The 72,089-nt window shown below is 35.6% G+C and overlaps 1 non-coding gene and 1 pseudogene across 1 annotated transcript; both read right to left on the minus strand.

The window, feature by feature from the left end:
- Positions 1 to 8,176: 8,176 nt before the first annotated feature.
- LOC111757147 (U1 spliceosomal RNA) lies at positions 8,177 to 8,339 on the minus strand. Its single transcript, XR_002791517.1, has one exon. It is a non-coding gene; the product is annotated as a U1 spliceosomal RNA (small nuclear RNA).
- Positions 8,340 to 36,994: 28,655 nt separating this feature from the next.
- On the minus strand, positions 36,995 to 49,833 carry LOC100735933 (tRNA N6-adenosine threonylcarbamoyltransferase-like; annotated as a pseudogene).
- Between the last annotated feature and the right edge of the window lie 22,256 nt (positions 49,834 to 72,089).

Genomic DNA, 72,089 nt, shown 5'->3' on the forward strand with positions numbered 1-72,089 from the left:
TATTTACATGCCTCCATGCCATGTGTCTGCCGGAGAGATTGCCGGATGCCAGTGGTGGGGGTGCCGGTCATCTCTCTCCGTGTTCTCAGAATAAAGGCCGCTTTTTATTTTATACTTCTCATCTTTTGGAAATATTTTTCATTTTTTGGAAATAATCCTAGCACTATGCTTCCCTGTGATCAAGTTACTGCCTCTGTGGTGTGAGTCTGCTCCAAGTTTGCAGTCAAAGATACGGGTGCAGCATCACTCCTCTGGCACAGTTCTCCTTTTTTATGTGGAACCAGGGTACCACTCTTCTGGCATGAGTCTTCTGCCTCACATTGGAACAGGACCAAAATAATTTTCAATAGTTATACACTATTTCAGTGATCTTATCTTCATGCTATTCTCTCCATTTCTATTGCTACACATTAATTTTTCCTAATTTATTTTTCTGTTATACATAATATAGTCATAATCATTCCACTATGTGAATATTTGTGTCTCTTACTTATTGTTTTCCACTGTGTGAATTCTTAGAAGTGATATTTGTAGAACAAAGGGACTGAATATTTGAGACTTTTATGGATTTTCTTAAGCTGTACTCTAGAAATATTCTGGTTTTGCATCTACTTATTACAAATGTAATAAAGTTACTTTTCTCCACATTTTTGAAAATTTAATGGGTAAAAATTGTGTATCATTCATTCTAATTTATTTTATCACTAATGAATTTTATCATTTTACTTGTATTTAACAGTCATTCATATATTTTATGAAATTGTCTATATTCTTTCTGCATTTGCATTGGTGTTCTCTTTCTATTATTGATTTTTAGAAGAGCTTATATAGTGAACATATATTATTATATGCTCTCTATAGTACATTTTCCCTACTTATTTCCCTTTATTTTTGAATGATGGTGCTTTATGTGCACTTTTATTTAGTTGAATCTATAACTTCTTATTATGGCTTCTGTTTTTAACTTTCATTCTTAGAATAAAGGTTTCAACCATTCTATCATCAGATATTGACATACTTTTAGTTTTTTAAAAATTTCATTAAAATATTTAACTTTTTAAAATTTTAAAAATTTTAACTTTATAGTTTGTGTAGAATCGAGCTGACATATATTGTGAGAAAAGTGTCTAAATTTCTTTCCTTTTGAATAATTTGGAAAATAGAAAAGAAAGAAGGGGAAAAACACACATGGACAAGATAGAAAACTATACTACTGATCTCTGTTCATCAAAAAGAAGTTTATTCTTTCACTGTTCAATTGTTTCATCATCTTTTCATGCCTATATCTATAATCTAAACAAAAACTTTGAAGATAACTATATGCAATATATTAACTAGTGTTAATCTTCTATTATTTTGTTTTGGAATTCTGTGTCAGTTTTTATTTTTTTTCTTTTTAAAGTAAAAAAAAATTAAAAATGTCTAAATTTCTTTTGAAATAGTGTGCTAATGTTGCCAGTATTTATGAATAATTGATCCTTTCCGCTTTCTCACTAAAGTGACACTATTTTTGTACACTGAACACTCATGTCAATTTCTCTTTCTAAAATTGTTATACCCTGCTCTGAACTATCTGTTCTGGTCTAAATGTCTCTTGCAATGTTAATAAATTCATGTTTATTTTTTTAAATTTTATTTATTTTTGCATGTTCATAGAACATAGGATAAGTCCTTGTGTGGAATTGGTAAATATGAATAACACATTTTAATTCTTTATCTTGGTCTTCCTCCTTATGTGTGAAGGATCTGTCTCCTTATTTCATATTATCTTATTTTTATCTGCATTTATATTTTGGGGTTCTCTAAAGAGAAACTATGTAGAATTTAAGGTTGTGTCTGATTGATTTTACCTAATACTGTAGTCTCATGGTACAACCATTTTCCTAAACTGATTCCATTTCATATCTTTTTCATGACAGAGTGACACTCCATTGTGTATAAGTACATTTTTCCTCCATTCATTTGTTGATGGATATACAGGCCACTTCTAAGATATAAATATTATGAATAGGGCTTCTATAAGCATGGATATGAATGTTATCAGTGTAATATGATGTCCTTAATTCTTTTGGAAATATACCTAGCAGAAATATAGGTGGATCAATTAGAATTTCTATTGTTAGTTTTTTGAAGAATACTGATTTTCATAGTGGTTGTATTTCACCTTCCCACTGAAAATGTACAATGTATAATTCCTCTTACCTTGTAGTCACAACAGTACTTATTATTTGATTTCTTAATGATAGCCATTCATAGTTTCTGGAGTAAGATGGAATCTCAGTTTTTTTTTTTTTTTTGATTTGGATTTCTCTAATCTTGAAAAGATATTTTGAACATTTTTCATGTATTTATTGGCTATTTGTACTTTTTCTGAGAAATGTTGTTCATTTCAGTTGGTCACTTTTGTTTGAGTCTTTTATTTTGGGAATATTTTTAATTTTAGTTTTATTTTATCAGTTTATTTTCAGTACAGGGAATTTAAATTCATCTTAGAAGTAGATTCATGTACATAATATAGCTGTTCCTTTTTTCAAAGCTCCTTCCCCTTCTCACCCACACTTTCTCTCCCTCAGTCTCTAAATCATCTTTTCTCATATTTATTTTGTTGTTACTATTATTTTTAGCTCATATTTATGACTTGTAATGGTTATGTTCATCATGAGTGTTTGGTACCAGTGCATGACACACAAATCTTAATTTTGCTCTTTGTACTTTGCTTTAGTCAAATAAGAGTTACAACGTGGTATTTAAGATTCTGTGTTTGATCTGTTTCACTCAACATTATATTTTGCAGATGCATCCACTTTTGTACAAATGTTCTGAATTCATTCTTGTTTATAGTTGAGTAGTCATCCATTATGTATAGATATTATATTTTCTGAATCCATTTGATGAAATACAGACCTCTTCTAGGATTTATCTATTATGAGTTTTACTGCTATAAACATTTGTATGCATGTATCACTGTACTATGATATATTTAGTTCTTTTGAAAGATACCTGAAGAAGGAATACTTGGGCCAAATGGAATTTATAAGTTTATTTCACTGACAAATCTCTATGGTGATTTACATAGTAGTTACTAATTTACATTCCCATCAACAATATAGGAGGATTTTTTTTTCAGTACAGCTATGCCAGCATTTGATTTTTATTGTTTGAATTCTTGATGGTTGCTATATAATTCTTTGTACATTCTGCATATTTTTTCTCAGCCTAAAAAAAGATGGAATTTTTTTTCACATTTTGTAGGTTGTCTTTTTCACGCTATTGGTTGTTTCCTTTGCCGTGCAGAAGCTTTTTAATTTGATATAATCCCATGTGTCGATTCATGGTAGTATTTCTGGTGCCATTGTGGCTCCATTCAAAAGGTCCTTTACTATGCTTTCAAGAGGTGTATCCATTTTATTATACAGCACAGTAAGTGTTCTGTTTTAACATTTAGGTATTTGATTCATTTTGATTTTTGTTTAGAACATGGTGAGATATATATGGTTTAGCTTCAGTGTTCTTCATGTCAATAGCCAGTTTCCCAACCACAAACTATTAAAGAGGTTATCTTTCATCCAGTGACTATTTTTGGTCCTTGTCTCAGAAATTAGATAGCTGAATATGTCTGGGGTCTGTTTTTGCATCCTCTATTGTGTTCCACTGATCCACGTATTTATTCATATGGCAGCACTGTTCAGTTTTTATCACTTTGGCTTTGTAATATAACTTAGAATCTGCGATTATGATACTTGATGCTTTCTCTTTGTTAAATCAAAGTTGGTTTAAATTGCTTTTGACATTCTGGGTACCTTCTGGATCCATACGATTTTTAGATTTGTTTTCAATAATTCTTTGAGGAATGTTGGTGGTATTTTGATCAGGATTACATTAAATCTGTATATGAGTTTTGGAAGTATAGCCTTTTTGACTATATTTGTTCTGCATATGCATAAACAGTAGATATCTCTTTTTTAATTTTTATTTTTTATGGTAAAGAATAAAACAAAACAGCAGAACATAGCAAATCAGAACAGAACAATGCAAGAAATATAGAACTTCAGAAAAGACAACAGGAAATCAACAATGGCTACCATAATAATGTCTCTTGTTTTTTTTTTTCCAAAATAGCTGTTCATGCCACCACACACAATAAAATCAAACAAAAGAGAACAAAACCAATCAAAACAAAAGAACAAAAGCATTATAGGACTTCAAAATCAGATAGCAGGAAATCAACAAGGGCTACCATAATATCTCCTATTTTTTTTTGAAATAGCTATCCATACTTTCACATATGATAAAATCAACCAATATAAATAGACTAAAACCAATCAAAACAAAAGAATAAAAGCATTATAGGACTTCACAGCAGAATAATAGGAAAGAAACAATGGCTATCATGTCTTATTTTCTTCAAAATAGCTTGTCAATATCATCACACATAATAAAATCAAAACAAAACAGAATAAAACCTATCAAAACAAAAAGAATGAAAGCATTATATGACTTCAAAACAAGATCATGGAAGATCAGTGGTGGTAACCATATCTTCAAAATAGCTACCTATGCAGTCAGACACAATAAAATCTAACAAAACAAGACAGAATAAAATAAAATCTAACAAAATTATGAAAATAATACAAGAATTCAAGACAAAATAATAGGAAATTAACAGCTGTTGCCATTTTTCATTTTAAGCATTTCCTCCTCTATCACTTTCATATCTATTGTGTTTTTTGGATCCCACTAACTCCTTTGGTTTTTTATGCTAGGGAGATAATTTGGTGTTCACCCATATGAGTCCAAACCATTTCACCCATGAGCATGATCTCCAGGTGCATTCATTTATCTACAAGTGCTTCGAGATTTTCCTACTTTATAGCTGGGTAGCTTCCCATCGTATGAAAATTCCATATATTTCTTATCCATTCTGTGGCTCATGGGCAAGTCACCCTTGCTTTTATTCTGGTCTCCTATCACATGAAATAATTGTTATTTCTTCTTTGATTTTCATCTGTGAATTTCCTCTGGAGTCAAATGTGTTTCTTGTATATTGCATATTGATGGATACTGCTTCTTGATCCACTCTCCCTGAGTTTCTTTTTATTGCTGAATTGAGGCCATCTACATTAATGATTACAGCTGGCATGTATTGGTTCATCTCTGCCATGCTATCCTCCCGCTGTTGGCCTTCCACTTTTTCCATTTGTTCAATTGCCTGTCTTGTTTGGTGATCCTCCTCTGCTGCTGTTCCTAGATCCATAGTCATATCTACCTCACTCTAGAATATCCTTTAGCACCCTCTATAGGGTTGGTGTGGTGGTCATGAGTTCCTTCACTTGTTGTTTATCATGTAAATATCTTATTTTCCATCAATTTTGAAACATACTTATGCATGGTACATCAATCTGGGTTGGAAGCTATTTTCTTTAGGATTTGAAACTTCACTCCAGACTCTTCTTGACTTGATAGTTTGTGTTGGTAAGTCTGCTGTGATTCTGATAGGTTTTCCTTTATCAGCTATTACATGTTTGTTTTCTCTAACAGCCTTTAATATTCTGTTCCTGTGTTAAATATCTGGGATCTTGATTATTATATATCTGGGTGGAGATTTATCTTGGTTATTGCTAGATGGGGTTCTGTACTGCTTCATTTATCTGTATGTTAGGTCCTTTTTCTATGAGAGGAAAGTTCTCTGCTATTACTCCTGTAGTTTCTTTATGTCATTTATGTTGAATCCTGCTTTTTTGCTGATGCTTATCACTTTTAAATTATTTTTCTTTGCATTGTCTTGCAGCCATTGAATTGTTTCTTACTTCCTCATTATTTTAAGAGAATTTTTGTTTCAAATTGCTAGCTGCAATGCTGTCTGCAAGGTTTGAAATTTTATCTTCAGTCTCTTTCAAGCAGTTTTGTGAGTTTTGATAGACTTTTTAATTTCTTTGATATCTCTTTGGATCTGTATCATGAATGATAATTCCTTCCTATATTGTTCATTCAAGGTTTTCATCATTTTCCTATGCTCTTCTTTTGGTTATGGCTAGTTGGAGTTATATATACCTTGCTCATATATATGTCAGAATCTTTTCCCATGTTTGGGATGTTTTCTGCTATTACTTTTGTAAACAGTGTTTTTATTTTGTTTGTATTGACCGCTGATTCTTTGCTGACACCTCGCTCTTAAATTACTTTGTATCATCTTGCAGCTATTAAATTGTTATTTCCTGGTTCCTTGTTATTTTTAAGAGATATTTCCTTTCTTTTTTAAATTTTATTTTAAAGATAGTAAAATACAACAAAATAAGACAGAACAAAGCCAATCAAAACAATGCAGTGAAATTGGCATAGAATTCAGAGCAGGATACTGGAATAACAATAATAGGTGCCATCTTCTTATCTTCACAGTAGTTGTCCATTCAATTAGATATAGCAAAATCATACCAACAACAGAGCACTATAAAACCAATCAAAACAGAATACTGAACAGAGCAAAACAGTTAATCAGAACAAAGCAAAACAGTGAAAACAATATTGACTTTGAAAGGCAAGACAGATTCCCTATATTTGCTATATTGCATACTGTGATCTTCCCAAGAGATGCTCAGACCTCTGGCCTCATGTCAGCATAATCAGCTGGACAATATGAGCATTTAGTTGCTTTATGTACATTAGTTGCTATCAACTCCCGCAAACCTTGAAACTACCAGGTTGCTAAGGAGAGGGGCACGGGACATTTGATTCTCAGCCCTCGTGCCAGTAGGCTCAAGGCAGACATTGACTTGTTCTCTCCCTGGTGAGCCCGCAGTTTGCACCACTTACCAGGAAGGAGGGTTCATTGTTTTCTGGGTTGGTCCCCCAAGTTCCAGTATGGCTGATTTTCTGGAGATGCTTACTTGTTCTCCAAGATCTTTCCTTTCACAACTACTAGCTGCAATCTTGTCTTCAAGGCCTGAAATTCTATGTTCAGTCTCTTTCAAGCATTTTTGTCAGCTTTTGACTGACTTTTTAATTTCCTGGATATCTCTTTGAATCTGTTTCATGCATTTTAATTTCTTCCTATATTGTTTATTAAGGGTTTCCATCATTTTCTTGTGTTCCTCTTTTTTTTAGAAATTCTTTCATTATGCTTATGATTTCTTCTTTGAGCTGAGACATTATTTCTGGCCTGATTACTTTTGTAATCTCATGGAGTTGTTCTTTGCTTCAGTTGCCATCTTGGAGATTTCAGGTGTGTAACTTCCATTTTCTTCCATGACTGTATCTCCCAGGCTTGTTCTGTGTGGGCTGGAGGCCTGACATTGCATTTTGCTCTTTCATCTTGGCATTCACCTGGGTTTCTCCCAAAAAGCCAGTTGTGGGGTCCCAGGTATTTCCCACATTGGCTGCCCCTCCATGGTATAGGCGAATGTGGCAGTCACTTGGGTTTCTCTGAACCCAGCTTCTCAGGGAGGTAGCAGGGCATGGGATGTGCTTCTCTCGATCCCTACAGCTACACTGAGGCTTCCCTGAAGGCCAGGAGTAAGTGATAGTGGAGCTGCTTCTTCTCTCAACCTGTGTACCAGGACTCCCCCAATGGTGGCAGGTACATAGGGGTGTGTTTGATCCCCCCAGTTGGTGCTGGCTACCCAAAGGAAGCAAAGATCTCCAGTGGCGGCCTGCAGGTGCACTGGGTGTATCTGAAAACATCTCCTTGTTTGCTGCTGGCTGCCCATAGAAAGCAAGCCGTCTGAAGCAGCAATGCACACGGGCAGATCTGGTTGTGTCTCCCTGCCTATGCTGTCTGTCTGCAGGAAGCAACCTTTTGGATGACAGTGGTGGGCAAGCAGGGGTGGCTCTGACGTATGTTCTTATCCATGCTGGCTGCCTCCAGGAAGCAAGCTTTCTGAAGGCTATCTCTTCCTTTTCTGATGTTATCTTCAATCTCCCTTTCAGAGTATTCTGATTTTCATTATAGTGGCATTTTTTCTTGGTCAGATTCATTAAAATTATTTTAATTTTGATGATATTATGAATGCTATTGTTCCGTAAATTTTTTTGTATCAGGAATTGAACTCATGACTTTGCACTCAGGTGCTATGCCACTGAACTATAACTCTGGGCCCCTATTCCCTAAATATTTTCTCATTGAATTTTCATTGCTGGTGCACCAGAACATTATTGATCTTTGTGTGTTGATTTTTTTCATCAGGGGAAAGCATGAATACAGTCCCCCACTGCCACAGATTATGCAGTTGAGTTTCCTACATTTGGGAAATCGCAGGAGTCAGCACATCCAGAGTGCAATGGATGAACCTCACCCTGGGAAAAACACCATTGTGATCATGGTATTTTCCCTGCCAGATAAGTATTGTGTATTGATTTTGTATTCTGCTACATTGCTTAATTTATTAATTCTAGGAGTCTTTTGGTGAAATTTTTTTTGGGTTTTCTATGCAGAAAATCATGTCATTTACAAATGAGGATAATTTCATTTCTTTCTTTCCTAAACATACCTGTTTCATTCCTTTCTCTAGTCTGGTTGATCTAACTAATGTTTAGCTCAGCTAAAATTTTATTAGTATATTATATAAATATGCTGATCATTTGCTTATTATGTCATTATTTGTTTAGTCATATATTCTCTGAGCTTGATGAACACCTTAGTGATCTGCTTTTTAAAAATCTCCTGTTATCCATTTAAATAATTTGGCTGTGTGGCTTTTGATTTCTTACCCCTTGATGCCTCATGGATCAGTGTTGGAGGAATTGAGTGTTTTGGAGGCATTTTGCTGCCTTGTCTTCTAACATTTCTATTGTTTTGTGTGTGCAGATGTTTGCTGGTTTCGTTATATTGGAAGGGTTTTTGAGTGCATATAGACTTCTTCAGTTAGTGTCTCCTTATCAGTGATGTAATCCAATAGCTAAGTATAGTCTTTTTCCTGTGTACAGAGAGACCATCCAACCCCTTCCATTTGTTTGGGAGAGGAAATTGCAGTGTATTTGGCTCAGCATTCAGTTCTATAGAATGGACTATGTTATTGTTAATGAAACAAAACCCAAATATTGGCATACAGAGAATTTATACTAATAGCAACAACTATGCCTCCTTGGAAATAGCAGTAAAATCAGGGGCATAGTGTCAAAGACCGAGTGGACACTGACATACCTAGAAACGAATAATAATATCACCCATACCTATAGAACAGTAATCTATAAGTACAGTATAAGCACTAGGACAAACTAAATGTATTGATATATAATAAATATCTACTAACTGCAATTTTACACCTTCAGTAACTATAGAACAATTTTTGACAACAATAGCATATGGCTAACTGTCTAAAGGTTCATAAAGCTTAATGGGTATACAATACACATACACAGAGTAGGAAACTAGAGGATATAAATTGAACTTTGAAAAAGTATTCAATGAGAGATGAGGAACAGGAGAGTAACATGAGATTAAGGATCCTTCAGAAAAATAAAATAATATTATTTGATAAAGATAACAGAAATTAACAAACAAGAAGAGAAGTACAAAGCAACAATAGAGAGGGAAAAGAAAAAAATACAAGGAAAAAAGAAAGACCTCCCTAAACCCAATAAAGGTAAAGAAATAAAAAAATCATCTTATTTTTTAATGAATTGTTTCTTCCCAGGTTCTACAGTGTTGGAATGCAGCAAGCTGTTGTTTTCATCACCTACTTTTATGGTTTATGGGTTTGTGAGGTATCACCTCACTATATGCCCCAAAGAGTGGCAGTTGTCCAAGCTAAAGCATGTCCTTGATCACATCAGTACTTTGGAAAAACAATCAGACTATTAATATCTGTTGTGTGTACATTACAAGGTGGGAGCTCAAGCCGACTGCTGGACTTAATGCCAGTACTTTCTGATTGAGCTGCCTCTGAAAGCCACACTTACTAGGCCTAGTTTCTTACTATAGAGGACAGGGCCTATGACTTTTCCAAGCCTCAGCTTTTACTTCTCAGCGAATCTATGTCTAGCCCACACTTTTTCCTTTTCTGCCACCTGTGCTGTTTCTCACCCAGTCACTGTGGTAGGATAGCACTAGAAAATCTGAAGTGAAGTTGTTCTGTAGTAGTTCTGTGGCTGTATTGATCAAATGATGTCTTTCCCAAATGACAACTGATTAAATGCTCTCTGGCAGTACACTGTCTGCTGCACAGGATGTCTTCTCTAACTTTCATCTGCCATGAAAAGGTTTACTTTCATGAGAGTCACTTTCACCTCATCCTGTTTTTGTAGTTTAAAATAGCTATAGACTTTTTTTGAGCTCTCATGTCTTGTCAGGTTCATAATTTCTCCCTGGAGCTTCTAACCCTTCAGTATTACCTTGTCTTCCCAGGTAGTTGCCTGGTCCATTAAGAGGTTGATTGGTTTATAGATTCTCTCCTACCCTGTGCTGCGGAAAGCAAAACACACAGAGCTGGCTCAGCATTAGCTACTGTCTGAGTCTAAGAGCAAAATCCACAGATGTGAAATTGGTCAAAGGTCAACATGCAAGGTGTATGGCTTTGTGATCCAGCTGCAGACCACATGGTTGTGTGTATGTCTATGAAATATGCAGCTCTGCGTCTTTCTAAGGAGCATGTGTCTCCATCTTGTAATAAATGTCATAGTAAGCACTCATGATACACTGGAAGCATGTTCACCCAACTTCTACAGTTTCTCAAAAACAGGGAATGAATAAAACTCCAAAATAGGAGGTGATAACTTGAATGAGAAGCCCACTAGTGAATTCTAAGATTGGAAGTGTTTAGATAAAGAAACAAGACTGCCTCTCAATCCTGACATTGGTTACAGCCCAGGTATATTGACTGGTGGCACCTATACCCAGGATGTGCCCTTGCATTATCTGCAACTAAAACTACACTGAATCAGTTGTCTAATAAGTCTATTTATCACACATCCATTATCTATTTATGATACCCATGATCCAGGCACATCCCTAAAGCCCCACCTGTGAGCATGTACAGGAACATGCCATATTTGGGAAAGATTTAACTCCTTGAGGGAAGGAGCCCAATGCAATACCTGCTTTTGCTCTGTGATTCGCACACAGCATAATAAATACTGCCCGGTGCCCACCTGTGCTAATTTTCTTCCTATTGGATGATGGAGCCTCGCAAGAAAGATAGTTTCAAAAGAGAGCATCCTTAATAAGGACACAAAGGAAAGCATGAAAATCATTCAGGAAAACACTGGCCAGAGTGTCATTCAGAGAGTAGTGACTAAATTAGAACCAGCAAGTCCTAGGGATAAGGTCAAACAAGGGCACAGTCCTAGTTAGCTTTCTAGAACCAGAGATTGAGAGATCTGTGAGAGAGCAAGAGTTACAGGAGTATACAGTATCTATATTTAGAGTGCTTTGGAGGTGGAGAACAGACTCTGGAGAAGTACTGGTGTAGGCACTGTCCCAGCAGGCCTCCAAAAGCCTCTGAGCTTTGTGCCCAAGTGTGGAATACTTTCTGCTGCCTGTCTTCCAAATGCCTTTAAGCTCAGTGCCCACGAAGAATCCCTTGCCACCCACCAAATTTTGCTGAGGCCTATTCCTATATGAATTTCATCCAAATGAATCACCAACATAACTGAATTTCATAGAGGAGCTCCCTTTTCTAGGGAGCGCTAAACACCACTAAATTTATGGGCTAAATAACAACTCTTTCTGAGTTGTGGACAGAGAATTTGGCACAGGCAAAAATTTTGGAGGGCACATTCACCTAGAGGATAGTGTAGAAAGAGCAGTTTCCAAGATTTAGCTATTATGAATTGTGCTGCTATAAATATAAATATGCACATATCACTCTAATGTGAATTCTTTAACTTTTCGAAAGATACTTAGAAGGGAATAGATGGGTTTAACGAAATTTCTAGTTTTTTAGGTCTATTCATGCTATTGCTTTACTAGCTTACATTCTCAGCAACAGTGTAGAAATGTTCCATTCTGCCCATAGCCTCTCCAGAATTTATTATTTGTTTTCTTGATAATAGTCATTCTTTCTGAAATAAAATGAAATCTCACTATTGTTTTAATTTGTAATTCTCTAATGACCAATGATGTTGAACATTCATGTTTTTATTGGCCATTTGTGCCTCTTACTTTTTGAAAAGCTAACAGGGCTGTTGTGTACTAGTAAGAGTGTAGAATTCTGAGCCACTGCTTTTACTAAGCTACACTAGGATCACCCATGCCAAAGACTGTTTCATAATGTTAGCTAAACTAGCTATTGGGTTTCATCATAAGTTAGTCCCAATGTTCCTGTAACTTCTGGATACTTTAGTTTCCTCCTCCCCTTTTGTTTCACTTACTTCTCACACCTTCTCATATTTTCCTGCTGTCCCCCTTCTTTTGCATTACAAAAACACTATCAAGACAACATATTTTTTATTCATTTTTGTTTTTAAATTTTCTTTTCTTTTGGTATTACTTTTAGCAAGAAGTAGGTGGTAGGCAGTGAACTAGTAAAACTGTAGGACTAAGAGTTAATGCTTTAATCTCTTTAGTTCGTTACCTAGGTGCTATGGCTTATATATAGATGTCTTCTTAAAACCTTCTGTGCTCATAGGTGGGGCTTTAGTAAGGTGGCTGGATTATGAGTGTAGGTAAGTAAATAATAGATGTGTGATCACTGATGGAATCAGTGTAGTTCTGGGTGTGGGTAATGGAAAGGTTCATCCTTGGTGTGGGTGGCACCAACCAATAGGCTTAAAGCTTGAATGGAATAAAAGGGAAAAAGAAAGCTCATTGCTTTACCACCTGCATGCTGTGCCTTGGAGGTAGTCAGATATAGACTGAAACCTCTACAAACTGTGAGGTAGAATAAATGTCTCATCCTTTAATTTGTGAGTGTCAGGTTATTTTATCTTAGCAACGAGAAAGTAAATAAGATATTAGACATACTAGCTTCTCTCACACAAAACGCTGTTTCAAAATTAGTTTTCTAGTTTGGTCATAAATCAGACACAACATCCCTATACCATCTTTCTTGATTTATTTAAACTCTGCCTCACCCTTTCTTTATTTTCTGTTTCATATTCTCTGAAATTCCCCTTCCTCCTCCCCTTTTTTGCATGACACATATACTATCAGCACAATATATTTTTTAAAGTTATCTTTACTGTTACATTTTGATATTTATTTATCTATTTTCCCTTTCTAACTTTTATTTTTTAGCTTTGATATTTTATTTCTCCTTATCTGAGAATATATATGTGAGGTGTTTGTATATGTGAAATGGATAAAGAGAAATAATTACAGTTTGTTTTATGTAGAATCTTTTATGGTCAGATCAGTGTAACCCTCACCAAAAATTGTGTGTGAAAGATTCAAAGGCAAGCTTTTTATCAACACATCGATTGTTTCTGAGATTTTGTTATAACTTGCCTCAATCTCCAATTTAAATTTCCTCTGTGTCCTTTCTTTTTCTACCCTTGAAAAATAACTTCTCAAACCCCCATCTTCTCCTTTGCTTCCATTTCAGATATAAGAATAGTATCAAGAAACTCCTGCCTCTTTTCTTTCCTTCATTTGGCGTTATCTATTTTTCTTGTTTCCTTCATTATGAACTATTCTTTTCATTTTCTTTCTCACTTTTCTTTTCACCATCTTCTTTATTCCAGCCTACTTGTCATCAGTAATATTTTATTTTCTTCCAGGGTTATTGAGAATATTTGAAAAATTTAAATTAAGGTTTAAATTATATGATGGATATATGGTTGGTTCTACAGACCCAAATATAACTGTTAGTAGTTTTCTACTTTACAACATGGTAAATGGAACTAATACTAATACTCTTAAGTAGGTTGATTAGGTGCATGAAAACCAAAACATAACCAAAGCCAATGTCACATTATAGGGAGACATACACTAATTAAAATGGTCTTCACAGTACCCACAGAATTTTCTACCCTAGGTGATCTTCAACTCTTTAAAACAATAGAAATGCAGGCAACAAAATAGAAGCAGAAATAAAACCATAAAAACTAATAAAATAGCCCAGGACCCAGTGGATTGATGCCTAAATTTTACCAGACTATCAGGAACTAATTCCAGTGCTCCTCAAACTCTTCAACAAAATAGAAAGGGAAGGGCAATTGCCAAACTCATTCCTTGAAACCAGACAAGAACTCAATATAAAAAGAAAAACTACAGGCCAATATTCTTAATGAAAATAGACAAAAAATCTTCAACAAGATACTTGAATTGAGAATGTAGTAAATTATTAGAAAGGTCATAAAACATGACCAAGTCAATTTCATCCTAGGGATGCAAGATGGATTTGCTATATGCAAATCAATAAATGTAATATAGTACATAAACAGAAGTAAGACTAAAAGTCACACAATTATCTCAGTAGATGCAGAAACTCTAAATTCCGTTTTTTATTAAAAAAAAAAAAAGAAAACTTGGGGCTGGGGATTTAGCTCAGCGGCATAAGCGCCTGCCTTGCAAGCAGGCAGTCGTGAGTTTAATCCCTGGTACTGATAAAAAAAAAAAAGGAAAAAGACAAAAAAAAAAAAAAAAAAAAAAGAAAACTCAGACAAAAATAGCTATAGAAAGACCTTCAAATTTATAAAGTTTATGACAAACTTTCAGCAAAGATCATACTCATTGAGGCAAACCTGAGAAGATTCTCTGTAAAATTAAGAATAAGACAAAGGTATCTACTCTCAGCACTCTAACTGAATATGGTAATTGAAACTTTAGCCAAGGGTTGAAGATACAGTTCAGTGGCACAGTGCCTGTCTGGCAAGTGCAAGGTATTGAGTTTGATTCTTAGTGAATAAAAAAGAGGAAACTTTAGCCAAAGAAATCAAGAAAAAGAAATAAATGAAAGAGGTGTGAATTGGAAAGAAAGATGTCAAACTATTGTTATTTGCAAGTAAAATGATTCTTTACATCCAGTATACCAAAACTCCACCACAAGATTGTTTGGGACCACAAATTCACAATGGATGGTTTTACACACTTCCCTAAGTGATAAATGGAGGTTTGAGATTATTGATATTACTCACTTGAGACTTCCCACCAACTCTTTAGAGATGGGCCATCCTTTCCCACTCACTAAAATCATTAAATCAAAAAATACTCTAGGGCAAGATCCTTCTTTGCATAACATCATCTCTGCCCTCTTCAGTCATTCCAAGATTATATTTGCAGGTTGAGTCATAAACTGCTGAGTTTTCTGCCAACTTTGAATCCTCTGTTAGCCCCATGCATCACTGTATACACCCAATAAATGATGACTGTTTTGAAGTGTTCCTCTCTTGGGCCATCTGGAGGTGTCAACTTTCCAATCACTCATCATGTAGTACTAAATTTGTCTCTGTTTCTTATTTTATCCTCTTTCTGTAACCTTGATACAGGCAATAAGGGATTTTGGCCAGGTTCCTGATAGAAGATGCTTGAAATTCATAACAAAATCTAGCAAAATGGAGAGATATAAAATAAAAAAACTCAAAATCAATGGTGTTCCTATACACTCATAGTGACACCAGAAAGAAATAAATTAGGAAAACAGTCCCACTCACAGTACCTTTAAAAAGTGAAATATCTGGAAATTAAAATAATCAAGAAAAGGAAAGACCTCTACAATGAGAAAAATAGTACTGTGAAAAAAATTTAAGAGGACCTTAGAAAATAGAAAGCCATTCCTTATTTCTGGATAGACAGAAGTAATATTGTCAAAATAATTTTATCTCCCAAACTGATAGACAGAAAGAATACAATTCCCATCAAAATTCCAATAGAATTATTCATAGAATTAGAAAGAAAACTATCCTAAAATTATTTGGACTCAGAAGAGATCCAGAATAACCAGAATAATCTTGAGAAAGAAAGCAAAGTCATTACAAATCTGCATTTTAACCTATACTACAAAGCTACAGTAATAAAAACAACATGGCAGTAACTTAAAAAGAGACATGTTGATTGATGGAGTAGAATTGTGGATGCAGAAACAGACTTATGCACCTTCACCCATCTGATTTTTGACAAGAGGGCTGCCAGTGTATGCTGGAGAACAAACAGCCTCTTGAACAAATGTAAAAACTGGTTGTGCAGAAGAATGAATACTCATATCTCTCACTTTGCACTCAAATAACATAAAGTGGTTTGAAGACATAGATACAAAAACAGAAATGTTAGTCTTTTGGTAGATAAAATAGGTAATCCTCTCAAGGGCATAGGCAAGAACTTTCTGAAAAGAACCCCAGTTGTGCACATAATAATACCAATGATCAACAGATAGGATTATATCTAATTAAAGAGCTTCTGTCCAGGAAAGGAAACAGCACACAGTGAAAAGACCACCTAAAGAATGGGAAAAAGATTTTGCCTGCTAGTCTTTGGACAAAGGACTTGAGTAGTTAAAGAAAAAAAGAGGAAGAGAAACAGAGAAAAAGAAAAAAAAAGAAATTAGACTTTACAAAATAAGACCCAATCAAGAAATAGACAATTAAAATGCATAGACAATTCACATAAGAAAAAGTGCTAATGGTCAATAATACAGGTACTAATTCCCTGCGATGATTGTGATGGTTATGTATATGTAAATGGTACTAATAACATTAATTTAAAATCAATTTATGAAAAATATTTAAGATACTCAGCCTTTAAGGAAATGCAAATCAGAATAATATGGAGATTCCACCTTAGTCCATTGAGAATGGCTATTATCAAGGAATCAAAAATAGCAAATGCTGCCAAAGTTGAGGGGAAAAAGGTGTACTTATATATGTTTGTGATAATGGAAACTAGTACAACTACTGTGGAAAAAAACCATAATAGACAGATATATCAAAAATAGTAATTCCATTTGAACCAGCTATACCTTTTCTGGCTGTCTTCCTGGAATAGTTAAAATTACCATATTACAGTGTTATTTCCTTATTTATACCAGCACAACTCACAGTAGTTAAATTATCAAATCAGCATTTATTCCCATCAGCAGGAGAATGGTTAAAGAAAATGTGGTGTGTATAAAAATGGAATGCTAATCAGCTGTGAAGAAAGATACATTTGATTCATTTGAATGAAAATAGATGTATCTAACCATAAAACTAGATGAACTAAGTCAGCTACCAAAAGTTAAACACTATATGGTTTCTCTTATTTGAGAAAATCAAAATATAAACAATTTAAGTGGAAAATAAAAGAGATTTTAAGAAAGAGAAGATAGACTTTGTGGAGATGGGAAATGGATCTGGAGAAGGCAGGCAGCAAGGGAAGGGGTAGCACAAAAAGGAGTAAAAGTGATTCAAATGTAAATGTACCTGTTCTAATTTCTGTAAATGAATGTGATTATTGTGTGTTGTTAATGTATAATAGCAATGAAAATAAAAATTTCACTGTTATTTCCTGCTTATTATTCCATATATATTTCTGTTTTCCTTGTACTGGGGATTGAACTCACATGCTAGACAAATGCTCCAATGGTAAGCTACATTTCTGTCTCTCCATATGGTAATTTTTAGATTTATTTTATTCACTTCTCAGAGTAACACCAATTATGATTTTGATTGGAATTTTGATTCATTCACAGGTTAAGTGGAGAGTAATTGATCTTTATAATATTTGCTATTGCCAAGGAACACTTATTTGATTTTAAAAAATGCATATCCTCCAGAACTCAATTTTGAGAATGCTCTGGTCCTTTTCTGTAGACCTAGGCACATGGCTTAAAGAATGGAATATGCCCATTCATTCTAATGACCAATTGGTTCATTGTCTGAACTCTTTGGGAGATTTGACAACTGCAAACACTAGACAGAAATTGACATGAAAATAACTTAAGCATCTTTCAACATTTAAACCTTCCTGTTTTCTCACATGTTTACAATTGAATATATCCTTCTAGTTCATTTCGGGCTTTTATCCTGACACAAGTCACCCTGCTCAAGTTTTATTACTGTTACAAAAGAACCTGAAATCTCCCAAGTGAACAGTAATATGCCAACACTTACCTAATTAGAAGAGACCTTACTATGTAAAGGAGCCAGAGAAAGGCTGAAATTTTAAGCAGAGACCTAATTTTAAATCACAAAATGTGGGTAGGAAACTTAAGTGATGACATTCCTTAAATTGGTTGTTATTTCCAGATACCCCTACGCAGTGTCAGACACACACACACACACACACACACACACACACACACACACACACACTGTGCTGTTAGAATTGTTAAAGTAGGTATAATTTCCTTGTTCTGAAAAAATATAACTTCCACTATTATATTACTTCATCTTACTTGAAAATTGTAGTTGTTAACTTTTTTTACTCAATTAGAGATACATGAAGGTTATTGTTGTGATAACTTTTGGAGGTAACTTGATGGGGAAGTTCAAATTCTGAAGTAAATTATCTAGTAGTGGTGGCACTACTGCTTACCATAAAGAATAGAATTATATTGACCAAATGAATTTAAATATGTTTAGGGGATATAACTAAAGTACTTTTTGACCGTGTATAGTAATAGTGTAGTAAGATACCAGTTAGAATAATCTGTGAGGTGCTGATCATAATGTGTTCCATTAAATATAAAGAAATATGAGGATTTCTTGGTCATACCACACCATGAGGATAGGGTACATTCAGAGGGGATAGGGAGAAAATACCTGTGAAATGGGGTAAAGATGTCTATAAACCGTGATTGCTTTGAAATGTTTTAGTGAACAAAGCCAGTGACAAAAGACAACATATTGCATGATTCTATTCATATAAAATGGTCAGGATAAGAAAATTTATAAAGACTAAAAGTACATTATTAATTGCCTTAGATTTGTTCTAATAATTAATTTCTTGCCTACTATAGGGTAGGGAAAATGGAGAATGGGAAGTGTCTGTCTACACGTGAGGTTTTTGTTTGGAATATTGTTTTCCAAACAGACTGTGGTGATGGCTATATGACTTTGTAAATATAATCATCAATACAGATCTTTGGGTTTTGCATCTAAAAATTTGATGACCTACAGATTATAAATATTTTTTAAAAATCTTGCATTTGTACAAAACATGTACAGATGGGTTTTTCTTGTTACTATTACATAAGTAATCTAGCATAACAACTATCACATACCATTTACATTTTCAAAGGTATTATAAGCAATCTAGAGATACAAGATTATTCGTGTACATAACAGGCAAAAACTACTACAGTATTTTGAGTAAGTGACTTGAACATTTTTAGATTTTGGGGTTTGCGTGTGTGTGTGTGTGTGTGTGTGTGTGTGTGTGTGTGTGTGTGTATTTGTATGTGTCCATAAACCAAACCCCTGTGAACAGTAAGGAAAAAATTTACAGTGAAAACTGTTGACTCATATAAGTTGGGTGAATTTTATGACATGCAGATTAAATCTCAATAAAGCTTTTTAAAAAGAGGGTACAACATAAAATTTAGCAAGTTTAGTGACACTATTAGTCCTGAACAAGTACCTAACTCTGGTTTATCTCTAAAAGTATCAACATCAGAATGTTGGTCTAATAAGCAAATGCGATATTAAAGCAATTAACTCAGTAATCATCATATAGTAGCTTTACAGACTATCAGAGAAGATATAAAATTCTGAAATTTGAATAGAGTCAAGTGACCAATTATGCTTGAGAATTATAAATTAGAAAGGCAGTAATAACAACAGTGTGGAATTAGTACTCACTAATCCCAAGAGTTAATTTCTTTGTACTCTCCTGCTTCATATTCCTTTCTTGATTTCCGAGTTGTGCAACATGTGTGTGTATGTGTGTGTGTTGAGGAGTGTCAGGTAGTGATTTCAATAAGATAGAGATAAAGACTATAAAGATAAAGTCGTTAGGGTAACCTTACCCTAATGACTATAACAAAGTCCTTATTTTTGATAGCTTACTCCCAAATCTTAGTTTACTTAAGGTGACTTATATTGTTTGTTCTGGATAGTTTTCCCATAAGGCCTAACAAGCATCTGTCATAGAGCTTCCTTTTCTATTGCCACCATATTGAGAACATGAAACGATGTGGAAAAGTTGTGATTTTTGAGTTTCTAATTGGGTTGGGACCATGATTTCCCATGTGTGTTGTTAGAGGAATCAATTTTTATCATTAATTCCTTTGTCTCTCTTAGGAACAAAGGATAAGCCATGTTCCCTTCTTGGAGCTAGCTGGCTTGTCCACTTGGCTTTCCAATCACAATTGCTTGCTTGGTCAGCTTCTGCTAGGTGGTTCTGGAGGGAACTAGGGCACTGTTGAGTACTTGTCCTTGAGAAGTTGTGTGAAGACATTCTAGCTGTTTCCCTATTGCCAGTTCACTTAATGAAGTTCTTCAGGATGGCTCTACTGAGGTTTGGTAAAAGTGAAAAGGAATATTGAAACTAATTAAGATTCAGTCATGGGGAAAAAATCATAACTGGTGAAGACAGTGTGAGCAGCAGAGGCAGTAGTAGCTCAGAGCCAGAGCTATAAATAATCATAATATAGGCAATGAAGAGATGGAGGCAGATGAGCTCTGGAACTTTGCAATCTGGAATCCAGAAGCCTGATAGAAATGCTTTCATCTTGCCCACAGTGGAGCTTAGAGGAAGATTGATCTTTAGGCAACCAAAGATATTATGAACTCTTGTGATGGCACTCTTGAACGTATAGTCTTTTGTAGGGGGAGATAAAATGAGCTAGAATTTGGGACTTGTTTATGAGAGGTTATAGAAATACTAACCATATGATTACTGGAATCTGTCAGTCTTCTTGATTAATTAATAAGTACCATTCTTGAGATATAATAGTTCTGAAATTTTATGTGCCAGTTTGGTGACAAAATTTTGACTGCTGAGATAGTTTAGACTGTCTTGAAGGCATTTCTGCAGCAAACTTCATTGAAACAGGAGATTTTTCAGAGTTCTTTGAGGGAGAAATGAATCCTTAGGAAGATCAGGGAGGTACTCTGCCTGGTAGTAGTAAGACAAATTTGGCAAGACAGCAGTAAGAAGAGTGGCATCCTGGAAGCCAGTTCAAATAACAGCCTAGGGATTGAGTTTGCTCTCCATGGAAGAAGATGTGTGTAACATTGGTAAATACTACCAGGAACATTTCAATTGAGTTGACACATTTTGTAATGGATTCTTTCAAGCAGTTGAATGCCCAGGAGGAAGTCAACAGTTATTATCCTCCTCTCACTTCAGGGTGACCAGGTGGCTAAGTAGAAGAAACAACGGCAGGTACCTCCAGGTCCCTGACTTAGCATCACTAGTGATTTCCTATTGGCATTGGGTCTTATTTATTTAATGATACACTATAAAATTTCTTGAGTGCCAAAGGGGGCACTAAACTTCTTCAACATCATTCAGTTAAATATTAAACCTGAGCAGGTATAGCTATGGCTGATTTCAGTAAATGTTGCTTCCAATGTCTCAAAAGTAGAAAATGAAGTAATAGCTCAACTCTGCAGTCATAGAACCCTGTGAGGTGTCTTTATGTTCTCCTTTGCAGAGATGAGGAAACCGTGGCTCAGTGAGACTAGGTAACTTGTCCAAATTCACATACTTTATAAGTGATAGAATCTGGATTGCAACCCAGATTAGGCAGATTCCAGAGCCTGACACTAACCACAAAACTATGATGCTTCTTTGCACAGGTGAACTGACATTTCCAAAAGCAGATAAGGGCTACCAGTTTATTAATTAACTATAGTTTCCCTATATGAAATAAGGAAAAAACTCTTCTCAACTGTTCGTAGTAATAAAAAATGGGTATTCTGAACCACATTTTCGGGTTAATTGAGACTACTTATACATATTAGTTCCACTTTTCATTCAGTTAGTGATGTTTGATATTATTAGAAACAAAAGAGGGCAAACCTTAATGAATGCACACTTCTCAAGCCTCAAAATTGCTGTGGTCACACTTTCTAGAACAAGTCAAATGGGGATGGAAAAAATGCAGTCACAGGAGTGTATGTATGGGGATTATGGTCAAATTTGGAACCATTGAAAAAAACCATATTTACCTTCTTCAAGTCTCATTTGCTTTCAAGGCTTATTTTTGACTTAGCTGTATAGATTTGCTTCATGTTTCTGTGTTTTTGCTTCTGCTGCTTTCTCTGTTTGATATAAACTGCACTACAGACATTCTTTCCTCCCACCACCATCTAGTTCATTGATATACTCATTCTTCAAATATCACCTCAATATCCTCTATAGCCTCTATGGATTTAAATCACCAAATGCTACTATATTCATCTCTCTCCATATCTATTTCGTCTTACCAGGCTTTAATCAAGAACAAACACTGCGTTTTTGAGACAAGATCTCACTATATAGTCTAGACTGGCTTGGAACTTGCTTATGTAGCTCAGGCTGGCCTCAGACTCACAGTAATCTTCCTGCCTGTCTTAGTTACTTTATGCTCGTTGCTGAGACAAAATACCTGATGCCCAAGTTGGGAAAGGAAAGGTTTATTTCTTACAGTTTTTGGAGGTTTCAGTCCACACTCAGTTGGCTCCAAGGCAGGTGGGCATGGCTGGACCGCCATTCATGGTGGCTGCAAACAGCAAGCCAGAACCGGCAAAGAGCAAGACACACCTTCTTCCTACCATTACATCACATCCTGGCTCCACCCCTTTGTGGGTAGAGCACTGACAACATCAATCCAAGCACTAGACAATGAACCAATCAGAGATACACAATGCAAACTCATGAGGCCTGGGGGGACACAGACATAAACCATGACACTGCCTCAGCCCCTTGAGTGCTGGGATTACAGGCATGCGTCACCATACTCAGCAAATACTGCATTTTCTTTTGTATTACTTGTCCTTTGTAATATACTTGCCATATAGCATGTACTAATCTGTGTGCACTAAACAAAAGAAGAAATGAAATGTTTCCCAGTGTTTTGGTATTTGTGTCTACCTGGTTTTTGAAGAGTGATGTTTTTCTTAAATTGTAATCACTTGTCTAGTTTCTTCAAGGTGCCACAAAGCTTTCAAACTTAGGGTGAATTTTCTGTTGAGAATTGCAAGGCTATGTAAAATATGGGGAGATACCGTGGGATGTTAACAAAGCCAAGATTTTGGGAGCATTTGCATGTGGGCACTAGCCAAAAATCTTGTCCTGCATTGCTAAGAAGAATGTTTCCTACCTAACCTTTGATATAAAAATACAGTCTCATTGGTACAAAGTGCTGACTAAAGCATTAGCAAGGAAGGTAAGAGTGTTGTCTAGTAAATGAACATGCATTCATATGTGGTATTTATGTTTCTGGATGACAGAGTAGGAGAGACAGCTAACATGCTGAAGAAATATGGTGACAGTTTTTATACCTGGAGATAAAATGAAATGTGGCTCATGATACACAGGAGGGGCTGAGAATGATTCGAAGTGTATGAACTTGCATGTTTTCGTATCTGTCAGCAAGTATTTCTTTCCTTTCGTCAAAGCACCAGCCTTTTCATAAACAGTCTCCATTCTTCATCCCCTTATAACAGCCACAGCAACAACAACTATAGTACAGGATTCAGAAGTCTTTGCAGAAAAGGATGTGAACACTTTCCAGTGTACCACATACCCATTTAGACTAGCCTGGTAGAAACCCTCACTTAAAATAATGCCACAACAGATCCACAAAACTTTCCTAGGGACTGCAAAGACTTTAATTATCTTATCTTATCATTTTACACTGACATTATCACCTCCCAACAAAGAAATCAGTGAGGCTTGCTGGCATTGCTCTTTACTTCTGCAAGTTTCATTGACTTTTGTCCTTGCTTATTTTTCACCTCTTGCAATATCATTCACATCATCTGAGTCTCCCCTTGATTGGATGTTAGCCCTGTCATTTTTCTCCAATAGTAGGAATGTATTTAAGGGAAACATTTAAGCCTGTAAAAACTGCTGGAGGTGAGATGGAACTTGGATTAAATTTTATAAAAGCAAATGCTATATTTTTTTAACACATAACCTTCAAAGCTCACAGAAGTTCATGTTTCAGTTTAAAATTGCCAAAACCTTAGGCTTGAGGGAAGCTATCTGTGGGGCTTTTTTCTGAAGGATTTGAGGGCTTAATTTCAATGGACTACATTAGCTTATATTGGATCTTAACCTTTACTGCTAGAAATTTTGCAAAGCACAGAGCTTTTGCAAAGTCATCAATACACAAAGATTGGCTCCATCTTTCTAAGCCTTTGTCCTCTAGTCAGCATTCACTTCTGAACAAACACCTACAGTTATCTTCAAGTTTTAAAATTACTTCTCAAAATATTACAAGCAAAAGCCACTCCAGGAAGTCATAAGTATCAGAACACAAAACAGTTCAGCAAAGTAACAGGTTGGGCTTCCACAGGGCGTAAAATCATATAGAAGGGTAGGAGAGTGGGATAAGAACAGTATTTATGATGGCATTTAAATGTTAACAGGTAAAGAAATCAGGTAAAGAAATTAGGAAAGGACTGAATTTGACAGGAAGGCATGAGCTCCTGAGGGGAATGGAAAATAATTTTATCAAATTCTTCCTTCCTGGGGATTTACCTCAGCAGTGTAAGCGCCTGCTGGTGAGCTTGAGGTTGTGAGTTTGATTCCTGGTACCAAAAAAAAAAAAAAAAAAAAAATCCTATAAAACACTGTTACTGTTTTTTTTTGCCTCAGTCTAGAATTTTATTTTCTGTTCACAGAAATGAATATATGATTATACCCATTTTTACATGAGTAGCACTCTTGTATGCATACCATTCTAAGTTTTTTTTCACTTAGCAAGGTATCTTGGAAATATCTTGATTTCAAGATAGAGAAAATTGCATAATAATCTGTTTTATAAGTGTGCTGTATTTTGCTAAGTCCCTGTTGATAGAATTGCATTTTTCTAATCCTTTGCCTCCACATGTTTACAAATACATCTTTAGAATAAATTTCTAAAAATAGAAAAGCTGGTCAAAAGGTAAAAGCATTTATAATAAAAGAGTTCTATATGTTTCCAAGTTGTCCTTCACTGAAGTGTATCTATTACACTCTCAACAAAAATTTATGAGAATGCCTTTATAGCTTAACCACATAGTGAGTTATCATACTTTTAATTTTTGACAATTTGGTAGATGAAAAGAGATTTAAGTTGCTTTATTTTGTATTTTTTACTAGTGTGGTTTCACATTTTTTCTTATAGTAAAAAAAAACACTTGAATTTTCTTTTTGGTGAGATGTTAGATTCTTTGACTATTTTTAATATTGTGATTTTGACCTTATAGTATTGTATAATAATCTTTAGAATTTGAACCTGTTGAAAAGCCTTCTGATGATGTAACATATGGGATTCAGAACTTTATTATATTCTGTGTAAAATACTTGGCATCAGAGTGAGGAGTAGAGCTAGGCTGAGGTGAGAGGAACATGGGAAGAGGAAACTCCACACGAACACAGTCACTGAAAGAAATGCTTTTTTCAAGAAGTATTGTATCAGTTTTATGGTGACTCTGATGAAGACACTAGAAGAAAGATTATAAAAAGTAGAGCCATCAGGGAGATAGAAAAGGAAGAAATGTGTCCACGCCCCTTTCTAACTAACCACCCAAGCTAGCATAATTCTATAACTATCACTGAAATAAAATAACGATTTAAAATCTTGCCATAAGGGAAATATCAAACTTAGATGGTTTAAAAGAGAGTTTGGATAGATACATTAAGGAAGGATCAATTCAACTTTATGCAAGTTATTGTAGAGAAAGTAAAACAGGCAATTCAACATTTTCTATGGAGCCAATAAAACCTGGATAACAAAAATAGATAAATATAAATAAAGGAAAGTTATAGAATCAAGTCACTCTTGAATAAAGATTCAAAAATTACAAACAAAATACAAAATTAAATGCAAGAAGAATAATTCTTCAGAATTAAAAAGAATGTACCTGAGATATATAAGATCAGTTTAACATTAGAAAACCCGTTAAACTTTCAAAAATTCTTTATTTTGGTCATTGTATAAATTTTGGAATTCTCATATAAGAGAAATCATGCAGTATTTAAGCTTGTATGTCTAATTTATTTTACTTAACATTATTGTCTGCAGATACATCCATTTTCTTGCAAATGAGTTGTTTATCCTTCTTTATGGTGGAATAGTAATCCATCATTTACAAATACCACTTTTTCCTTATCTATACATTTGTTTATGGGCATATAGGCCACTTCCAAAATTTAGTTGTTATGAATTGAGATGTGTTACATGCATGCACTGAATACCCAAGAAATGTAATCATTGTGTAATATAAACACCTTTAAAAAATAAAAACTGAAAAAGCAAACAAAAACAAAACAGAAAATCTATTAATATAAATCATTGTATCAAAAGAAAATAGTACATAGTGATAACAATTGATGTGAAGAAGCATCAGGCAAAATACGAAGTTTCCCACTTTTGAAGCTAGATTGAATTTGTACATGATTTGTAGTACAGAAATTTGGCATCTAGAGAAAACTCTTCTTGCATTTGTGCCTAGAAATCAGGTCCATGAATATCCACCAGCATCTCTGTTCTATGCTACACCCTGCCTAACTCTGCCAGTGCTCCTTCTCCTTCACTATGCAGCTACTCTTTCACCTGCTTTATGCCTTTTCTTGTAAAATTTGGTTTTGTTCTTTTTCTGTCTCTTTCCCCTATTTTATCATTGCATCTGAGCTTTTCCATCTCTGGATTATTTTTCCAGGCCTTTGCTCTAGCATGGAACTTTCCTTTTAGTTTGCTGTAACCTTTACAGAGCTTTCTCAGCTATTTTTGTTAATGTCCATTTTTAGCAACTGTTTTCTGTAAGAGATGCATCGGAAAAGAGAAAAACAAAACAGAAAACGCCAAATATTTCAAGCCTTTCTGATTGCAAGGTTACAAAAGACTGACCTCAAGGCAAGTGACGGTACTGAGAACTCAACACCACATATATTGGGTGGCCAGTCTTTCAGAAACCTGAGATACCTGGAATAGTTTTGACCACAGTAAAGCAAAAAAGACCTCTGAGGATAGGGAACATCATAATAACAGTACTATGCAATTCATACTGCAAGAGAGATGCATAGTTCATTTTAAGCCACATGTAACTTAGAATTGTATGAAATTTAGAGTTACCTCTCCATCAATATGTGTTACTTGCTTTTTGCATATAGATATGTCCTCATTTCTTTTAACAACTATTTTTTTTCACCTGAAGTTCTCTGCTGGCTAATGGCATTCTCCTTCATCATTTTCCCACACATGGCCAAGTTTCTTGGCATAATTAGCCATGTTTCTGTGGGGTTTGCTTCTGTACTTCCTTCTTGTGTAATCCATTGCAGTCTGTTTTCACTTCTAGCATTGTACCAATTTAGTACCCACTAAGGTTACTGATGAGCTTCTATGTTGCTAAATAATATGAACAGTGTTCCTCACTTACATGTTTTTGAACCCCTTACAAGCGTTTACCCCTGTGAATCATTTGTTTCTAGAGGACTTGTCCTTTTATGGGTCAGTTCGCTTATGATTTCCCTCATCTCTTCACCAGTGACTCATTTTCTCCAGGCCTCTCATAATGTTAATGTTTCTTCCAGTTGTACACTTGATCACACTCTCTTTACATTTTGCATATTCTCGGGCTGAAGTCATCCAGTCTTACACCCCACAAATCTAATTAATTCAATCCAGGCTTCTCATCTGAATTCCAGGCCCAAATCTCCACTGTGTCTACCTAGATATATGCCTAACATGCTCAAACCAGAATACCAGCTCTTCAATATGAGAAATATGAGAGAGTTTTCAATGCTTTCAAAGTCTGACCTGAACAGTGAGTATAGTATACTTTGTTTTTTGCTCTGATGCACTCCAAGGTTCAATTCCTTTAGACCTGGCAGTGAATCCTGTTTCTCATAAAATGAAACCTTAGCCAAATCACTTAAGCTATCAGAGCCTTAGTTTCCTAATCTATGAAATGGGGATCTTGCATGTATTCCATTTTGAATTGTGATAAAGAATGTATTGTTAAAGGATTAAACACATGGAAATGCAGTAGTATTGGTTCTGAAAGAAGGTGAAAACTTGTTAGTGGGAGCTGAAATTATATATCACTATTTTGAAATTTTTATTGCTGTATTGTTAGCCTTGGAATCTAGATGGTATAACTTAATCTGATATGTTAGGCCTTATGTTTATGTCCGTAAAATGAGGATGAAAATGTCACCCAAGTAATGTATATTTTTTGTAGTGAGCATGAAATGAAATAATGCTGAAGTCTATACAGTGTTTCTGTAAAAGGCCTAGTGATAAATTATTTCAGCTTTGTGAACCATATGGTCTCTGTCAGAACTATCCAACTCTACTGTTACAGCATGAAAACAGCTATAGATAATATGTAAATGAAAAAGTGTGGCTGTATTCCAATACAACTTTATCTATGGACACTGAAATTTGAATTTCATATAATTTTAATGTTTCATGAAATATTCTTCTTTTGATTTTTAAAAAATCATTTTAAAGTGTAAAAACAATTCTTAGCTCTTAGAACATACAAAAACAGGAATGAATTTGTCCTGAGGGACATATTTTACTGATCCTTGAAATGATGCATGCAAATTAGAGATTCTGCCAGAGGAGTATATATAAGTACTTATATTTGCATGACTGGAGAACAGTTATTCTCCATCTGGGAAGGTTAGTTCAAGGAAAGAAGATGACTGAGTCTCCCCACATAAGCGAGCTATTGCTGGCCCTTATCAGTTCTGCTTTGTGGGAGGAAGAAAGGTAGACAGTGATCAGTGTTTTAGCTCTTTAAAAAATTGTATCTGTACAAATCATGCCCTCCCCTCATTTCTTTAACCTACTAGATCAATTGTTCTGTACTTGAAGAAGAGCGAAGAATGAGTCTTTAATGATTTTTCAGTTTAAAACTAATGTGATCAGAGAAAGGATTTCTTTTCAGTCTTCCTCTTCTCATTCCCTTTTCCTTCCGGAAATATCTAGTGAGTATCCACTGTTTCACAGGAACGTTCTTTTCATTGGAAATTCAGGAGGACTGAGGCAATACTTTTGGCCTTATAAAGTATTTTCAGGGTAACATACATTAATAATAATGTATTATTTGAGAGATGTAGTTGACACTAATTTATTTAGATACTTCACCTTTCTTCTTTTATGACTGTGATTCACAGATTTTCTTGCTTACTTGACATAACCACATGGATATATCATTAAGTTCTCAAATACAGCATACTCTAAGTGTAGTTACAAGTGGAATTCTTTATTCCTTCCATGGGATTTCTGAATCTGTACTTTGGGAAGCCTTTCCCATGTTAGAAAATTGCGCTCAATTTGTTAGATCAGAAATGGGAAATCATGTTTTACTCTTCCCTCTCTTTTACTTCCTACATCTGATCAATCACTAAGTTTTGTTGCTTTTTCCTCTAAAAATCTATCAGAATCTGATCACTTCCCACAACTCCTAGCATTAATACTTCTTCCAAGTCATCATCATCTCTATGCTGGATTTTCACAGTTGCCTACTGTTTGACCTCCAGACTTGCATTCTAGTTCTCTAGCTGTCTATATAATAGGAATAAAATCAGATCATATGTCTCTCACCCCTCAACAAAACTCCGACAGTAACTTAATCCATTTCAAATACAGTGCAAACTCCTTTTTACAGCCTGTTAGGTCCTTCACAATTTTGTCCCTGCCCACGTCTTTTATCCCACTTTTTTTTTTGTCTTTTTTCTTTTTTATCGGTACCAGGGATCGAACTCATGACCACACAATTGCAAGGCAGATGCTTATGCCATTGAACTAAATCCCCAGCCCCTCTTATCCCACTTTTTATGACTTCTCTACCCTAACATGTCATTACTGACTCGGCTCTACACATACTGATCTCTTTCTATTCCTTAGACACGTGAAGTTCCTTCCTGTAATACAGGCTTTACAATTTCATTTTTTGCAAAGAGTGATTTCTTTCAGGTTTTTTCATAGCTAGCTCACTCTCATTCTTCAGACAGATTTAAAGGGTGTTTATTTCCTAGGTCTTCCCTGTCTTAGATACCTTCTCTTTCTGGGACAAATATCTGACACATACAATTTAAAGAAGGAGAGGATTAATTTGGCCTGTATTTGAGTCCTAGATAAGCTTATTTTAAAGAATAAACATCATGGCAGAGGAGAGCTGCTTATGGCATGACAGATAGGAGAAGAGATTTTGAAGGGAAGAGCCAGGGAGGGAGATATACACCCTTCAGAACATTACACCATTTTATTGCCTCCTCCATTCAGCTTCACCATTTAACATCACACTGAGCCATAAACTAATAAGCAGATAAATCTAGTGATGAGTATCATGCCTCCATGATCCAATCACCTCTTAAAAGCCCCATATATTGAGTACATGAAGCTTTAGGGGAATATGGAGTTGTAAACTGCAACACTAACCATTCCATTTAAAGTAGCTACATGTGCCTCTTCATCCTTCATCATTATTATATTATTCTCATTTGTTTTCTTTGTAGTGTTCTTCACTATTTGACATTGTATTTTTATTTGCTTTCATATTTATTGCTTGTCTATCCCTATTAGAGTGCAATATCTCTGAAATCTTTTCTGTTTTTGTCTTATTTTTGGCACAGTAATTTAGGCAAGTACAAGATGTTCAAATAGTGTTATCAAGTGGGAAGTTCTTTGTACAAAAGTAAATTGCTTAATCTAGTGCCTGACACGTGGTATGCAGCCAATACCTGTTAGCTCTCATCATCACTATCATCATCATCTTCACCATTTTGACCATTAATTATGGTATATCAACTCAGATGGCTAAAGAAATGCGTTGATTAGCATAGCAAAATTCTGGCTCTGTCTGTGGCTTATTCACACGTAGGCTAACAAACTGAAGTGGAAAGACCCCCTTGGTTGTGGGTGGCACCAATGATTAGGCTGGTAGGCTAGAGGAAAGAAAAAAAAAAAGAAAAGTATCTATTTTTGAAGTGCTCCAGTTTCCTAAATGGATGCATCCTTTGCTGCCATTGCCTTTGGTCATTGGTATTCTGGTGTCCAGGTTTTCAGGCTTCCAACACAGACTCACATTAGTTACACTCCAGTGAATTTTCAGGCCTTCAACTTTGGACCAGTAGTGTAATCCCCATATTTCCTGCTGTGAGGTTTCCAACTTCTTGGGGTGACCATATCCTGGGTTCTTCAGCTCTCTAGTACACAAATGGCCTTCATGGATTCTATCACCTCTGGTTTCTGATCCTGTAAGCTTACCTAATAAATTTTTTGCATAATTATATACATATCTTCTATTTATCCCTTTCCTCTAGAGAACCCATGCATGATCTTATATTATGTGTCTACCAATCAACTTGATTGAATTTGAAAAATTTTTGAACTTCTAGAGTTAATAGGCAGATGAGTAAGTAGCTGAAAAAATGAGTAGTAGTTCAAGATCTGCAGTTTTGCAAATCAGTAACTGCATTTTTGAAGCCCATCTCATGGTTGGCTTTGATATCTCTTAAGAAAACTAAATCAGATATAATTTGGATGACATTTAGCAACACTTTTTCTATAACAGTATTTCTGCAAGACAGAAACGGTGTGTTTTAAGTCTATGCTTATGTTATCCTTAGGCATCAGCAACTTGTAAAGGGTGTTCCTTTCACGGAACTTGTTATCATTTATAAAATTGTTGACAGTTTTTCCCTCTGTCTTCAATTAAATATTATCTCTTGCTTGTTGGTGACATCTGTATTTATATAAAATGTAGATAAAATATGAAATGTATGGTATTATCCACATTTTCAATGCTTTAAGGGAGCCTAATAAATCCCAGTAAATCTGTCCTTTCTCATGACATTTGTGCCTAATACAGTACGGTATTATCTTTCTAGGAACAGTTGCCACCAAATGTCCTCAAAAAGAGGATAGTAATGATTTATTGACACTTGCTGAAGTCAAATCGTCCATGCTAACCTCTTTTCCAGCAAGGGAGAGATGGAAATGGATAGAACTAAGAGCCCAGAGTCTTTATAACAAAAATTGCAATGGAAAGTTATGGCATGTAATGACTTAGAAAGCCCATGAAGCTCCATATTTTAGTGCCAGAGTCTATAGTTTGTGACACAAATTTTTTACAAATTATTTTTCTTTATGTTTGCAGCATGTAATGATTACATTCATTAGGGGGAGTTGGTACATTACATGGCACATCTTTGTTCTTTTGATACAGTCTTCTTCCCTGTTTTCTCCTCCCTCCATCTCTTGGTTTCCTTCCCCATTTACAAAATCTCTATCCTCATTTCCTGTTATTTATCCTTTATTTTGTTCTTTAATTATTTATGTTTTGGGATTTTCATAAAAAGAAATCACATATTTAAACTCGTGTGTCTGATTTTTTTCACCTAACATTATATCCTCATGGTGAATGTATTTTCCTACAAATGACTTGAATTTATCCTCTATAGCAGAGTAGTACTCCATCTGCATGTAAACACATGAACAAATAAAGAAAATGACACATATTTTGCTCTGTGAACTTGACATGTTATTTAAATTCTCTGCATCTCATTTTCCTCATCCACAATATGAAAAATATTTATAATTTCTTGAGCTCACAAGGTAATATGGTGACATTTGGAACTGTAAGAATAGAGAGAGTGTCTATGAGAAGTCCCTTTTAATTTTCCTGTCTACTCATCTCTAAGACTTTCTAACACTATTGAATTGTGTTCCTGCCTCACACATCTCATTCATTTTATGGTCAGTCATGTAAATGGTCAGTAAAACTCCTTGAATATCACCAATTATGCAACTCCTCCATATGCCACTTGAGCCAACCAGAATCATATATTTAAGGTTTCTGAGCTCTGAGTTATTTTATCTCTGTTTTTCATTCACATTGAGCCTTCCTTTTTCATGTATCACATTTCTAGTTACCTCTCTTTAGTTTATAATGTGCTTTGTCATTGCCCTTAACTTTCTGGCTATCAGGGATCCCATTGCCAGCCATGCCATTCATTGTTTCTCCAATATCTTTGAGCTCTACACCTTCTCACTCTGCTCCACACTCAATAAACCAGCCTTAGTATCTGTATGGTGATAATTGCAGAAAACAGGCATGAAAATTTCTCATCTACTCTCTGTCATTACTGCTCCAGTCAGCAATTGTTCTATTCATCTTTGCTGACATCCTATTGTATTCACCACAGTGAATGTTCTGGATAGTTTCTGTGTATCAACTTTGAATCCTGTATCCAGGGATTTAGCTTAGTGGCTCAAGCGCTTGCCTGGTAAGTGTAAGGTCATGAGTTTGATACCTGGTACAAAAAAACCCCCAAAACTTTGAATCCTATACCCCTACACTTTTAGCAGATGCTCTTGCTTTGCACTTTACAAGAAAACAAAAGCTATCTGTGGTTTAACATCAGAGAATTTCCTGCCTTCTTGTATATTTGTATGTTACCTTTCTCTACTCATAATTTCTCTGTATCTTGTTTTCTATCATTTTTCCTCTTTCTATCATGTTTCAGCCAAAGAAGTGTTCTGATAAAGATTGTTCATCCACGTGAGTTGTGAATTTTCTTATTTCTTCTTGAAGTGGTGCTACACTCCATCAATATTGGCTCATTGTCTAACATTGTCAGTCTCTCTCTCTCTCTCTCTCTCTCTCTCTGACGAGCTATCTAAAGTAAAATAAAAGCTCCTCAATCATTCAGAACTATGATCTTATCTCTGTTTCCTTATGTTAGCAATTTCTGAAAATAACAATCATACTATCTGCCTTTACTTTCTTATGGCATGTTCACTTTGTCACTCTTTGATTCTTAACACTGTTCATCACCCAGGAAATTGCTTTTTAAGCACTTTATTTCCCAGTGTTCCTACACTATTCTCTACCCCTGTGTAAGTATAGGATTCTCCAGAGAAAGACAACCAATGAATGGAATATACAGATATATTGATGGATACATATAACATACAAAATTAGCTCATCAATTTATGGGGACTGAAAAGCCTCACAACACAGCCTTCTTGTCTACAAGTTGGAGATCTAGGGAAGGTGGTTCTGTATTTCAGTCTGAGTTTGTGTCTGTGATTTTTGGGGAGCCAATAGGATGAATCCCCATTTGAGGGCAGGAAACATCCAGTGGACCAACTCAAACACCCAAACAGAAAAAGAAAATTCTCTCTTCCTCTGCCTTTCAACTTTTGTTTATCTTTTCATCCTTTGATCATCTTTGTTGTCATCATCTTCATTGTATTCTCCTCTTTCTCATCTTCTTGTGTGTGTGTCTGTCTTTAACTTTGGGTCCCGTTTCTCTCCTTACTTCCTCAGAGAGATCATTATTTTGTTAGTGCTGTTAGGATACGTATTTTTGACCTGGAAAGTTTACTCCAAATTTCAAAAAGTTTCAATCTTAATGTATGTAAATCCAAATGTTTCATAGTGTGTTCCAAATAATATCCTCACGTAGAAAACACTTGATCTGTTAATGGCATTGTGTTAGTTTCCTGTAACCATTGTTACCACAAACCCAATGTTTTCAAGCAATGTGGATTTACTTTTTTATAGTTTGGCAACCAGAAAACTGTTTCTGAAGTCTGTTTCACTGGGCTAAAGTGAAGGTATCAGCAGGGCACTGCCCGGTCCAGAGACAACAAAGGCATTCTTCTATTTTTACAAAACCAAATATATTTTATTACTGAGTCATTATGAGGTTCTACGGGAGACCCCACGGCTTTCATGGAGTCCACATTCTTCCTTGTGCAGAGGGGAGTCCACAGCATTGCCAAGTGTCTTAGTTACTTTTTACTCATTGCTGAGACAATACTTGAAGCCCAAGTTGGGAAAAGAAGGATTTATTTCTTACAGTTTTTGGAGGTTTCAGTCCACACTCAGTTGGCTCCAAGGCAGGCAGGCATGGCTGGGCCACAGTTCACAGAGGCTGCAAATAGCAAGGCATAAACCAGCAAAGAGCAAGACACACCTTTTTTCTGCCATTACATTACATATTGGATGCACCCATATGTGGGTGTAGCACTGACACCATCAATCCAAGCACTAGACAATGAACCATCACAAATGCACAGTGCAAACTCATGAAGCCTGGGGGCCAAACACATAAACCATGACATTCCACCCCCGGCCCCCAGGACTCATGTACATCTTTTATACAAAAGACATTTAGTCCACCTCCAAGAGTTGCCAAAGTCCTAACAATTTCAGCATTGTCCAAGTCTCTTCCAATCTTGGAAAAGACTTGGTAAACTTGGTAAACTCTTAACTGTAACGCCCTGTACAAATGAAACAAGGTTAAATATTTCTGAAATGCAAAAGCACAAGATAAACATTACCATTCCAAAAGTTACAAACAGGGGAATATAAAGCATTGGAAACAAAGCAAGCCCAACATCCAGCAGGACGAACTTTAAGTCCTAGAGTTCCATGCTCAGCATCTGAAGCAATCTGGTTGCAAGCTCTAAAAGGCTTGGGTGATTCCACCCCCAGGACACTTCCAGCGATTTCAACTCCCACATCTTTTTTCTTAAATCCTCTCTGCTCGCTTATTGCAGCTTTCCTTGGATCATCCACATTCCTGGCTTTTCCAAACTTCTGTGGTCTCCATTGCACCTTCGGCTTCACCTTTACATCTTCACAAATTGCCCTCTCAGGGGCACACTGCTTGGCCTCCCAGGCCCTTTGCAATCGAGGTGGAAGCCATCTTACCCTCAGAACTCGTGCATTTTCCTTGCCCCTAAAATCATCACCTTGTGGATGCCGCCAAGGTCTGCTGTGAGCTGAAACAGTAGCCAGGCTTTTCTCTCTCTTTGCTGTAGGTGTCCGTTGCCTGGATTGCAGGGCTCTGTTTACGTGATTGTGAGGAAAAGCTTCTCTATGTTGCCGCCTTTCTGGAACCTCACATGGCCTCTGTTGCCATTCTGGAACCTGGTGCTCTGCAGCTTTCTCCTCTGAGCAAATTCTTTTACTTTGCAGTGAGGCTGCAAAGGGTGGAGACCCCCTTCCTAGGATACCCCCAGGGCATCTTTTTTATCTCAATGTTTCTCCTCAGCAATCAAAATCTCAACTCTGTATTTACAGTCCACAGCCTTCCTGGCATTTTCCTTCTGGCCAAAGTCACACACAGTATTGCAAATTATCCTGCTGGGCTCTTTGCTCTTGATTTGCAACATAAAGCTGGCTAAAAGCCCCCAACAATAGCCATGCCACATTCTGAACATTCGATTGCTTTTTAATTTCCTTTTCAAAATTAATCAGTCCATTGCCCTTTGTCTCAGTCTCAGGCAAAGTCTCTGGGCATGAGCAAAATGCAGACAAACTTTCTCCCAAGCCATAACACAAATCATGGGGAGTCCAACAGCCAATGCAGTCCTTCTTCCCAGCAGAAACCTGCCAAGCCTGGTCTTTACCATGAGGCTTTCTATTAGCCTTCTAGTCTCCTGAGCTCTGACCAGAATCTCCTCTACAGAACAGCCTAAGCTGCTCCAGTTCTATGCATTCAGGTGACATGTCCAAACCTTTCCAAACTCTGCCCACAAGCCATTTCCAAAGCCTCTGAAGAAACATGGTCAGGTATAGTAACAGCAATGACCCCACTCTTTGGTACCAAATTCTGTCTTAGTTACTTTTTACTCAGGCTGAGACAAAATACCTGAAGCCCAAGTTGGGAAAGGAAAGTTTTATTTCTTACAGTTTTTGGAGGTTTCAGTCCATACTCACTTGGCTCCAAAGGCGGGCACAGCTGGGCCGCAGTTCATGGCAGCTGCAAACAGCAAGGTATAAACCAGCAAAGAGCAAGATACATCTTCTTCCTGCCATTACATCATATCCTGGCTCCACCCCTAGGTGGGTGGAACACTGACACCATCAATCCAAGCACTAGATGATGAACTATCACAAATGCACAATGCAAACTCATGAGGCCTGGGGGACACAGACATAAACCATGACACCAAGAGTCCCATATTAGGAGAGATATATATCCAGGTTCCTGTGAGCTCCACTTAGGGAACTATCAACTCTGATCTTGTTGATCTCATTAAACTTTCCATGTCACTTCTACTTCATCTGTTTGATACCTTTTTGTAATCCCAGAATCACTGAGGAGGGTCCTGTGTCCAGCCTGAAACATCTCCCGGTCAGCCTGGGGGATCATGGATCCACTGTCAATGTAGAATCTCTCATCTGTGGCAAAAAGCTAGATTCCACATTCCTGGCACATTGTCTGCATCATCTCCCGCAGCCTCACATTACATCCAATGCCTCCTACAATGAAGGCCTCCTGGAAGCCACAACTTGCCATGGCTCACTCTGTGATCTCCACCAGCAAACACTGTTTCCTGCACGGAGAAACATACATCTTCAGGAGTACACTCACCTATGGCCAACATCTGTAGGGCTGTATCTCAATCCCTGAAAATGAGACATCCATCCCCTTTACAATGTATGGCAGCTCAACTAGCTTCCAGCCTCGTTTTGCCATCTGTTGTAACGTTGTAACCTGGACTTGGATCATTGGAAATCTTTAGCACTCAAACAAAGTGATCAGAGAATTACCACAGCAGTATCAATGATTTCCCCAAAGATTCAGTACTGATGTTCTGAGTAGGTAATGACCTGAGTATTTCCTCTGCTGACTTATACTACAGTTGGCTGGTGGCCCCAGTGATGAGGCCGCCCATTTTAATGTGGTCTATACAGTGGTTCACAGCTTCCAGAGGTTTATTCCACAGCGGAGCCACCATATGGGCCACAACTGCTATGGAAGCCAGTGGGTACCCATGCTAGGGCCTTTGGTGTAAGCAATGCAATTGATATCTTGGGAAGTTAATCTGGCTTCTGTTAGTTCTTCCTGCCGCAATCCTAGGATAATAGTTCCGTGGTGCCTAGCAGTAGTACTTGGGAGGAATCCTATGCCTGGAGGTGTAGCATGGGTTTTCAGTGGGTTTGTCAGAACCTCACCATCCTTCAGAACTCCCACGCCAATCTTGGTTCTGCTTGCAAAATAGGCCAGAAGAAAACACTGGAGGTTAGCTAGTTACCTATGGTGCTACAGAGGCCCTCAGCAGTCCGTGCTGGGTCACAGATTCTGCAGCACTGATGATGTGAATCAGCCTGAATAAACACAGAACAGGGAGCCTGGAAATGGAAACAGAACTCTGAAAAGGGAATTCTTTTCCATGTTTTTTTTCCCATCTTCTAGAACTGAATTCCTTATACTACTTTATTCATGGCCACTTCCACCATCTTTTAAGCTAATAGCATAGCACCTTTAAATCTCTTTCTGCTTGCATCTCAGTATCTTCTTCTCTATATTCAAATCTCTATCTTGCTATTATAAACACACTTATAATTACGTTTGGGGCCTGTCTTGATAATCCTGGATAATCACCCTGTATCAATAGCCATAACTTAATTATGTTATAAGGACTTTTTGCCATATAAAGTAAAATTTATAGCTTTCTAGGATCAGAATATAGATATCATTGGAGTCCATTAATTAGTCTACCATATCATTTTTCTTTCAGTCATTTAGGTTGAAACTTGGAAATAATTGTGCTGCTCCCCTTCCTTAGAACCAGGTATTTTTATCTCCTTTTTCTCAATAGCTTTTTATACTTATTGCCTTATAATTTAGGCCTTTATTAGCATATTTTAGTGATAGTAATTAAAAGTGTGTGACTAAGGAACTACATTTTAATTTGATGCAGTTTGAATTACTTTAAATTTGAATGAATTGCAAGAGGAGGGTCTAGAGAGTGCTCCCATTTGACCCAAGGTGTAAGGTCCATGAAAACAAATTCTTTCTTTCTTTCTTTCTTTCTTTCTTTCTTTCTTTCTTTCTTTCTTTCTTTGTTTCATTCTTTCTTTTTTGTATTTTTGAGATAGGGTCTCATTATATAGTTCAGACTGGCCTTGAGCTCATTTTGTAGCCCAGTCTGATCTGGAACTCACAAAAACCTTCCTGCATCAGCCTCCCAAATGCTGAGATTATAGGCGTGCACTACCATGCCCAGCTTCAACAAATTTTCTTGGTCAGGTATGATGACAGCTTAGTACGGAGAGATAGAGGAGTCACAGTTTGGAAGTTTAGAAATTTGAATGAGAAGTGGGGGAAATGGCAGGGCTAGGGACTGTGGCATAGATGACAGGAAAAAGTGGTACTGTAATCACCTGCAACTAGAGAAAAAAATTTTAGATAGTTGAGTTGCATCATCAAAAGTTTAAAATTAATTTTTGTGAGTAGTGATGGCTAGGGGTTAGGGTGTGTGTGTGTGTGTGTGTGTGTGTGCGCGCGCACGCACACTCTTTCTCTCTTGCACTGCTTCCCTCCCCTGCTTCACAGCTATCATGAACTCAGCAACTTTTCTACGTATACCCTTCTCCATGAGGTTTCTTCCTTTGAGCCAACTTACCATGGAATGAATTCTCTGAAACTATATGATCAATTAAATCTCTCTTTTTAAAGTTGTGTGCATCAAGTATTTTGTTTCCTTAACAGGAAACTGATATAATCAAATTTTAAGGGTTCTAGATTATTTGAAGAACAAAGTAAAAGTATTATATAGTTATTCCGTAGTTTTTGAAATCATGTATAGAGGACTTAGAACAGAGTGTTTAGTACAGAGTAAATGTTTAACCAATGGTAGCTACTTCTACAAATGATTACCTCTACATAATATAATAATATTTTTGAATCAAAAGATCTTAGTTCTGGTTCTACAATGTGACCTTGGCTAAATTACTTTAATTTTGTAAATCTGTTAGTTTTCTCGGTTCAAAATTGGAGGTCATGATTATACCCACACTATATGGGTTTTTTGAAGCTATAAATATTTTAAGCACATAAAACAGTATCCAGGTCAGACATACTGCTGTTGTATGTATTACCTACTTCTTATTTTCTAGTTTAAAGTGCATGTTACCCATTTAGGGGAACAGAAGTTCTTTTTCATTGTGCTGGGAATTGAACACAGGTTCTTTTTATTCAGCTGTGTCCACAGACTATTGTTGTTTACTTTGAGAAAGGGCCTTACCAATTCCTAAGTTGCCTAGGCAAGGCTTGAACTTGAGATCCTCTTACCTCATTCTCCCAAAGTGCTGAAGATAGAAGGTTTTTTGAGGTTTGTGCAGTATCACTTTAATCCAGGAAACCTCTAAAAGAAGCACAAATTCAATGATGTATTTTTTTTTCCAGTGGAAGGCTTTCTGAACTCTGCTATGGCTTCTTTTGGCTTGGGGCTTGATTTGTTCTTCTTTTTCTAGATGTCGGAGGTATATCATCAGATTGTTTGTTTGTGTTTGTTTTGTTTTCCTGATGAGAGAATTCACTACAATAAATTTCCCACTGAGGCCTGCTTTCATTGCATCCCACAGGTTCCAGTAAGTTGTATTTATATTTTTGTTTACTTCTAGATATTGCTTAATTTTTCTTTAATTTATTCTGTGACACTTTGATTGTTTAGGAGTGTATCATTTAATTGCCACATATTTGTGGAGATTTTGTAGTTTCTTTTGTCATTAATTTCTAGTTTCTTGGCACTATGATAAGATAATATGCATTGAATATTTTGATTCTTTTGCATTTACTTAAGCATGTTCAATTAGTTAATATATGATCCATTTTAGAGAATATCCATGTGAAACTGAGAAAAATGTATATTCTGTTGTTGTGTGGAACCCTCGCAAGTTTGATTCAATTCTGTTCTTTCTTTGCTGACTTTCTGTCTAGTTTATCTGTTTCGTTGTGTCAATGGGGTGTTAAGGTCACCAGTTATAATTGTGTTATTGCTTATTTGATTTTTTTTTATTTCTATTAATACTTGTTTTATATAGCTGGGTGCTCCCTTATTTGGTGCATATATATTTAAGATTGCTATCTATTCCTCTTGAAATTTTCCCCTAATATGTAGTGACCTTCTTTATCTCTTCTGATCATTCATGGTTTGAAGTTCACATTGTCTGCAAACAGAATAGCTAGCCCTGCTGTTTTGGGGGATTCCTGTTGCATGAAGTATTGTTTTCCATCCTTTGACTTTCAGTCTATGAATTTCCTTTTTGATTAGATTTCTTGTAGACAGCATATGGTTGGATGTTGTTTCTTGATCTCATCTGCCAGCTTGTTTCTTTAATTGGTGTTTTGAGGCTATCTACATTTATAGTTATAACTGATATATATTGGCTTATTTTTGTCATGTTGTCTTTGTACTGTTGATTCTTTACCTTTACCCTCTGTTTAATTATTTGCTCTGATTCATGGTTTCTTTCTAGTGGTGTTCTTGAAGTCATAGTTATTTTTATGTTTATCTAGAATATCTTTCATTATTCTTTGTAGGGTTCATTTAGTGGTTATGGAGTTCTTCAGCTGTTCTTTTTTGGGTGAGTATCTTAATTCTGCATTGATTTTGAAGGGTATTTTTGCAGAATATATCAATCTGGCTTAGAAGTTGATTTCCTTTAGGCTTTGAAATAGTTCAGTTCATGCTCTTCTTCACTATTTGTGTTAGCAAGTCTGCTCTGATTCTGGTGGACTTTCCTTCATAGGCGATCTGTCTCTTCTCTCTAACAGCTTTTAATATTGTTTTCCTATGTTGAATTTCTGAGATATTGATGTCTAGGTGTAGATTTTTTTGGTTAATTGCAGTTCTAAATGCTTCACTTATCTGTTTGTCAGTTTTCTGTATCATGTTTGTAAAATTTTCAGCTATTACTTCTGTAAATAGTCTTGATATTATTTGTGTTGTCACCTTCTTTTTCATTTATACCAATCAATATTATATTGTTTTTCCTTACATCAGCTTGCAACATTTGGATCTAGAGTAACAAAATGTAATATGTGTTACTTAGTATCATTTTGTGTGTGTATGTGTGTTTCTGTGTGTGTGTGATATTCATAATCCTCTAAAGCACAGAGCCTAGACCTGGTTTCCCTTTTGTCCAGAACTAAAGGGAGAGCTGATCAGAGCTTTTGTCATATATAATGTTTCTTTGGATATTTGTCTTCCCCACTAGATTGTGAGCTGCTTAAGAGGTTCATTTATGTGTTATTTCTTTTCTATACTTCACCCTTCTACCACAGCTCTGAGTTCATGTCATCAACATCTCTTACTATCAGCCACAGTTTTTCAATTATTCTTCTGTTTTGCTTTCTCTGAATCATGGTCTACATTCTGGCGTCACAGAGACACTTTTGAAAAGTAAAAAAAAAAACAGTTTAGAAGGGCTTATATTTACAGTTACACCTTGTTATCTGTGTGGGATCACTTCCAGGGTTCCCCAAGGACAGTAAAATTTTTGGAATGTAAAACTCCATGGATTTGCATATAACCTATGGCACATCTTTCTGTATACTTTAAATGATCTCTGGATTATGTATAATATGTAATACGATGTAAATGCTGTGTAAATAGTTACACTGTATTGTGGATAGTTGTGATATTTTAAGTTCAGTGTCTTCTTTTTATTTTTAAAAATTTAAATGCCTTTTTAAAAGAAGAAATGTGCCTATTTATTCATTTTTAAAAATTAAGTTATTTTTAGCTGACACAGAAAAGTAAAAACTTGTGTATATTAGAGGAGTAACAGATTTGAGTTTCAAGCATTGTAATATGTTTACATTAGGTTAAGAATATCTATTTTCTTATTCATCATCTCTCCATGGTAAAAAGTTTCCAAATCATGTCTTCTAGCACTTTGACATTTATGCTGTATTACTGTTGTCTATATTCATTGTACTATACAATAGCTGATCAACTTTTTTCCAATCTCTACCTTTCTTCTGCTCTTTCCAGAATCTGGTAACTACTTTTCTACTCCTAAATTGTATTGGAACAATATATTTAGGTTTTAAATATGAGTAAGATTATGTATTTTTGTGCCTAATTTGTTTCACTTCACATAATGATCTCAAGTTTTATCCATATTACCACAAATGATAGGATTTCACTCTTTATGACTGCATAGTACTCCATTATATATATCTACATCTGCGTTATACACTTATAAATTCATAAGCATTTATATTGCTTCTATTTTTTGCCTGCTGTGAATAGTGCTGTAATGAGCATGGGAATATGGATTATTTTTGACCTAGTGATTCGGTTTTATTTGGATATAAACCCAGCAGTGAATTGTTGCATCATATTCTTCTTTAAATTTTTTGAGGAACCTCCATGTTTTCCATGATAACTGTACTAATTTACAGACCCACACACACTACTCAAGAGTTCCCTTTTCCACCATCTCTTAGCACTTTTTATTTTTTTGATACTATTAATTCTTACTGTGGTGAGGTTACAATCTCTTTGTAGTTTTGATTTTCATTTCCCTGATGCTGTAAATCATATCAAGCATTTTTTATATGCCTGTTATATATCCTTATGTCTTCTTTTGAGAAATGTCTATTTTGATCTATTGTCTGTTTTGAAATTGGATTGAATTTTCCTTTTTTTTCTGCTGAGATTGTGGAATTCTTTATATATTCTTGATATCAACTTCGTGTTAGTTGTATGGCTTGCAAAATTTTCTCTTATTCAGTAGATTTTTGTTTTGCTGTATTGTTTCTTTACTGTGTAGAACATTTTAGCCAGATGTAACCTTACTTGTCTGTTTGCCTTTGTTCCCTGTGGTATTGAGATCTTTGCCAAAAAGTCTTTACCTAGTCTTAATTTCTGAAGTGTTTGCTCTATGTTTTCTTCTAGTAATTTCAAATATTGGGTATTAGATTAGTCTTTAGTCCTTGGTGATTTGATTTTGGAACTGGTTATTGATATTGGCCCAGGTTTATTTTTCTTCAGGTGGATTGTTAGTCTTCTCAGCTCCATTTATTGAAAAGACTTTCCTTTCTCAATGTTTGTTTTTAACTTTGTTGAATATTGATTGGTCATATCTACATTGATTTACACCTGGGCCACTCTGTTCCATTTATCTATATGTCTGTTTTTCTAATTTTTAAAAGAATGTCATTGATATTTTGATAGATATTGCATTCAATCTGTAGATTTATTTAGGTAATATAGGCATTTAAATAATATTGATTCTTCCAATCCATGAACACAGGTTGTTTTTTCATTTTTCATAACCTTTCCAGTTTCTTCCATAAATGTTATTATTTTCATGTCAGATCTTTCATCATACAGGCTAAATATATTCTTCAGTGTTTTATTTCATTTATTGAGATGATCACATGTTTTTGATCAAATTCTATTGATGTAATGTACTTCATTTGTCGATTTACATATTATGAATCATCCATGCATCCCTTGTACTTCATTTTGCTGTTGAATTCAATTTGCTATTATTGTGTTGAAAAGTTTTCATGTATTTTGTATTGACCTACATTTTTCTTTTTTTGGTATTTTCTTGCCTAGTTTAGGTATCACACTGATACTGGTCTCATAGAATATGTTTGGAAGAATTCATTTTCTGTATTTTGTAGTTAGTTAAGGGGAATTGTTATTACTACTTTTTTCAATATTTGGTAAACTCTGCAATGATGTCTGTTTGTCTTGGGATTTTCTTTGATGAGATACATTTGCTTACTGATTTAGCATTATTCCTTCTTAGTTTTCAGTTAAGATTTTTAAATTTTTCTTGATTTAATCATGATAAGGTATGGGTTTTTAAGAATTTATCCATTTCTTCTAGGTTGTCAAGTTTGTTGGTACACAAATCATAATGATCTTCAATAATTCTTCATATTTCTTTGGTGTCAGTTTTACTGTTCCCCTTTCAGCATGATTCTATTTATTTGACTCTTTTCTTTAGTCAGGATAATGATTCATTGATTACATTTATATTATTGAAGAACTGGCACAGTTTTATTGCCCTTCTATGTATGAATTTTATAGTATTACATTATTTTTTGGCAAAAATCCAACTTTATTTAGATTCATAATTTTTCAGAGCTTTAGAATCAGAGCACGTAGTGCTAATATCATTCAAACTAAATTCTGTATGTTTTTCATTTATAATGTTGGCATAAGTGCATTCCAAAATTATCATCAAAACCTTATTTTTTGAGTATGAAAAGCTTAGCTGTAACAGACATGGTATTCCATCTCACCCTAGGTTTCTTCTCTCACAGTATACCTGAAAATAATACGCTCATTAGATGCATAGAGATTGTAAAAGTATTAGAGTTGAGGACAAAGATGATCAATTTCTGGTGGTTTGATTTTTTGATGTTACAATGATAAAAAATGATACACATCTAGGAGGAAATGTCTCTGAATTTCAAGTAAGTAATATTTCACTGTGACAGAGCTACGTGCTATGTTAATGTTTTCATTATGTGATCTCCCTAAAACCAATTCTAAAGGTGTAAAAATTCTACAGAGAATGTTTTTCGTGAAATTCAGTTCTGCTTTGTGGATATATTAGTGTATTCCATCCTACATGACAAAAGTAATAGTCCTGGTGGTCTTTTATAAGAACTTTACACAAGTATCACTTTTTAGTATCTGTTTTGCAAGATAAATTATGATCAACAATTTTGGGAAAAAGCCATAAGAACTTATGTAGGAATGCCTACATTCTAAGACTTACTTATAATGAGAAATAAAAATTTGCCAACTTATTAACGACTTTTCACACATTCTTTGTAATGTTTAGTTTAGAAATTATCTAAAAGAACAAATAAATATGTGAATGAAAATTAAAGAGCAAAACATGCAGCCAAAAGTTGCATTTTCACCCTTTGTCCTGCCTGGGGTTGAACACATGACCTGTCTACCATAGACATGTGCACTGCCATTGCCTAAACTGTCATACCGAAAACTCATTTTTTTCTATTAAGAAACATATACAGATTTTTCAATGTGATGGAGCATGCCTATAGTCCAAGTTAATCAGGTGCTATGGCTGAACAAACAGTTTACTGTGAACCTGGAGAACTGAGAATGTCTCAGAATAAAAATAAAAATGCAAACAATGTGGGTCATTGGCAGAGCCTTTTCTAAGCCTTTGAGCGATACTGAGTTCAATCCCAAGAACTGAAAAAATTAAAAAAAAAAAGTGAAGTAGATGAACTTGCCTTGTGGCATCAGTAGAATAATCCTTGTATCATCATTGAGTAACTTGAGGAAAATAAAATTTCCTACACCAAGCTGCGTACAGTAGCACACAACTATAATCATAACTCTGGGAAATTGGAATAGGAGGATCAAAAGTGTTGGGTCAACTTAGCAAGAATCTAAATTATATATATATATGTCAAAATTATATGCACCTTTATATATGATTAATACACAATTATGTAAGTCAAGATATATTAATATACAAATATAGTAAATGTTATGTATGATTACACATGTAGTTGAGTTGTATAAATGCCCTGGGTAGGAGGGAAATCCCCACATAACTCATGTACTACTGCTTAAGTAATACTTAGCAAAAATTTTTATGTTTGTTTCCTAGAGTGAAATATCCATGATCTAGAAATAAACTTTAACAAGGATCAACTGATGAGGACAATGTTTATCTTTTACACCTCCATTATATGGAGTATGTTATGGTGCATTTTGCCCCAGTGTCATTATATAATTTTCTTTAAACTGTTATTACATTCATAGAATTTCATGGGATGAGTTTTCAGTGGTCTTGGAAAGTATCTGTTGAAACTTCCAATTGGTATTTTTGACATTCAGAGGATTTTATCCAGTGTTACATCTTTCATGTGGGCCAATTAAAATCTTTTGAAAAAGTAGTGTACTTAAGGGAATTGTTTTTACACTTACTCATTTAAATCTGTGAATACAAGCAAGATGAATAGGTTCCCCAAGCCCTACAATGATACCAATCCTCCCCAATAGGCATTCTCATCATTTTGACAGGTAGTACAATAATTAAGAGTTTTCCATTCTATATTTAACATTTCTTTGCATGTGTCAAACACAAGTGGAATGTATTGAGAGAAGTAGAAAGAGTTACAGCTTTATGTATATAAGGTCTTCTCCCTGAATTTTTTCATTTTTTTGAAAGCAACTGGAACGTGTGAAGGTTTTTCCTTATTGCTTACATGCACAGGATTTCTGAGTACTGTGAATTCTTATTTTCAATACTTAGGGGAACAAAGGAAGATTTTTCTGTATTGCTCATGTAGGTAAGGTTTGTACCCAGTACAAAATCCTTTTTTGTATGTGAAGAGTACTAGAAAAAATTGAAGACTAGCTCATCATTTATCGATAAGGGTCTCCACGGTGTGTACCTGAAGAGAACTAGAGCATATGAATAGTTTTCCCACATTGCTTAGCTTTATGTGCCTTCTTTTCAGTATGGATTCTTTCATGTACTTGAAGGGTATGAGAATGACTGAAGGTTTTGCATCTTTGAATATATACATTGGGCTTCTCTCTAGTGAGTCATTTCATGTCTGAGAAGATGACTGGAACATTTGAAGGCTTTTCCACATTGCTTGCATTTATAAGGAGTGTCTCCAGTGTGAACTAGTTTGTGCACTGTAAAGGAACTGGAATGAATAAATGTTTCCCACAGTCATGGAATACATAGGGATTCTCTCCAGGAGGAATTCTTTCATATACTCTTAAGTTTCATAGGATATCTGAAGGCTTTCCAACATTGTTTACATTCATATGATTTCTCTCTACTGTGAGCCCTTTTAGGTTTCTGAAAGATACTGGAGGTTCTGAAGGCTGTTTTACATTCTTGAAATTCATAAGGTTTCTCTCCAGTATGAATTATTCTTTGAACTTGAAGGGAAGTACAGCATGTGAATGTTTTTTCACATTCTGTGCACACATAGAGTTTCTCACCAGTGTGAGTTCTTTCATGTATATGAAGAGTACTTGAAGAATGAAGGACTTGTCACGTTCTTTACATTTTTAAGGTGTCTCCAGTATGAATTCTGTTGTGTAGTTTAAGGGAAGCGCAACGCACAAATGTCTTTCTACATTCTTTTTACATATAGGGATTCTCTCCAGTGTGAATTCTTCCATGTATCCGAAGGGAAGTACAATATGAAAATGCTTTTCTGCATTTCTTACACACATATGATTTGTCACCAGTGTGTGTTCTTTCACGTACACGAAGAGCACTGGATTGAATGAAAGTTTTCCCACACTGATTACACACATAGGGTTTCTCTCCAGCGTGAACTTTTTCACGTCCTTTTACATAACTGGTATATCTGAAGGCTTTCCCGCATTGCTTACATTCATGTAGTTTCTCTCCAGTGCATGGTTTTTCAAGCTTCTCAAAGCCATGGGGAAGGGTATAGGGTTCATTTTGCCTGTATTTATATGAATTTCCTATCTGTTCTTGGTCCTCATTTGATGTTTTCACAGGAATATCTGAAGAACATATTTTGGGATGAATGGATGATGAGGATTTCCTTAAACACATGCCTTCCCTATGGATGTAGGCCAATTTTTTTTTTTTAGTTGAGGTTTTATCTTCACTTGCTTACACTCACCATTTGTGTCCTACAGAGATCAGGATCCTGAATGTTTTCTGCATCACTGCTCCGCAGAAAATCTTCTGGAAAGGATCTGGCTGAGCCCACTTCTCCTGGGTGAAGTTCAGAGCCACATCCTTAAATGTCACTGACTCCATTTCTGATGCAAGGTCTCCAGTACTTCCCACAGTGCTCTGGGCCTGTGCAGGTGACACCTCAACAGGGATGAGGACACCTAAAGCCTCCCTTGTGGAGCTGAAGGAATCTAGAGCATTACATTAGTTATGCACTTATCCCCATAATTTTTTCGTTGAAATAATTTTGGAGTTAATTTTCCTTGTTTTCCTAGCTCTTTGAGATGTAATAATAGGTTGCTTATTTCAGATCTTTCTGAGTTTTGAGATGGGCTTTAATTGCTACAGATTCCATTTTCTTACTGCTTTTGTTATATCCTGTATGTTTTGTTATGCTGTGTGTGTTTTCATTTTTTGAAGAAAATTTTTAGTTTTCTTCTTTACTTTCTTGATATGTTGATTATTTAAAATTAAGTTGATTTTCATGTATTTGTAGAGTTTCCAACCTTTTTTTGTTACTAATTTGTAATCTTACTGAATTTGATTAGAAAGAATGCTTGATAGGATTTCCCATTTCTAAAATTGGTTGAGACTTGTTTTGTGGCCAGGCATATGATCCAACCTGGCGAAAGTTCTGTGCTGATAAAAATATGTTTTTTGCTGCTACTGAATGAAATGCTTTATAGACACCAGTTATGTAATTTTGTCAAGAGTGCTATTTAACATTGATGTTTCTTTGATGATTTCCTGTCTGGAGGATCTGTGGGATGTTAAATTCTCAAATATTATTGTCTTGCAGTCTATCTTTTCTTTAAGATTTACTAATATTTGCTTTGTGTATGTAAGTGCTCTGATATCAGGTGCATAGTTCTTTATAATTGATATTTTCTCCTGCTTGGTCAACCATATTTTAACTTGTTTGTTAGTCATACTATAGTTCCTTCCAATTTCTCCTCTTATAGCCTGTGTTTGTTTTTAAATGATTCATTCTATCAATGTGTTTGGATCACTTACTTATTCTTTTAAGTATTTTAAATATAGATTTTTGTTTTGTGGTTACTACAAAGTTTAGAGAATACATTTTTTATTATAGTAAGCTGTTTTGAAAGGATAGGAACTCAATGGGGGCACAAAGACATGGACAGAAGAAAGAGAAAGTATGCAAATAAAATCTTTAGTTGTACTCAGTTATCTCCATGTTTTGATGTCCCAAATTACATCTTTTTATATTATCCATCTCTTAACATATTAGTGGAGCTATTATTGTTTTTAACTGTTCTTCATTTTAAAGATATGAATGGTTTACACAACAGGCTTATAATATTAAGTCATTTTGAGATTGTGTAATTGCTTATACTGTAATACTTACCAGTATATTTCATATTTTTCCATGTTGTGTTATTACTCATTAACAACTGTTTCTTTTGGTTTGGAGAACTCTTATCATAATTTCTTGAAAGACAACTATGGTGGATATATATTCTCCCATATTTTTGTCAGTGAATATCTATCCTCCCTTTATTTCCAAAGGATATACTTTATGCAGTATTCTCATTTGGAGGGACATTGTACCTTCAGTACTATGAAAATCTTATGTCACTCCTTTCTGGCTCATTGTGTTTCTGGCCCATAATGTTTCTGATAAATCAACTGTCAAGTATCTTGGAAATAATGATAATGGCATTTATTTCCTCTTGCATTCTTGAAAATCTTTTTATCTTTTATCACTGGTTACTACTTCATTTAAAATATCTCACTGTACATGACTACTGACTTTGGGACTTCTTACACCTGTATATTTGTATCCTTTTCTAGGTTTGGGAAGTTTTCTGTTGTTATTCCTTTCAATATGTTTACTATCCTTTTGTCATTTTCAGTTTTTTCTTGAACCTCTGTAACCTGAATATTTGTTATTTCAATACTGTCCCAAAATTCTCCTAAGCTTTCTTTAGTTTTCTTTCTTTTTTCCTCTAACTGAAATTTTCTTTGGAATCTTTGAGATCACTAACTTTTTCTTTTGTTTTGTCTGTTCTGCTTTTGATGACATAAATAACATTTTTAAGTTTGTTGAATACAGTTTTCAGCTCAAAGATTTCTACGTTTTAAAACTATTTTCATTTCTGTTAAGTTTCTTTATCAAAGTATTGGATGTTTTGTTTGTGTCTTCTAAGATTTCATTGAATTTCCTTCAAAGAGTCGTTTTGAATTTTCCACCCAAGAGGTTGCTCATGTAGGTTCCTACCCTGCCAGTTTCTGAAGTCTTATTTTTTCATTAGTTGGCATTATTATTCTCTGAGATCTCTTGACATTTGTTGGTGTACATTACCTGGGCATTTGAAGGATTAGATGCTTTTTCCAGTCTTTCTAATCAGGCTTTCTTTTTGTCTGTATTCTCACAAATTCTTGGCAGCCTGCTTATTTTCTCTGAGTGTATAGTCACTTCTGTTTCAACACTGGATGGAGCCCAGGTCCAAGTTCACTCAGAGTCCAGCGTTGATGTGTCATCCCGGTTTCAACAATAGATAGCAACCCACTTTTGTCCCAAATCCACAATTTCCGTGTCTGAGAAGACACGCAAGAGATTACCTAGAAAGAACTCATTGACACAACCTCTCTCCCTGGAGTGAGGTAGATTAAAATGCCTCATCCACAGTTACAGGTCTGAAGCCAGAACTGGGAGATTCTTCCTGGCTCTTGGCAGAGTCACTATGAATGGTTTCTGTGTCAAACTAGTGGTCACCAAAGACATCAAACTGTGTTACACCTGAGGCCACAGCACACCAAGAACAGCACAACACTGACTTAGAACCAAGGCCTTCACTCCTATGATCTGTCTACTGCTGAGGGGGGACTCAGTTCAGTACTGCTGACATCAGCCACAGGTGATGCCAGCTAGAATAGAGGGCTGCTATAATGGGGTTGTATGTCTTCCTTTGGCACTGAAGCTGTAGCAGAGGCTCTGTTTCCAAGTATATCTGAGTATGGGGATCTTTAGCCTCTTCCCAGTGTTAGGTATCATCATCCCAAAACTAAGTTGTAGGGCAAAGTCTTGGTACATCCTAACCTGTCTCACCAATGAATGGGGTCCTGAGCCATGCTATGCTGTGCAATGTAGTCCTAGTCAAAGAGGTCCCTTGGCTACCTGTGTTGATTGTATCTTAAGGGTTACACTGAGGCTCATATCACAGCTGGTGAGGATGCAGGCTGAAACACAAGTCCTTTCCGCTGGGGCTCATGCCTCCTACAGTGATGGGGAAATTCCAGAGCTTTATCTGTGAGCACTGGCCTTACAATAGCTGTGCTAATTAAGGATAGGGAATGATTGGTGAAGACATTGCTTTGGCCACCAAAGCTGATGATGATTTGGGTTACAACTGAATCTCATGGCTACAGGGATCAGCAGGGTCTTTGGAGGAAGATGGTTATAAAACAGGCCTACTTGAAGGCTAGAACTGAGGCAGTACAAACTTGAGTCTGTCTCGGTGGTGTACAGCTGGTGTACTGGTAGTCTGTTACTGATGTCCTGCATTAGAAGCCTTCAGTTTCCACCTGGTGCTACCTTTAACTGTAGACAAATCAAAGCACTGTGCTAGCTTTCTTGCCCTGATTCCAAGAGGGTGGAGTCCTGCTCCCCACTCTGATACCAGTGGTGAAGGGAAGGGTCATGGAGGCAGCCACCTGCATGGTGTAACTCAGTTTTAGAAGGTTTAGTGTCTTCTTCTATCCTCTTTCCTTGGTGGTAGAAATTGTGGGACTTTTCTCAGTGCTGAATTTCTCTGTGGTGGCCCTGATACTGGGTTTCAAGTCCAATATATGGACTTTTATCTTTCTCTCCCTCTGACAAAAAGAGTTTTTGCTTTAGGATGAGCTACTTAGAGTCGAGCAGTGACACAGGCAATTTCTCCCTTCCTTCTTCAACATGTCCTTTTGTTTTGTCAGCCACTATGGACTCTCACTTGATTTCCTCAAGTCTTTTGAAGGTGGTTTGGTGTGTTAATAGCCATTTAACTTGGAGTGTGTGGGGAGCGATTACCAAAGGATCTTGGTTGACATCCATCATAGTTAATGTTCAGTGTGTCCATACTATATTGTTTAGGGGATAATGAGAAGGAAAAAGTGTCCATATTTTATGCATACACCTTTTTTTAAAATATTTTTACACTTGATTTTTTGACTCTAAAGGTGAAGAATCAGCAAATATAGAGTGCTTCTTTATGTTTGTTCATTGTCTAATACTTTCAGGTTCATGTGTTGGTATGTTCATAACTTGTTAGTAAAGTAGTATCTCCATAGTAGGAGTATTACAGTAGTGTAATTTAATGCATGTATATGTAAACCAGAGATGCATGTTCAAATTATATTTTGTCAAAATAATGAGATACTAAAAGTCCTTGAGACAACTGATATCTAAGATCAAGATTAATCTCCTTAACATGGCAATGTAAGCTTTACGTGATGTGATCCACCTTCTTCCCCATCAAGGGCAGAAACAAACTATGGGAAACACACAGTAAAGGTAACAGAAATAACTTTGATCTAAAATGAAGAACACAGAACCTTGGAAGGTGGTAATCTTGACATATCTTCCTTGTAAAGAACTTTAATGCAAAGTAACCGACAATTTGCAAGATGAGCGGAACACAATAGTGAAGTTTCTATCAGTACAAACAGGCTAACGTTGGCCAGCCTCAAGAAAATACATCAGGAGGTAGAAGGACCCCTATTTAAATTAGACTGGGATTCAGGATCAGGATTCGAAATCTTGAGAAAGGGGGGACTGGCAAGAACAGTGCTTGGCAAGAACTTGGGACCAGAGCTCAAATAACAGTGAGGGTAACCTGAAGCACGTTCTCAGAGTGCTGGGCAGATATGCTGTTATAATCCCTGGCCTGCACTTGAGTTGAATTCTAGAGCGTTAATTAGAGCTAAAATTAGAGGCGGTTGGATCAAGAATATAGCTCTAGTTAAGAAAAGGAAGGAGTAGAGACTAAAGCTGAGGCAGGACCTGACAGCAAATTGTTCTGTAAGACTGGTATGTAGAGCCTTATATAATCTTTATCAATATGTTAGAAAACTTTTCATTACTGTAAGAAAATAGCTTAGATAATCAGCTTGTAAATAGTGAAGATTTATTTTGGGTCAAAGTTTAATTTTATTTTAAAATGAGAAAAGAGTAAAAATGATGACAGAATTTCAAAACAAAATAATTGCAAATTAACAATGGTCAACACTTTGCCTGTTATCTTCAAATTAGTTGCTAAAATTAATCCTATCATGCTAGTATTCTATCAGTACAAACTGATAGAATCATGCTATCATATCATATCAAATCATGCTAAAATATATAAGCATGAAAAAATGATCAAATAATGGAAGCACAAATCATTCTTTTTGATGAGCTAACAGAGATTACTAGTATATTTATCTATAATATATCTATGTATCTATATGTATATAATCTTATATCTTCTTTCTTTTCTCTTTTTCACCATCCCAGTTGTTTTTTCATTTTCAGTAGTTTCCTCCCCATTCACTTTCACAATATCTTTTGTCCATTTTGGATCTTATTTACTTTTTAAGTTTTTTTAAACTAGGGAGTCAATATGGTATTTACATATGTGAGTGTGATTTATTTATTGTGATTCATTTATAAATATGGTATCATGTTGCATCCATTTAACTACAAAAGTCTTGAGTTTTTCCTTATTTGTAGCTGAGTAGTACTCCATTATATAAAAATACCACATCGTTTCTATCCATTCAGTAATTGATGGGCATTTGGGTTGTTTCTAAGAGTTAGCTATTACAAATTATGCTGCTATGAACATGTGTGCATATATATCACTGTGGGTTTTTTTCAGTAGTTCTGGCAGAATAACCCAGAAGAAAAATGGCTGGATTGAATGCAACCTCAAATCTTAGTTTTCTGAGGTCTTTACGCACTGATTTCCAAAGTGACTGTATCAGTCTACACTCCCACCAACAGTGGAGAAGGGTCCCTTTTCCCCCACACCCCTGTTAACATTTATTATGAGTTAATTTATTGATCATGCCTGTTCTTTCTGGAGCGAGAAGGAATCTTACTGTTGTTCTAATTTGAATTTAACAAATGACCAGTGGGGTTGAAAATTTTTTCATATATTTACTTACATTTGTATTGCTTTGTCTGAAAACTGTGTATTCATCAGAGATGCCCATTTTTGGATTGGGTCTTTGAACTTGGGAGGTCTGATTTTTTTTCAATTCTTTAAGTGCTTTTGGTAGAAGTCCTTTGTCTAAGGGACAGTTGGCTAAATTTTTTTTCTCAATTTGTGTGTTTTCTTTTCACTCTGTTAGTGATTTCTTTTGAGGTGCAAAAATTTTTTAATGAGATCCTATTTGTTGATTCTCTGAAGTACTTCCTATGCAGTTTAGTTTTTCTTCATGAACTCTCTGCCTACTCCTGTGTTTGGGATTTCTACCTACTTTGTCTTCCAGTAGATTTAGTGTTTCTGTTTTAAATGTTAAGATTTGATCCATTTTGACTTTAGTTTAGTGCATGATGATAAGCATGGATCTAGTGTAAGTCTTTAGCATGTGGAAAGCCACTTTTTTCAGTCCCATTTATTAGAGAGGCTATCTTTCTTCCAGTGAGCACACGTGGCCATTTTGTCAAAGACAAGGAGACCTAGTGTATTTTTAGATGTGTATGCATCTTCTATTCTGTCCCATTTTCATCTTCAGGTTTGTTTTTTGCCAGTACCATGCTGATTTTGTCACAGTATCATTGAAGTATAATTTCAAGTCAAGGATTGTGATGCCTCCTGTCTTGCCTTTGTAGCCTATTAGTCTTTGCTATTTTAGGTCTCTTATGGTTCCAGATGAATTTTAGGAATGGGTTTTCTAGATCTGTGAAGTATGCTAATTGTATTTTGAACAGAATTACATGAAATCTGTATAATAATATTGAGAATAGGATTGTATTTACAATGTTTGCTCTTCTTATCCACGAGCAAGGGATATCTTTCTGTTTTCTGAAATCTTTTTAAATTTCTCTTTTATACAGTACTGTAATTTTCAGTGTGTAATTTTTTATTTCTTTTCTTTGATTACTTCCTAAATATTTTATTCTTTTGGACATTATTTTGAAAGATGTGCTTTTACTTATTTCTCTCTCAGTTAGTTTGCAGTTTGTGTACAGAAATGCTTTTAATTTTTCAACGCAGATTTTGTATCCAGCTATGCTAGCAAATTTGGTCTTTTGCTGGAGTTTTTGAGGTCTCCTGTGTAGAGTGTCATGTCATCTGCAAATTATGGTAATTTCACTTCTTTCTTTCTTTTTCTATTCTTTTTTTATTTAAAGAGAAAAAAAAGAAAGGACAGAAACAAAGCAGTAAAAGGGTACAAATAATATGTATATCAAGAAAAAATATACAGTAAGAAATCACCAGTTAATAGGTTACATATTATGTTCCTGGGAACAGTTGTCCAAATTACAAAATTAAAGCATATAAAGTGGACCATTCATACAGTGAAATTGGGGACAGTTCCATTCAATGATCCAACAAAAGCTCAATAATATGGTTTTCCATCCTACACACTCAAACATACATGCAGTTATATCCCTTAGTCCACCTTCCTTTCCTCTCTTTTTTACAATAACAATTAGACTTTTTGGGTTTTATTACTCCCACAGTTCTTATTACTTTTTTTGAAGAGAATAAAACCAAATGTGACTAAGCAAAACAGAGTCATTTAGAACAGAAGGGTGGGCATAGCACATGATGCAAAAATAGAATACCAGATGATCAAAATCGAACAACCCAGGTTAAAAATATTGCAGTTAATGAGTGAAAACATTATATGGCTTCAAACCAATATGATTGGGAATCATGATTAGCACATACTTTTATGTATTCTTATCATTTCTTACACTAGGGAAACTATTTATACATGTGAGTTTGATTTATTTCACTTATGAGTATAGTCTCAAGCTGCGTCCATTTATAAATGTCTTAATGTGATCATTCTTTATAGCTGAGTAGTATTCCATTGTGTAAAAATACCACAACTTTTTCATCCATTCTTCAGTTGATGGACACTTAGGTTGTTTCCAAGATCTAGCAATTACAAATTGTGCTGATATAAACATGCGTGCACATATATCACTGTGGTATGATGCTTTCAATTCTTCTGGAAATATGCCTAGAAGTGGTATAACTGGGTCAAATGGTGCTTCCAGTCCCAGTTTTCTGAGAAATCTCCAAAGTGACCTCCACAATGGTTGCACTAGTCTACACTCCCACCAACAGTGCAGGAGAGTTCCTTTTCCACCACAGCCTCTCAAGCATTTGTTGTTGGTGGTTTTCTTGATCTTAGCCATTCTTTCAGGAGTGAGATGAAATCTCAGTGTGGTTTTAATTTGCATTTCTCTAATGACTAATGATGATGAACATTTTTTCATATATTTATTTGCCATTTGTATTTCTTCATCAGAGAATTGTTTATTCATCTCAGGTGCCAATTTTTGGATTGGGTCTTTGAATTTTGGGGGTCTCATTTTTTAAAATTCTTTATATGTTTTAGACAGAAGTCCTTTGTCTGAGGGGCAGTTCACTAAGAGTTTCTTCCCAGTTTGTGGGTTTTCTTTTCACTATGCTGGAGATTTCTTTTGATGTGCAGAAACTTTTTAATAAGAGGTGATCCCACTTATTGATTCTGGGAATTATTTCCTGTGCGGTTTGAGTCCTATTCATGAATTCTCTACCTACTCTTATATCTTCAAGGTTTTTACCCAGTTTGTCTTCCAATAGATGTAGTGTTTGTGTTTTAATATTTAGATCTTTGATCCATTTAGATTTTATTTTAGTACATGGTGATAGGCATGGGTCTAGTTTTAGTTTTTGGCATATGGAAAGCCATTTTTTCCAACACCGTTTATTAAAGAGACTGTCGTTCTCCCAGTGAACATGTTTGGCCCCTTTATCAAAGATAAGGTGATTGAGTGTGTTTGTAGTTGTGGTTGTATCTTCTAATCTATTCCACTGATCTTCAGCTCTGTTTTGGTTCCAGTACAATGTTGATTTTACTACGGTTGCTTTGTAGTATAATTTCAAGTCAGGAACTGCTTAGAACTGTCCTTGCTATTCTAGGTCTCTTCTCACTCCAGATGAATTTTAGGAGTGATTTCTCGAGTTCTGTGAGGTATGCTGATGGTGTTTTTATCGGGATTGCATTGAATCTGTATAAAATTTTTGGGAGAATGGCCATTTTTCACAATATTTATTCTTCCTATCCATGAGCAAGGGATGTCTTTCTATTTTCTGAGATTCATCTTCAATTTCATTTTTCAGTGTATTATAATTTTCCTTGTACAGGTTTTTCACTTCTTTTGTGAGAGTAATTCCTAGATATTTCTTTTTTTTTGGTTGCTAGTGTGAAGGGTGAGGCTTCTCCTATTTCTCTCTCTGTGACTTTGTTGTTAGTATATAGGAATGCTATTGATTTTTGACTATTGATTTTATATTCAGCTACATTACTGAATTTATTGTATCAAGCAGTCTTTCAATGGAGTTTTGGGGATGTTCTATATAGAGTATCATGTCATCTGCAAATAATGATAGCTTAACTTCTTTTCCTATCTTTATGCCTTTTATTTCTCTCTCTTGTATAATTGCTCTGGCTAGTATTTCCAGCACTATATTAAATAAGAGTGGTGATAAAAGACATCCTTGTCTTGTGCCTGATTTTAAAGTAAAGACCTTCAATTTTTGGCCATTTAGTATGATATTGGCTGTTGGTTTGTCATAAATGGCCTTTATTATATTGAGGTAAAGACCATCTATTCCGATTTTCTGCAAGTTTCTTATCATGAATGAATGTTGGACCTTGTCAAAAGCTTTTTCTGCATCTATAGAAATGATCATGTGGTTCTTACTTTTGGCTCTATTGATATGGTGTATTACATTTATTGATTTACATATATTGAACCATACCTGCATGCCTGGGATGAATCCCACTTGGTCATGGTGTATGATTTTCTTGATGATTTGCTGCATCCTATTTGCCAATATTTTATTGAGGATTTTTGCATCTGTGTTCCTTAGGGAGATTGGTCTGTAGTTCTCTTTTTCAGTTGGGTCCTTTTCAGGTTTTGGTACTAGAGTAATATTTGCTTCTAGGAACAATTTAGGAAGGATTGCTTCCCTTTATATTTCACTGAAGAGTTTGAGGAGTGTTGGCATTAGGTCATCTTTGTATTTCTTGTAGAATTCTGCAGTGAATCTGTCTGGGTCTGGGCTCTTCTTTGTAGGTAAAGATTTAATTATGTTTTAAGTTTCATTAATAGGAATTGGGTTATTCAGTAGTTTTACATCTTCATGACCTCGTATTGTGCTTTGTAGGCTTCTAGGAATCTGTCTATTTCCTCTGTGTTCTCAAACCTTTCAGAGTAGAGGTTTTTGAAATAGGTGTTGATGATTTTCTGCATTTCTATAGGGTCTGTAGTGATTTATCCTCTTTCATTCCTTATTGCGTGAATTTGAGCTTTTTCTTCCCTTTTTAAAATAAGGTTGGCTAGGGGCTTATTGATTTTATTTATTCTTTCAAAAAACCAACTTTTTGATTCATTGATTCTTTGGATTGTTTTCTTAGTCTCTATTGTGTTTATGTCTGCTCTGATTTTTATAATTTCCTCTCTTCTTTTGGCTTTGGCCTTGACTTGCTCTTCTTTTTCTAGATGTTTGAGGTGTAGTATCCGGTTATGTATTTGTATTCGTTCTGTTTTCCTGATGTGGGAACTCAGTGCAATAAATTTTCCTATGAGGATGGCTTTCATTACATCCCACAGATTCTGGTAAGTTGTATTTGTATTTTCATTTTCTTGTAGGTAGTGTTTAATTTCTTCTTTAATATCCTCCATGACACACTGATTACTCCAGAGTGTGTTATTCAGTTTCCATGTGTTTGTGGGAATTTTTTAGTATCTTTTATCATTAATTTCTATTTTCATAATGCTATGGTCCGAAAGCATGCAAGGGATGATTTCAACCCTTTTGCATTTATTTAGATATGTTTTGTGAATTAATATAAGGTCTATTTTAGAGAATGACCCCTGTACTACTGAGAAGAATGTGTATTGTGTTGTTGTTGGGTGGAACACTCTGTATATGTCTATCAAGTCCATTTGTTCACATGTGTGATTCAGTTCTTTTATTTCTTTGCTGATTTTCTGTCTTGTTGATCTGTCCATTGGTGTCAATGGTGTGTTAAGATCTCTTGTTAGAATTGTATTACTGCTAATTTGGTTTTTCATTTCTGTTAGTACTTGTTTTATATAACTTAGTGCTCTGGAATTTGGTGCATATATATTTAAGATAGTTATCTCTTCCTCTTGGAGTTTTCCCCTAACCAGTATGTAGTGACCTTTTTTATCCCTTCTGATCATTATTGGCTTGAAGTTCACATTATCTGCAAACAGAATAGCCAAGCCTGCTTTTTTTTGGGTTCCTGTTTCACGAAGTATTGTTTTCCGTCCTTTGACTTTCAGTCTGTGGGTATCTTTTTGGATTAGATGGGTTTCTTGTGGACAACATATGGTTAGATGTTGTTTCTTGATCCTTTCTGCCAGTCTGTTTCTTTTAATTGATGCATTGAGACCATTTACATTAATGGTTATAACTGTTATATATTGGTTTATTGTTGACATGTTATCTTTCTGCTGTTGCATCTTTATCTTTCAGTTCTGTTTAATTGTCTGCTTTGTTTAGTGTTTTTTTCCTAAACGTATCTAGGCTGTCTTTCAGTATTCTTTGCAGGGTTGTCTTGGTGATCATGTAGTTTTTCAGCTGTACTTTGTCATGGAAGTATCTTATTTCTCCATCCATTTTGAAGGACAGTTTTGCAGGGTATATCAGTCTAGGTTGAAAATCATTTTCCTTTTGGATCTGAAATACTTGACTCCATGCCCTTCTTGACTTTATTGTTTGTTCTGAGAAGTCTGCTGTGATTCTGATAGGTTTTCCTTTATAGGTGATCTGTCTTTTCTCTCTGACAGCTTTTAATATTCTATTCTTTTGTTCGATTTCTGGGACGACCATTATTATATGTCTGGGTGTAGTTTTATTTTGATTATGGCTATTTGGAGTTCTATATGCTTCACTGATCTCGATACCAGTTTCCAATCACATGTTTGGGAAATTTTCACGTATTGCTTCTCTAAATATCCTCTTGACATCCTTTATGTTGTTCCCTTCTTTTTCGTTTATCCCTGTTAACCATATGTTGTTCCTCTTTGTGTCATCTTGCAGGTGTTGAATTGTTATTTCCTGATTTCTTGTTATTTTTAAAAGATTGTTCCTTTCCTGTTCACTGGCTGCAATCTTGTCTTTGAGGTCTGAAATTCTATCTTCACATTCATTGAGGCGGTTTTTACAGCTTTCAATGGAGTTTTTGATTTCCTGTATATCTCTTTGCATCTGCTTTATGTATTGTTTTTTTTTGTTATATTGTTCATCCAGGTATTCTATCTTTTTGTTTATCTCCTCCAATTTTTTAACTGCATCTTCTTTAGATGGGTTCAGCATCTCCTTCATTTCTTTTATCATTTCTTCTTTTACCTGAGAGATTATTTCTAGTTTTAATTCCTTTAAGGCTTCCCAGAGTTGCTTCTTTATTTCAGTTACTATTATTTCAGGTATTTCAGTCATGTGGCATGTATTTTCTTCTATGCACATAGCTCCTAGAATCTCTTGGGATGGGCTGGATGTTTGAGACTACATTTTGGTCTTTCGTTTTGTCATTTTCCTATATTTTCAAGCTTCAGGTGTTGTTCCAAGTGAGGGAGAGAGGTCAGCCAGCCTGGAAAGAGTTCCCTGCCCCCTCCTTACTCACTGATCTGGACAGGAAGTCTGGGCCTGGTCCCCAGGTGAAGAAGAGAGCTCCGCTGGGCTGGGACGGTGATCTCCACCTCCTCTGGACCAACTTGACCTGACAGGAAGCCAGATCCTGGCCCCCAGGTGAAGAAAAGAGTTTGCAAGACTGGGGTCGGGTTACCTGCCTCCGATGGACTCCTCTGACAGGGAGCTGGAGCCTGACCCCCAGGTGAAGAAGAGTACCGCGCCTCCGCAGGACCCACTCATCCCCACAGGGAGCCAGAGCCTGGTCCCCAGGCGAAGAAGACAGTTCTGGGTATCTGCTGGACTTACTCGACTGACAGGAAGCCAGATCCTAGGCCCCAGGCAAAGACAGTTCCCGGCTGAAGGGAAGCTGGAGTCTGGTCCCCAGGCGAAGAAGAAAGTTCTCTGGGCTGGGGTGGGGTTCCCTCCCTCCTCTGGGCCTACTTGTCTGACAGGAAGCCGGAGACTGGCCCCCAGGTGAAGAAGAGAGTTTGCTGGGCTGGGGCAGGATTCCCTGCCTCTGCCGCACTCCTCTTTTTCTACTCTTACTCATTTTATTTCTTTCTCTTGTCTAACTGCTCTGGCTAACATTTCCAGAACTATATTGGATAGGAGTGGTAATAGTGTTCATCCTTGTCTTGTTCCTGATTTTAGAGTGAAATCTTTCAGTATTTGTCCATTCAGTATGATGCTGGCTGTTGGTTTGTCATAAATGACTTTTATCACACTGAGGTAAGGATCATCTATTAGATTTTATGTAGATTATGTGTCATGATTCAGTGTTGGATTTTATCAAAGCTTTTTATGCATCAGTTGAGATGATCATTGACTTATCTTTGGCCACTGTTGATTCGGTATATTACATGTATTGATTTGTGTATGTTGAACCATGCTTGCATTCCTGGGATGAATCATTAATTCATTTGGTCATGGTGTATAATCTTCTTGATGGTTTGCTGCACTCTGTTAGTATTTTATTGAAGATTTTCACATCTATGTTCATTAGGGAGATTGGCCTGTAGTTCTCTTTATTGGTTCAGTCTTTCTGTGATTTTGGTATTGGGGTAACACTTGCCTCCAGGAATGAGTTAGGGAGAATTGCTTCCTTTTCAATTTCATTAAAGAATTTGAGGAGTATTTGTGTTAAATTATCTCTTAATTTATTGTGGAATTCAGCTATGAATCTATCAAGACCTGGGATTTTCTGTGTTAACAAGTTTTAATGGTATTTTCTATTTCATTAACTGATATTGAGTTACTCAGAATTTTTTGACTTCTTGATCCAGCTGTGGTAATTTATATATTTCCAACAATTTGTGTATTTTCCATAATATGAAAGTATATATTTTTGAAGTAGATATTGATGATTTTAATTTCCACAGGCTTTGTAGTGATTTCATCTTTTTTATTTTTTGTTGTATGAAATTGAGTTCTTTCTTTTCTCTTTTTGATAAGGTTGGTTAGGTGTTTATAAATTTTATTTATTCTTTCAAAGAACCAACTTTTTAATTCATTAATTTTTCTATTGTTTTCTTAGTCTCAGTTGTGTTAATTTCTGCTCTCATCTTTATAATTTCCTCCTTTCTTTGGGCTTTGGGCTTGACTTGCTCTTCTTTTTCTAGTACTTCGAGGTACGCAATTAGTTTATCTGTGCTTTAATTTTCTTGATGTTAGAATTCACTGTTATGAATTTCCCACTGAGGACAGTTTTCTTTGTATCCCACAGGTTCTGATAAATTATATTTGAATTTTTGTTTTATTGTAGCCTTAATTTCATCTGTGATTCATTGGTTGTATAGGAGGGTGTTATTTCATTTCCATGTGTTGTTTCTGGAGTTTTTGCTTGTTTTTTTTTTCCATTAATTTCCACTTTCATTGCACTATGGTCAGATAATGTGCATGGAATAAGTTCAATTCCTTTGCATTTACTTAAGCATGTTGTATGGCCTAGTGGGCCTATTTTGGATAACATCCCATGTGAAAGAATGTATATTCTGTTGTTGCTGGGTGGAACATTTTAAATATCTACTAAGTCTAGTTGTTCGCAAGTTTGAATTAGTTTCATTATTTCTTTGTTCATTTTATTGTCCAGTTCATTTATCTCTTTGTGACACTGCGCTATTAAGTTGTTATTATGTATTGTTATTTGATTTCTCATGTTTATTAGTATTTGTCTTATACAGTTGGGTATGCCCTTTCTTGGCACATATATATTCAGGATTGTTATATCTTCCTCTTTAGGTTTCCCCTTACAAGTGTATAGTAACCTTCATCTCTTTTGATCGTTTTTGGTTTTAAGTTCACATTGTATGAACATAGAATATCTACCCCTGCTATTTTCTGGGTTCCTGTCATGTGGAATACTGTTTTCCATATTTTGACTTTCAGTCTATGAATTTCTTTTTGAGTTAAATGTATTCCTTACATTGCATATTGTTGCGTTTCATTTTTTGATCCACTGTGCTAGTCTGTTTATTTTTATTGGTGAATTGAGGCCTTTTATATTAATGGTTATAACAGATATGTATTGACTTATCTGTATCATGTTAGCTTTCTGCTGTTGTTTCCCTACATTTCCAATCTGTTCAATTGTTTTCCCTGCTTGATGGTTTTTCCTGTTGTTGTTCTTGAGATTGTGGTCATATTTATATCTTTGTAGAGATAAATATCTTTCAACATTTTTTGTAGAGTTGATTTGATGGTAATGCATTTCTTCAATTTTTGTTTGCCCTGGAAATATCTTATTTCTCCATTAATTTTGAAATACAGTTTTCAGGGTACATCAATCTGGGTTTGAAGTTGTTTTCTTTTAGGCCTTCAAACACTTTACTACAAGCAATTTTTGACTTGCTAGTTTGTGTTGAGAAGTCTTCCATGATTCTGAGTGGTTTTCTTTATAGGTAATCTGTTTCATTTCTCTAACAGCTTTTTAAAAAAATTATTTAAAGAGAAAAAAAAGCAAAACAGAAAAAAGGGTAAAAATAATACATAATTTCAAAAAAATAAACAATAAGAAATCACTAGTTTATAAATTACATGTTGTCCTCTTAGAAATAGTTGTTCAAGTACAAAAGTAAAGCATACAAAGTTGCCATTCAAACAGTGAGACTGCAAACAGTTCTGATCAAGAATCCAACAAAATCTTAGTGATATAGTTATCAATCTTATACACTTAAACATACAATCAGTTATGTCCTTTAGAGCACTTTCTTTTCCTCTCTTTTTTACAATAGCAATTACACATTTTGGGTTTTATTACTCCTACAGCTCTTAGTACTTTTTATAGTAGAGACACAATGTGATATTTATAAATATTATTCTTTTTTATTTCACTTTTGAGGATAGCCTCAAGTTGTTTCCATTTACATATGAAGGCCTCAAGATCATCCTTTTCTATAGTTGAGTAATGTTCCATTATATAAAAATACCACATATTTTTCATCCACTCTGCTCTTGATGGGCATCTTGTTTGTTTCCAAGATTTAGGTATTACAAATTGTGTTGCTGTGAACGTGGGTGCACATATATCACTGTGATCTGACCTTTTTAGTTTTTCTGGAAAAATATGCAGGAGGGGAATAGCTGGATTGAATGGAACTTCCAATCCTAGTCTTCTGAGAAATTTCCATACTGATTTCCGTAGTGGCTGCACCAGTCTACAGTTCCACCAACATATGGAGCAGTGTTCCTTGTTCCCTGTAGCCTCTCCAACATTAGTTACCAATTGAATTTTTGATGGCAGCTGATCTTTCCGGAGTGAGATGAAATCTCATTGCTGTTTTAATTTGCACTTCTCAAATGACCAGTGATGGTGAACATTTCTTCATGTATTTATTTGCCATTTGTATATCTTCATCTGAGAACTGTGTGTTCATCTCCTATGCCCCTTTTTGGAGAGGGTCTTTGAATTTGGGAGGCTTGCTGTTTTTCAATTTTTAATGTCTAACAGCTTTTTATTTTTGGTCTTTTTCATTTTTATTGGTACCAGGGATCGAACTCATGACTGCCTGCTTGCAAGGCAGGCCCTTATGCTGCTGAGCTAAACCCCCAGACCCTGTCTAACAGCTTTTAATATTCTTTATTTGAGCTGCTTTTCTGGGGTCTTGATTAATATGTCTATGTGTGGATTTATTTTTGGTTATGGTTAATTGTAGTTCTGTATGCCTTACTTATCTGAGTGTGAGATTGTTTTCCCATGATTTTCAAATATTCTGCTATTACTTCTGCAAATAGTCTTTTTATATCATTTAGGTGGTCTCTTGCTTTTTCATTGACATCTATCAGTCTCATATTGTTTTTCTTTGCATTATCTTGGAGCTATTGAATTGTTATTTCATGGACTTTTATTATTTTCTAGAGATCTTTTATGATCACTAGCTGTCATTCTGTGTTCAAGATGTGAAAGTCTATCCTCAGTTTTGTTCTAGCATTTTTGCCACTTTTCAATGGAGTTTTTAATTTCCTGCAAATGCTTTTTAATATGTTCCATGCATTCTATTTTTCCCATGTTGTTCATTTCCATTTTGCACCATTTTTAATGTTGCTCTATTCTTTTATCTATGTCTTCTTTTTATATACTGAGAAGTTCTTTTATTATGACTGCCATTTCTTTTTTTTTTTACCTAAGATATTATTTTTGAGCTGATTTCCTTTACTGCCACATGGAATTTTTCTTTACTTCAGTTGCTATCATTTCAGAAATTTCAGATGGGCCACTTTCAAATTCTGTGCTCCCTCAACTTGCTCTGTGTGAGTAAGATGTATGAGATTGCATTTTGACCCTTATCTTGACATTTTCCTGAATTCTTACAGACTTTTCCAAACCCTTCCTGCTCTGGCTCCCAGTCCTGTGGTGGTAGGGACATGGGTCAGGCTCTTATGTTTCTCTGAACTGAGTTTCCCATGATGCTGCTGAGTTGATCAGGGGGGCCCCTGCCCTCCTATAGCTCCCTGGAGCTCTTCTAATGGTGGAGAAGTGCTGTGCTGTACTAGTGAGGTTTCTCAGAAACCACACTGCCTCTAGTGCTCTCCTGATGGTGAAGGTGTGCTGTACTGGGCTTGGAAGGACTTTTGGCTCACAGTATTGAAGATTTTACTACATAGTCAGCCGGTCTTTTTGATTTTTGGTCTGTGATGAGGATGCTTACCATGGTAGATAGTGCATGGTAGAGGAATGTCTTTAACCTCTGGTCAGGAATAAAAGAGAGGAGAGGTGAGAGGGAGGGAGCAACAGAATGAGAAAGAAAGAACGAGAGACAGAGAGAGATAGCAACAGGAACAGAGTGAGTGAGTGAGAGAGGGACACATAGCGAAGCATACTTCTTCCTATACATTCTACCTTTTAAAGTTTTCTGTCATCTCTCAATAACACCAAAGTTAGACTATCTTTAATACATAGGCCTTTGAGAGACATTCTAGCCCAACATATAGTAGTTCACAACAGTGATAACAGCTACGATCTAGTGAGTCCTTTCCATGTGCAAGCAACTACTCTACATTGTATGTATTAACTCCTATGATCCTCAAGACAACCATGTGTTGATTCTATTATTGTCTCTACTTTCAAAATGAGGGACTTGGTGCATAGAGGTTTAATATTGTAACCAGGAATATACAAGTAGGAAGTGGAAGATCCAAGTTTCACACAGAGACAGTCTGGTACAAAAGTCTATGTTCTTAAACATTGTACTATGATCTTCACATGGCATGGTAGCCTTTGTTTTCATGATAACTTGTCATTTATATAGTCCTGCCAAATCAGGCTTTTCACTGTCTCCCAAATGAGTTTTTTGCCTTTCTTCCAGAGGGCCTTCCAAATCATTCCTTTGCCTTTGATGATTTGACTGCAGTGGTCTTGTCACTCTCAACTCATCCAAATTATAGTTGTACTCCACAACTGAGCTAAGGTCTACTTTTTCCTGACCCTTATTTATTTAATTTGCTATGCTTATGGCTGAGCTGGTATTTTGCAGGGTTAGAAAATTATTGAAGCTTAAGGGCAGAGTCCTAGTCCCGGTCTTGAAGCCAGAAGCAGTGGAGCCCTGAGGTAGTCTTTTTCTCTTCTGTCCACTGGAAGGATTTCTGATTGTGTGTGTGTGTGTGTGTGTGTGTGTGTGTGTGTGTGTGTGTGTATGTGATGTTTTCAACGGTGCTGCTGTGAAGACATTAGATTTGAGCTTGGATTCCAAATCTATTGTTTTTGGATGAGTGTATTTCTACTCCCTCAGAAGTGTAAACTCTGTGATAGCATTGCACATGTTGGTTTCCAGTAATCATTTCAGAGTGTCTAATTACAGACTAACATCAGGGAGAGAACACAGAGGCACGTGCATGCTGTGACAATTGTTAGAGAAAGAGTGCTGCATATAGCAAAGAATAGCTGTAATGAATGGGGTTTGGGAGAGAGGGGTAGGAGGCAGGCAAGGAAGTATTCAAGGAAAAATAATGATACTAGTCATGTACGTACATTCCTTTTGTAACCAGATGTTTAGGGAATATTCAGGGACATGGAGGGAATGGATATTCAGGGATGCAGGGAATTTTGTATAAATGTGAAAGGCCATCCATTGTCTGCACGTGTGGCTCAGTGGTAACACATATGCTTAGTAAGGGTCCTGGGTTAAATTCCCATCACCAAGAAGTCTCGTCCTCTGTCCTTAGTGTTTTACTTGTTTGCAGTTCCCATTTCTTTGTATGAACTTTATGTGACATTCAGGATGTTTAATTTCTTGGGCACACAACCCCCACAGCAAAAGGAACAGCAGATCTTCCTTAGATAGGTTGTGGGGTTCCTTAGATAGGTGAGGGGTTCTCTGTTTCTGTTATAAGCCTGTGATTGACTGAGGATAGACCTATATATTTATTATTCCTCACACGTTGACTAGGACATAGTGAAGGATTATTACATATTTGCTGGATGACTATGTGGGTATTTTGTATGTCAGATATTGGATTATAAACTTTTCTTCTAAGAAAGGCCATAAAAATGTCAGTTTTATTCAATGGGTGGTGTAGAGGCTGGGAAGTCAGTATATGGTGTTGATGTTAGGCCAAAGGAGTCATTAAGTTCTGCATGTATGAAAGGAGTGTATTATATGCTCTACTAGGTTTTTATTATAGTAATAAAACTATAGTATTATAATATAGTATTATATTATAAAAATACTCATCAGAAGGCAAGTGATCTCTAACCATGATAAAGTTCCTGGAGTCCTATAAGGACTCATTAATTTCTCCTCGAAGTCTTCTATTTTCTTTCTCAGGATTAGATACGTAGTAAATGTTCAAGAAAGATACGTTGAATAATAATGTTTTACTTATATTGATATTTACTATGTGCTTCTTCAGATGAGAAAACTAAAACAGAGAAGTTAAGAAACATGTCTGAAACCACATAATTAGTTAGTTTACTGCCAGTATTAAAGTCCAAATAGATGGTTCTGACACCAGTAGATTTAAGCATCCTATTATGGCACAGCACAATCAGAATTATAGTCACTCCTTTGAATAAAGACATTGAAATTGTTTCTAAAATGTAAATATCTGGAATTGGAACACATTTATTCAATATTCATTTTCTGGTATCAACATATTCATAGATACTTCATGACTGCAGTATATAACTTATGAATTCATGAATATGAACTGACACAGTTTCATAAATTTAAACATATGGGTACTATCAACACAAGAAACATCATTTTATACATCTCTACTAAAAGTTTCCTTGTGCGTCTTTATAGTCTCCCAACTTCCCTCTTTATCTCCTTCCTTGTTCTTGGGAAACTCCTGGTGACTTTCTGTCACTATAGATTATTTTACATTTTTAAAAATCTTATACAAGTGGACACATGCAGTAATGTACTACTTTTGTGTGACTTTTTTTAGTATGATTTTTCCATTTGTGTGGCTTATATCAATACATCATTCCTTTTCTTTGTGAGTATTATTCTGTTGTACAGATGTACCACACTTTATTCATATGAATTTGTTGACAGATATTTGGGTTAAATTTGGGAGCATTAGAAACAAGGCTTCTATATATATTTTTTTGGTACCAGGGATCGAACTCACAACCATGCTCTTGCAAGGCAGGCACTTACGCTGCTGAGCTATATCCCCAGCCCCTATGAAATTTTTGTAGAAGTTTGAATCTATATTTTTACCTATATTGTATAAATAAGGTTTTTAAGAAACTGCCAAACAGATTTCAAAAATATGTACAATTTTTCCAACAGTAATGTATGAGAGGTTTAGTTGCACTACAGCTTCACAGTCAATTGCTGTAGATATTTTAAAAATTTACATATTCTAATATGTGAATAATCACATATAATTATGTCTTAAATTTATTTCTCCAATGATATGCAGCATTGAGTATCATTTTTTTTTATTGGTACCGGGGATCGAACTCATGACTGCCTGCTTGTAAGGCAGGCGCTTATGCCTCTGAGCTAAATCCCCAGCTCCTGAGTATCATTTTTGTGCTTATTAGCCATCCATATAATTTATTTTTTATTGAGTGTTCACAATTATATTGTAGTTTATATTAGAACACTTTTTTTGAGGCAGGGTTTCATTATGTAGTTTAGGCTAGTCTTGAACTCACTGTGTAGCTCAGGCTGGCCACAAACTTAGTGATCCTCCTGCCTCAGCCTACTGCATGCTGGAATTACAGGCTTGAATCACCACGCCTTGCTTTATATTTGAACTCTTTATGTAATGTATAGATATTTTATTGCTGCATGACAAATTATTATTGAATTACCAGCTTTAAACAACATTCATTTATTTTCTCCAGTTCCGTAGGTCAGAAGTTTAGAGCAGCTCTGCTAAGTTCTCTGTTCAGAGTCTCATAGTGCTCAAGCCATGGTGATAGCTGGACAGAGTCTTCTCAGGAGATGAAAGGGAAAAGTATGCTTCAAAATTTATTTTTGTTCTTGGTATACAATTCAGTAGCTTGTTTAGGTAGCCTGAAGTCTCCATTTTCTTGTTATCTCTCAGCTCTTACAGACCATTCATATTCTTTACTATGACAATGTCTCCATTTTTCAGAACCATTAGGTATGAAAATGATTCCTTTCTCCTTAAATTGCTTTTGTAGATTGTCAGAAATCAATTGCCTTATCACTATTCATAACTGTCAAGCTACAACCTAGTGTCTGAATGATGCTAACCTCTCAGATTGAAGTGAGAAATATTCTTGCCTCTTAAATTTTCCCCATTTGAGTATAACACTATATGACTCTTAATTTTTAAGTAGCATTTACCAGTGATACCATCCAAGAATGGTGTTTTCTATGTGGGAAGATATTTAATGACAAGTCAAATTTCTTCAAAATATATACAGAACTATTCACATCAGGACCAGGACTACAATGAAACTGGGGAGGGGGAGTTGGCACTCACTTTCAGGGTCAGGCAAGTCCTGGAGAGGGCTTAGCTTGAAACTTTCAGGATGTTCACACATTCAGCAAGTAGGAAATGAATATTTTCATCCTGAAGGGAGTATCTTGGAGAACCATAACATCCACTACACTGTTAAACACATTCATATTCATTTCATAGTGTTGATGTGGACATTTTTAATTTCTTACATTTATAAAGAACCTTGGTGTATATTGTGCAGGAGTGATTTTTAGGGTGAAATGAACTGAAGACTGCACCAAGATTCTGGTACCAATAGTCAAATCTGGAATGCAATGATAGCCACTCTCCTGTAATTGATTGTAATTTTTGTACAAATTTTAGCTGAACTTAATTTGCCATCAGGACCTTGAGGCAGTCAGATAGAGGACAGATCCATTTTCATACAACTGGGACCAGTGTATTGGTGTTTTTTTTTAAATTTTATTTAAAGAAAGACTTAAAAAAACAGAAAATAGGTAGAAATAATACATGCATTCAGAGAAAAAATATACAGTAAGAAATCACTGGTTGATGTTTACATATTGTCATTTTACAAATAGTTATTCAAGATACAAAAATGGAACATGTAAAGTGAGAATTCAAACAGCGAGACTGCAAACAGTTCTGTTCAACTGTTCAATAAAAACTTAGAAATATGGTTATCAATCCTATGCACTTAAACATACATGCAGTTATCCATATCGTCAATTGTGTTGAGATAGAAAAAACCCAAGCAGGCTAATATCACTCTGAACAGAGAATAATACTATTGCTGGGTTTCACATTATGGCACACCAGAATCAGCACTGGGTTCTTTAGTGACTCTTTTTCCTCAAAGTATCAGTTCATTTCATTATGTGTCATAAGATCAGCTCTCATAAACTGTTTATAGATTCTACACATGTATGAGTCTCAACATGTATTTCTGTTCTTTCTATATTAGAGGTAGAAACAAAACAAAGCAAGACAGAACAAAACATATTCCTATAGGGGCTGGGGGTTTAGCTCAGCGGCATAAGCACCTGCCTTGCAAGCAGGCGGTCGTGAGTTCGATCCCCGGTACCGATAAAAAATGAAAAAGACAAAAAAAAAAAAAAAAACATATTCCTATAAACACATGAAACAAAAAAGACATATAAGACCATTGTGCAAGGACTTCTACCATAGTTCCTGTGTTGTCTCTTGTTATCTTCAATAGAATTGGCTATATCATCAGACATAGTATATCTGAATATATCAGTATATAACAGTATTAATAAAAACACAACTTTGTATATAGTATAGAACTTCAAAAACTGGCAGTTATCAAACCAGAATGTATATCATAAGGTCTTGTCTTCTTCAGTGTAGTTGCCTATAATCCCA

Source organism: Cavia porcellus, unplaced genomic scaffold (assembly GCF_034190915.1).
Source record: "Cavia porcellus strain 051 isolate PalLab524CR breed Dunkin Hartley unplaced genomic scaffold, mCavPor4.1 scaffold_3, whole genome shotgun sequence".
NCBI lineage: Eukaryota > Metazoa > Chordata > Mammalia > Rodentia > Caviidae > Cavia > Cavia porcellus.